At 42.1% G+C, this 70,777-nt stretch overlaps 4 protein-coding genes across 8 annotated transcripts; 3 read left to right on the top strand and 1 right to left on the bottom strand.

The window, feature by feature from the left end:
• Positions 1-10,350: 10,350 nt before the first annotated feature.
• GPR132 (G protein-coupled receptor 132) lies at positions 10,351-11,457 on the top strand (the record flags this gene model as incomplete). Its single annotated transcript, XM_084288008.1, has 1 exon — positions 10,351-11,457. One exon carries the CDS (start codon positions 10,351-10,353, stop codon positions 11,455-11,457), a length of 1,107 nt encoding a protein of 368 aa, XP_084144134.1.
• Positions 11,458-25,670: 14,213 nt separating this feature from the next.
• CDCA4 (cell division cycle associated 4) lies at positions 25,671-33,513 on the top strand. Of its 3 annotated transcripts, none has more exons than XM_084286940.1 (4): positions 25,671-25,728; positions 29,143-29,223; positions 31,119-31,409; positions 31,544-33,513. In XM_084286940.1, exons 2-4 carry the CDS (start codon positions 29,185-29,187, stop codon positions 32,297-32,299), a joined length of 1,086 nt encoding a protein of 361 aa, XP_084143066.1. In that variant the 5' UTR covers positions 25,671-25,728; positions 29,143-29,184; the 3' UTR covers positions 32,300-33,513. The 3 variants fall into 3 exon arrangements, with proteins under 3 accessions (XP_084143066.1, XP_084143068.1, XP_084143067.1); XM_084286941.1 differs by lacking the exon at positions 25,671-25,728 and adding an exon at positions 26,135-26,408; XM_084286942.1 differs by lacking the exon at positions 31,119-31,409.
• Positions 33,514-39,433: 5,920 nt separating this feature from the next.
• LOC311210071 (SERTA domain-containing protein 2-like) lies at positions 39,434-51,584 on the top strand. 3 transcript variants are annotated; one of them, XR_014618486.1, is made up of 4 exons: positions 39,434-39,557; positions 42,008-42,126; positions 44,297-44,429; positions 45,522-47,726. XR_014618486.1 is itself a non-coding variant. In XM_084287824.1 (3 exons), the coding sequence occupies exon 3, from the start codon at positions 49,745-49,747 to the stop codon at positions 50,594-50,596; it is 852 nt and encodes a 283-aa protein (XP_084143950.1). In that variant the 5' UTR covers positions 39,434-39,557; positions 42,008-42,126; positions 49,741-49,744; the 3' UTR covers positions 50,597-51,584. The 3 variants fall into 3 exon arrangements, 2 of the variants coding, with proteins under 2 accessions (XP_084143950.1, XP_084143951.1); XM_084287824.1 differs by lacking the exons at positions 44,297-44,429; positions 45,522-47,726 and adding an exon at positions 49,741-51,584; XM_084287825.1 differs by lacking the exons at positions 39,434-39,557; positions 42,008-42,126; positions 45,522-47,726 and adding an exon at positions 49,741-51,584 and having other exon boundaries at positions 44,420-44,429.
• Positions 51,585-59,089: 7,505 nt separating this feature from the next.
• CLBA1 (clathrin binding box of aftiphilin containing 1) lies at positions 59,090-67,520 on the bottom strand (the record flags this gene model as incomplete). The annotated part of the gene is made up of 5 exons (XM_084288006.1): positions 59,090-59,331; positions 60,629-60,742; positions 62,009-62,138; positions 63,679-63,827; positions 67,119-67,520. 5 exons carry the CDS (start codon positions 67,518-67,520, stop codon positions 59,170-59,172), a joined length of 957 nt encoding a protein of 318 aa, XP_084144132.1. The 3' UTR covers positions 59,090-59,169.
• Between the last annotated feature and the right edge of the window lie 3,257 nt (positions 67,521-70,777).

Here is a 70,777-nt window from a genome sequence, read left to right as displayed (position 1 = left end):
GACGCCAAGAGCACACAAGACCAAGCTGTGGTCAGACAAAACCCTTGGCCATTAATAAAAAAAGAACAACTGATACAGGGAAACAAATTGAGCCATCAGTGAGCCGCAGTCCACAGCCATCTTACAAAAAAAGCAAAGAAGCTTGCCACAAGGTAGGATAAATACACGTCACTAAAACATGTACTATCTACCTGTCTGTTACAACAGCATCACTTTGTTTATGTGTGTCATCAGCAGAGCCCAAGGGGCCACATAGCTTCTGTGGGTCCAGGAGCACAGCTGGGTGCCTGCTGCAGGCTACCACAAGCCATAGGCATGGCTATGCCATTCCCACACTGATCACCCTGCCTGTCTGAGAGCTGATGGGACTGAATGTTCACATCTTTGGACAGGATCCAACCCAGATGCTCCTAGCTGGGACAAGTGTCTCTCTTGGCTGCAGGGTCACTGTTGTTGTCCTTCGCCTTCTCTGCCACAGACTTAAAAGCCTTTATATAGGCCTTGTGTTGGTCCAGGTGTCACATATGGCTACCTGCCTGCACTTACTGAACGGTGAAAATATACATGGCCTCATTCCAGAAATCTCCAGCAGCTTCAGAACAGTTGCTGCCTCAGAGATGATTTAGAGTCTTGGTGGTCTGAGGTGAAAATGGCTCTAGCACAGGCCTTTCTGTGTCTTGGTATGCTTCTTGATGACTGGAGTTGGAGGTTTGGCAGGAGTCTGCTGTTTGAAGGCCTGGATGACTGAGGCCCAGAAGAAGGAGGAAGGTGTCCTTAAGGAGCTCCTGGGGAGAAACCTAAGGGCAAGAGGGTGGTGGCATAGCAAGCTGTTGGCATTATTCTTGTGGCATCTCTTGGGTACCCACCCAAGAAATGTGAAGGAGGCCCAGATCTGTCAGTAGACAAGGATGAACAAAGAAGAGATCACTGAAGAGCTATGAGGAAAGAGCCAAGATTTGTCTCCACCTTTGTGCCAAGGATTGGAAAGTGGGCCCCACGAGCCACCTGGGCCACAAGATAGAGCAGTGGGGTAATCCCAAATCCCCAGTGCCTGCAACTGTTAACGCAGCAGTAGGAAGGCTCAGGCCTGTGGGCTGAAGGCAGGCTGCAGCAGTCACAATCTGCCTCACATGGCCATCACACTACCAGGGAGGGCCAACTCCCTGATATCCCCCAGTTCTTTTGGGAACCCAGAGCTGCATTCATTTTCATGTTAACTCTCTGTGACAAATTTTCTGGTGATTGGTTGTTTTAAACATCTGGGAGCACCCCAGGGGGTTCCAGAGATGCTGTGCATGGGAATCCCCCTCTCAACTCTTTCTTCCAAGACTTGATGATTTCGGCATGAACTAAGCAGAAAGTCTGGCCAGTTAATTTTTTAGATAAGCCACTCAAGTAACAGAAGCCTTATTTAAATAGCCTTCACTCCTAAGGCTGTCAGTTATAGCTGTGCTAGCTTTATGGAGGCATCAAGCATGACTGCCTACTGGTTTTATGTCTGGGGAAAAAGTGGGTGTGAAACAGCAGCACAAAACTTGCCAGTCTCAGGGCTGTTCTCAGCTCTTCACTTTCACCACATCTGCTCCAAAATCTATGCTTCCCTCAACCTTTTGACATCGCTGGCTTTGTAGTTTGACCTCAAATTTATGATTGCATTTCTGAGGCTCCTGATGGCTCTCCTGATTATGAATCAATTCCTCTGACCATGGTACATTTTCTAGAAAATCTGATAGGTATAATAAAATAAATCTGGTTGGCAACATCATTTCTCTGATGTTTTCAAGGAGAACTTTTCTCAGTCACCAGCACCAAAAGTCCCAAAATCATGAATCATGGACTCAGAGTCATGAGACTGGGGAAAAATAGTCAACTGATATGGGGGACTTGGGAGTCTGTTTTTCAGCTGTGAATTTCCCCTATCTACTCTCTCATCCTTTACCATGTATGACATGTATATAGTTTTACCTACCACCTTGACTGAGGTAGTTTTAAACCCTGTAGCTGAAGCTTTCATTTTTACATTTCTCTCTTATCTGCCTGGCATTGTTTTTTCATCTACAGTCCCTCACCAGCCAGTGTAATAGGAACATAAGATGCCCGTTTTATGGAAGGATTGCAGTTTCGAGCCACGTCATTCATCAACCCTGAATTACGTGACAGTTCACCTCATTGTCCCCACAGCTGCTTATTTTAGCACAATAGTATGTTTAAGGAAGTGGATGTGTGGATCTAGGCAAATGACCACACACACGTATTTAAAACCTCTGGTTACTAAGAGTTCACATCTATGAACATTGTATCACGAAATAAATCAAACGCTTTCTTCTTATCAGAAATGGTTGCTCCTCCTGAATGCCAGATGATGAATATCTTCTCTCTTCCGACAAATATGCTCCTTTAATATATATATATATATTATTATTTTTTTAATGACCACTTATATATGCAGTATAAAGTTATTTATTGAAACTGTATAACTGATCTCAAGGTTCAGCTGCTTCCTCACAGCAGCTATTTGTGGTTCCTGGCAGTGGTCTGCAAATGCTCCATAGCTGCTTTAACCAGCAATAGTGAACAGAGAGATTATCTGCTTTCACCACAATGCTCTCTGTCTGGTGTCTCACAGTTGGAGATTGTTGCAACCACTAATGTAAGAGTGCTTACTTCTCACAAAAAAACTACCTAAACTTCAGATGACTACATTTGATTATCAAAACAAAGCCTGTGCCTTGCGTTGGTTCAGCAGAAGGATGCATAGAGATATTTCTTGTTTCATAAGAGTCTTCTCCATGGCCACAACAGCCAGAGAATGCTCAAAAGAGGGCAAAACTCAAATAGAAATCTAACAAATGGACAAAAATTGCCAGTTTCATATTTCAGGAATCACATGGAAGGCTTTTGTATGGTTTTGGTTTTCATGAGCTGGTATTAAAAATGCCTCATACAGTTTTTATTTATCTCTGCATTCAAATCCCATGAATGCTTTCCCCTTCATTAAGCTAGGATGGAGGCAGCCGTTGTAAGATGGAGCTGCACTCAGGCTGGATTCCTCATATAGTCCTCTAGCTTTGAAGTACTTTTTTTTTTTTTTTTCCTCTCTCTCTCTCTATACAGGATTTTAAAACTATATGGTGTCAAATCCCATTGCCTTGTGTATGTCATTAAAAATGGTCAGTCTGCTGGGTAAATAAGTGGAGCTGCTGCTGCCTTTCCTTTACATGCTCAGCCTGCCTGAAAGGACTAGTACCTCAAACTTTAGGTACTAGTCTCTTTATTACTAATGAAGGGAATAATAAAAAAATAATAATAATAATAAAAAACAATCACTGACTTGATGGGCTAATAGGTCATAATCTTTTTTTATCCACAGAAATAGCAAAAACATTGTTTACTTTCAAGAACAGCAGAGCAACCAATCCACAACAATTTCTTACTTTCTATTAAGGTTAACAGACACAAAAGCTAGTGGCTGGAAACTCAAGAGACAGGTAACATAGTTTCTGCGTGAGAAAGAGAAGCCTAGATTTAGAATGGGAGTGATGTGGCTGGTGATGAGTATTGTAGGTGGTACATCTGCCATATTTAGGAACTGATGACTCACGATACTAGATTTGAGCGGTCAGACCAACATTATTTTTGTAATACTGTGTCAAATAGTTATGGTACCACATACTACTAAGAAAAGCACACAAAACAAAGAGAAACTCAGGTCCAGTTTCATTAAAGGCTGATTTACACTTTAAAATATAAGTGAGGGCTGATATCCTTCACAAATACTGGGGGCAGGAATGGAGGTGTGAAGGGCTGGTTTGTTTTTATCTTAATCATTACAAGGATAGCTTTATTTTATTATTATTATTATTACTAATCTCCAAATAAGCCCCTCAAAATTCTCATCTCTACCAATAATTCTTGGCATAGAAGGATGATTGGAAAATGATTTGAAAATGAAAAATATATAAATAATGTGCTCTGCTGATATACTTGTATTCATGTATTCATGTTACGGCTTTCAGTGTGTCTTTTTTCTTTTCTGCCCTTCTGTATCTCAGGTGAATTAATCAAAAGGCTTTCAACCAGTGCTGTGTTCAACTATCGTGTTTTTTTCTAACTCCCCTGAATTGTATCTGAAATTTTCTTTTTACGCCTTTCCTAATGGTGGTTATTTTATTGCTCTAACTTCTTTGTTGGAAATCAAAAGTTTTACATGAGCAGCTAATAACAACAGACAACTGCAAAATAAAGCCTTTTGCTTTCCCCCTCATTTTCACTTCCCTCTTTACACCTAGCGTTAACAAAAGCACTTCAGAATCTTCAGGGAAGATCACATATTAATGCAACTGGCCTGGATATGCAGCAGCAGCACTCAGTGAAGCTTGTCAAGTCTCCACACTTCTCAGGACCCTTCTCAGGACCCTGTTCTGCTTCATGCAGGACCAGACTCCAGTGAGGATCTTTAAATCTGAAACAATAAGCTCTAAGTTAACAGGCTCACAAAAGCTCACGTGTTCTTCAGGACTTAGCAGTTAAGTTTTCAAAGTAAAACCAAAAAAAAAAAAAAAAAAGTGATGTGGTTGGAGTGGCTGTCCATCTGCTATGTGGCTCAAATGACCACAAGCACTGCTTACCCAAGGTGCTTTACTTAGGACTTGCAGCATCCACACAGGTGCCTGGAGGGGTACTTTTGGTGCAAAGGCCCCTAAATAGTCAGGAGAGACCAGCAGCACCTCTGGAGGTTGGTGGAGGGTGCAGTTCACATTCAGGCTAAGCTGCTCTCAATACAGCCTCTCCCTCCATCTGCTTCTGGCTGCTCTGCTCCTGGCCACATGCTACTGCTAATCCCCTTGTGCCTGCCCAGCTGCTGCTGTGACCCTGGAAGGCCAATTCAAAAAGGCAAACTGATGGACAACTGACCCAGATAGAAAAGGAGACGCATTTTCTGCTAGCTTACCACTCTGCATGAGTTCACTGCAGGGTCAGGCAATGAACTCGTCAGGGAGAAGGCAGAGAAAAGATCGGTGACAGTCAGGCTGTTATTCTGATGTGGCTGTGATGTGAAACCACATTCTCACAGCATCCCAGGTTCATGGTCTCATGTCCCACGAGCTGTGTGGGACATCTCTGCAGAATAGTTCAATGCTCTCTCATGCCGGGCAAGCGAGAGGACAGAAGACCACCACGCAGGCTCTCCTGCACAATAGCACCGTGCTTTGGCCCCGAGCCACAATATGGGACATCTGATTCCTAGATCAAACATCAGTGCAGTGTTTGAATTCAGATCTGCCACTGTCTAGGAAAGCCCAAGAACTCTTCCTTTCCACTCCTCCCAGTAAAGCTGGGCTGCCAGCCATAAGAGATGCTAAGTGCAGTGGATCAAGGACAGAGGGAGAAAAGGGCAGGCGATTTCAAGAAGCTTTTACGGACCCATTTGGTAGGCCGTCAGCAAGACAGAATCACAAAATCACAGAATCATCCAGGTTGGAAGAGACCTCCAAGATCACCTAGTCCAACCTCTGACCTAACACTAACAAGTCCTCCACTAAACTTCATCATTAAGCTCTAAATCTAAATGCCTTTTAAAGACTTCCAGGGCATTTCTGCTGCTTTTTTACCACACATCAAGAAAATTGGATTTCACATCCTACTTGCCTCTTCCATCCACACCCTTTTTACTTGAGCATCTCAACATGCTCTGACCTCTTCTAGGATTTTCTCTGTGTAAGATCTCAATACATTAGAGCAGGTAGGCACTCCATTTTAGGAGCAAGAAATGTAATTACCTCTTTGTCTAACAAGTGGGAACATAACACAGTGAGATTAGAAGCCCTACCAGAGATCTACCTTCCCCAATATTGTGAGTATAACCCAGGCCAAGAGCAGATGTCCAAGGAAGAGGGTAAATATAGAGTAGGCTCACAGCAAATATTCTGCAGTAGATTATCCCATCTTACTGTGATTTGTGCTCAGGTGCTTACCAGAGGTGTTGTCTCTGTTCTGTCAACAAACCAGGAAGATGAGATATTTTATAGGTGATAAACATGCATGTGCTGACTGAGGTTTGAGTCTTACTCGGTGAGCCTCGGGGAACAAGAAGCTCCTGCATGCTGCTAAGTATGTGTTGAGCTGTTGAAGCAAAACACAACCAGCATCTGATGTTAACACCTAACAGTAGCTGGTAAGCCCTAGCAGAAACAGAACTGTCACAGAAAGGAGGGGACAGCTACTTTGGACAGGCTGTGCTCAACAGGTTAGCCTGCTGCCTCCAGTGAGGTGTCCACGGGTTACCAGATGCTCCTTTAGACAAAGCAGTAGGATCGTGAATGCTGCATTAGGGAGATGTGGGGATTCAGCTATCACAGCCCAGCCACCACAGAGGAAGACAGGACTTCGAGTCCTCTGGGATGAGCAGGGCATGAAAACAGCAGACTCTAAAGGCCTGCATAATAACATGCATTCAGTTCCAGTGAGTCAGTATTACAAGGAGAATTTTCATGAATTGCCTGTTCAGTGCTGCTTTCTGATCTGCAGTTTGAGGGCAAAAACCCTCTCCAGTCCTGGTGAGCTGAGCAGAAATTGTCAAGCTCAGGGCCAGAAGACTGCTCTGGATAGGGCCCAGAGCCAGGAGAAAGGCAGGGGGCGAGGGGAGCAAACGGGTGCCCTCCCCTCCTCCTTCCTGGAACAGGGCTGCTAACGGGAGCATTATTGCTGGGAAGGATCCAGGCTCCTGAGCTGACAGGCCAGACCTTTGCAAAAGGCACCAGGCACGTGTTTTTTTCTTCCTGAGTGTAAATTCATGCCTGTGACCGCTCTTTGTTGGTTGAGACTTTGCGGCTGGCAGCTGGCAAGGGTCTCCTGAGCCCAGCATCGTCCCTGTGGTTGAGGCGCTGCACTGACAGACAAGAAAAAAAAAAAAAAAAAAAAAAAGCCTGGTGCAGACAGATTAAAAAGTCACATGCATCTCCTTCCTGAGGCTCTCACCGGTGCCAGACACACAGGAAGGAGACATGGCCTGGAGGCAGGGCCTTGCCTCTCCCTCATCATTTGGCTGATGCAGAGAGGAGGCACCGGGACAGGCTCCATGCCTCTCCCTGCCCCCCCAGCACCCGCAGACCTTCCTGAGGAAGAGCATGGTGCAGAGAGGAAGCAGCAGGCTGGGAGCAGTGGCAGTGCACAGCAGAGCCCTGCTGATGGGCCTGTGCTGCTCCGTCCCCTCCTTTCTTGTGCTGCACACGTGCACAGACATCATGGGGGACACGGGAGGAGGCAAGAGGCCCAAAAGCCCTGAAGAGCTGGGCCTGGAGAAACTGAGGAGCAGAGCAGGAAGGGAGGAGGCAAAGGAAGGTGGCAAGCGAAAGAAACATTGGGAACCGTGTGTCTACAGAATAAGTCCTCTTTGGGAACATGTGTCTACAGAATGGCTTCTACCACTTCCTTCCTGCTCTGCACCATTGCTGGCTGCTTGCTGGTGAGGCAGGTACCTCAGGGGGAAGCATGCCTTCGCACAACGAGTGGCGAGCAACAGGCGTAGGCAGTGCAAAAAGAAGAATTTGCAGACAAACAGGGCCAAGAAGCACATGAAGCCCTGGGGGAGGGGAGGAGAGTGCACCTTCAACCACTCGGAGAGGTTTTGTGCGCTATGGTGTTGTTGCTCATGGCTGAGGCAGCGTGCGACTGTGCCACGTCCCCACCTCGGCTGCCGCTGCCTCCATCACCTCCATCACCTGGTTCATTCACCTGCTGTGCTTCACAGCTCTGTTTTCAAGGCACCTTTGTGTTACACAGGTTCCTGGTGGTCTCACATCGCTCAGATGCAAGGAGAGGACGAGCTCTCCTATGCCATGCTCTGGGTGAGGTCTGGCACAGAATCTCTGCTGACCCAGAAATCAAACGCTGCCTTTATCTCCCCTCCACCACTGTTTGGTTGGTGGCCTGCAGAAGGCCTCATCTCATTGACCCAAGGTGGCAGGTGCCCAGAGGCAGAAAGAAATGAATGTCACTCCTTATCACAACTATCACATTTCTAAATAAATACCAGCTATGACTACACTTTCACTGCTAGAAAAAAAAAAAGAAAAAAAGAAAAAAAAAAGGAAGCAAATTCGAAAACATTGCAACAGCCCTGCTGAGTCCTGTGCCGTCTTCCCCCCACACAGTAGTGAGGATCCTCTTCTTCAGTCATCCTGAAGCTGGGACATTTGAAACTAAAGGAAGCTTCAGATCCTCCTAGAGAGAACCTGAACATATCCATTGGACACCAGATGGTCCAGCTCTCAGATGAGGAGATGTGTCCCTCTGGCACTTGGCTGGATCGAGGTACTGTGGCCTGACTAACACAGTGACCACTGCCTGCTAACCTCTAAAGGTTTCAGCATGCAAGCGGAGCATGGTTTGCCGCAGAGGGAAGTAGAAGGTAGACACTGAGCAGGTCACACCCTACAGTGTACTTCTTCCACACCAGCAGCACTTTCTCAGTTCCTGTGTCTACAGAGTCCCCATTCCAAGTGTCACCCTGAGGAACAGCTTTCTGTGCCACCAGTGCTGGGGATAGCAGGTACTGCTGCCACTGCCCCACCTGCTTGCTTACCAAGACTGGAAATGCATCTTCAATCCGAACCTGCTGTCACTGGGGCTCTGACTGTGTTTGTGTACTTGCTGCACATGAACACATTTTGGCATAGACCAGGAGGACTTGGTCTTTATGGCTGTGGCTAGCACATCACTGCTGTGAGGATTTTGCAGCCTAAGGCAGCCTGCATCCATTTCCTCATACCATCCTTATCTGCATTAACTGAACTAGCTCAGGGGACTGAATGTCCCTCAGGCTATCTTGAATGATAGGTGCTCTGTTAGGCATTCAGGTGGAGCTGCTTATGCAGCCCCAGGAAGGGGAGGGAATGGCCCCACCAGCTCGCCTACCCTCCCAGAGATGTAGGAGACAATGCAGGTCCTCACTGCCCTGGAAGTAGACTGCTTCCCCCTATGTCTGCTTGAGATTGGCCCAAACCAACAAAAAATAAATGTTCATAGGCTGACACAAGCTACTTTCTCCTCTGCATGAACACAAGGTTAAAGAAATTGCTCGTTCACGGTGAGGACGAAGGCTCATACACCACCTCTGTGAGAAGGGACTCAACACTACCAACACATCTCCCCTTGGCAGTTAGTTGACTGTTCCCTGGAGCAGGTGTCCACCTGAGTGCTCAAAAATCAGGGCAGACTAGATCTCTTCTTATTAAGTGTCTTACACCGCAGGCAACTTCAACTCATAAATACAGGAAAGTACAAGTTTTAAGAGAATACAACACCATTACAGCACATTCACCTCCATGTTCCTCTCTTCACTTGGTAGGAGATTTCCTTGTGGAAGTCGTGTGACTTTGCAAGAAATGCTTCTCCTAGCACTACATAACACTAACCAAATGCCAAGTCTGCTCTTGTGTATGGTTGCCTTGGAAAGGTGTTTTTGTAACCACTCCTTTTCAAGGAGCATTAATTTTCTTCACCACCATTTCTTAAAAGCATACATATTCTTCTCTTCGATCTTGTTTACTTCCTTTCATTACACATTTCCTGTTGTTTCCCAGAGGTATCAAACAGATGTGGTAGGCAGTTTTGCTGACTTGCTATGGTGAATGTTACCTAGCACTACAAGTTTTTGCTCCTCATCTACAGTTATTCATTGAGAGAGGTGTGAATTATCTAGATCTGAACCACTGTGTTTTATTACAGTGTGGAAGTGCATGCCAGTATCCAGATTCTAGTTCCTGTATGCTGGGTAGTCTCTGATACATTAAGTGCCCCCAACCAATTGAGATAATTGTCCCATTTGACCAGAAATGATAGCTTCTTCTACCAGCCTCCATCTGAAATCTCAGCAGTTTGCAATTTTTGTTACTGAGTTTGAAAAAAATAAAAATAAAAAATTGGAGATTTATGCCCTTAATGCTGTTAATTTCCTCTGCAAAGCGACTTTAGTATTTGGTCAGCAGCTCGATTCTTATGTCTTATTTATGAGGCAGCCTGGTTTAAGGTCAGTCCCCAGCCCCTGTTTTAGTGACTAGGCGTGCTATAGTCAAGAAATTCCTTGTGAGGAAAGGCACTTCTTCCTGGAACTAAATCAAACCTGGCTTCCAGGGGATACTACAGAAGAGTAGCAGGTCTTGGAAAGCTCACCTGTCCTAGATGGTTTCCCAAGACAAGCATCCCATTTGTTCCCCTGTGGTGCCCTTACACTTATGGGACTTTAACCTTTACTGGCACATCTCTAAGTGATACAAATGTTAACTTTCTATTTTGCCTTTTCTGATTCTCAGGAAAAAAAAAAAAAAAAAAAACAGCTGGAAAGAAATCATGGCAAATTCTACAGACTGTCTCACAACTGTAAAGGATAATGTCACCATTTGCAAAGGCATTTCCTACAAAGACAGCAAGACACTTCTCATTGCTGTTTACAGCTTTGTTTTTGCAGTCGGCCTTCCAGCAAATTGCATAACTTCCCTGCTTACATTTATGCAAATCCAAAGGAACAAAGTAGTTGCCATCTACATTTTCAGTTTATCTTTGTGCGAGCTGATGTATTTAAGTACCTTGCCTCTCTGGATTATCTATGTACAAAATGAGCACAAATGGTACATGGGTGAACAGATTTGCAAAATAACAGGATTCATTTTTTTCTGCAACATATACATCAGCATTCTGCTTTTGTGCTGTATTTCTGTGGATCGCTATGTGGCATTGGTGTACGCTCTGGAATCAAGGGGAAGAAGAGAACGGAAAAAGGCAATCATAATAGTATGCTTTCTCGTTGCTGTGGTTACAATAATCCACAGTCCAGTATTTCACATGAAGAGTATACATAACGATACCTGCTTTGAGACTTTACCCCTTGACAAAACACTGGCTTCTTTCGGCTTTGCCAGATTCCTATTTGGATTCGCCATACCTTTCATGATCCTCATTTTCACAAACTACAAAATTTTCCAAAGTACAAAAACAAGTACCAGCTTGACTTGTCGCCAGAAGACCAAAGTGAAGTATCTGGCAATTGCCATTATTGTCATTTTCCTGATCTGCTTTTCTCCCTACCATGTGGTACTCTTAATAAGGTCTGTATACTTTCTGCTTCATACAGATTGCTCATGTCCATTTGAAAAAGACATATACCCAGTTTTTACAGTGTTTCTGTGTTTATCCACTGCAAACAGTGTTGCCGATCCAATTATTTACGTGCTGGTTAGTGAAAACGTCAGAAAAGACATTTTAAGGACTCTGAGAAGATGGAGGTCGAACTCATCCAGGTTCAACTCATCTCTTAGTCATAAGAGTGAGAGCAACAGACAGAAAACATCAAAAGAATTGCAGGAAGGAGTACAAAGAGAAGAAAACAAAGAAATAGCAAATTCATCCCCCATTGAAAAGACCTGTCATACCAGCAAAGACCCAGAAGGTGGTAGCTAGCAGTTCGCTGCTGCACCTAGCTGCTGACAGCACGTAAGAAGTTCCAAACTTGAGCTGCAGGCTGCTTGCTGCAGCACACAAGTATTTACATGCTGACGTCTGAAGGAAGGTTTTTTTACATTACGTGGGCCAGCAACTCCTAGAGGACTCTACAGGAATGATGCTTCTTATTTATGTTTCTCTCCTACGATAAAGTTTGCCCACCGCTATCATCAATGCAAACCTTGCTTTGTGAAGGACATGTGGAATAAACTATGAAATTTACTGTGACTCAGACGGAAGTCTTAAAAGCTCATTTTTTTTGGAACTACTCTTCTCCTTTCACAAACTGAGAGACGGTTTTATCTTCTGAGTTGGACAAAAAAGAAACACCGTACCTAGGAAAACAATGTAAGGCCCATTCTTCTGGTTGAAATTACTAGTCCTCAAGAAGGTACATGTTAGATTCTCATACACATGCACCGTTGTTAACGTTTGCGGTTAACCAGTGGAAAATATTAAAAATGAGGAAGTCTTTCAATAAGAGCCTTGAAAATGTTCCTAATACAGAAGTATGCAGCTTAATCTACCTTGCACATTCTGAATATAATTGAGGGCAAAATAGTGTCCTGAAAACACATAGCAACAGTACTACAGTGTTACTTGAGAAACGGCACAGTCCTGATATTTTTAAAAATGTACATTTCTAATGCTTAATATTTTAGAATTAGTAGATTTTACGTGTTTTGCTGCAAATTCTGGAATGCACTGAAGTATATAGAAAATGTATAAATTTCCAAGTGGAATTGGGGACTGTTTTTATGCTATCTCTGAACATTTGTTGAAGTTGTGTTTCATTTCTGACTAAGATAACATTTCCCTCCCAGTATTGATCTGTTGTTTTTCTCAGTGTGTAGGAGTCTATACAAGAGGTAAGAGCCTTACAGAAAAATGAAGGGTGGCAGCATGGAGAATGTAGTCCCTTTTGCACATAGAGAGGGACTGCCTTGGACATGCTGGTGGTGCATAATGAGACTATGCTGGACAGATTTTGTTGTTACTGCCACTGCTTTTGTTGTGAATAAATTACTGATGGCAGTATCCTGTGCCTTCAAACCAGAAATTACAAAATAAGAATCATATAAATCTGCCACCTGGCAAGATTTAACTGAACACTTTCTTCATATTTGTATGTGATCAAAATAAAACAGGAGAAGATCATGAACCAATTGCATGTTTATTTGAGTACAAGTTTCTAAAGTGTTCCATGGTGTCATTCTGCTTTATCTGCAATGTTGTATTTCAGTAATATTTTTTAAATGCCATTAATGTCCACATTGCTGAATTGAACTAATATTAGACAAGGTTAATGTAAATATTTGTTAATGTTTTTAAATTGTCATAGATATTTCTGTACTTTATGCTTGATACTTACACACTTTTGGAAAGAAGCATTGTGCCAAAATGGCATTTCCTCAAGTTATTGTATTTATGATGTATTTAATTTTTGTATTATTTAACGACTCCTCTGGCATCTTTCTATGAAATGCTTGTGTCCTCAAAAATTGTTCACATGGTACTGAATGGACTAGAATATTGTTTCTAGGAAAAATGTGAAATTCTGTTGTGATGTTAATTAACAAATAGTGTTTTTCTATTTCCATATGCTTCCTAGAGATCAAACTCTCTAAGGTGTAAAGGAGAAATTTGTGAAGTGCTGAATACCCACAACTTTTCTGCAAATCAGACTTTCCATTACTAAAAAAAATCAGTAGCAGGCGTTGCTCGTAACAGCCCCAGTGGTGTTGGTTTATCGCTGAAGATGTGTATGCAAACTGCACCAACCTCAGGATTTTCGTAGTCTGACCGTAAAACTTTGATGAATAACAGCAGTGAATTTGGAAGAAACCAAAGAGACAGACTTCTGAACTGGCTGAAATGGATGCAAATTAGATATTCACCCTGATGAATTTAGAAATCTCTCTTTGATGTTTTTTCTCTGATAAAAAGTGAGTGAATTTAGAGCAAACAATATTGGAGTCCAGGGGCACAGAAGCAGGGGACAGGAATTAGGGTCTGATGCAACAACAGTAATTCTTTTTCCTTGCCTAATTTACCTGCTTTTCCAAATTACTTTATCATTGTGCATCTTAATGAAAATCCTTGGAGCACCTGTGTCCAGCCAGGCTCTGAAATAAACCCCTCTGCAGCCTAATCTAACTTCAGAGATGACCTACACAATCTCCAGCGGTGTTTTCTAACCTAAATTATTCTGTGACAGGATGCTGAAGGGATTACAGAGGCCAGGTACCAAGCAACGTATCCATATGGGAAAACTGCAAAATCCTAACTTCTTTAGAAGTTATAAGTAGAACAACAGTTTTGTGGCTAAGTGAAGACACCAAGAAATGTTATTTCCATGTTGTTAAAATATCCCATCAGGTACTGACTGTTCCCATGTGATAAATTGAAGCTTGTGATGTCAGTGTTTTGTCACACAGCATCTGATTATGCTACAGGGCAAAGGAAGAATCTCAGTACTGGGACGCTGGCTGGAGACCCAGCAAAGGACACTATTAGGATCAGAACGGATCTGAAAGGTTGACTGAATGTGTGGATATTTTCATCTTTCCCTCCTGGAAGGCAAACACCAGTGAGCCTGCAGGGATCGCTTCACTCTGTGAAGAACAATTCACCTACTACATCTTATCTGCAGTTCTCAACCCAGCTGTCTGCATCTGCCCCTGGTAACCTGCCAGCTTTCTCAACTCATCTTAAGCTATAAGATGACTTGGAGAGAGTACAGAACCAAACCTAGGCTGTGCTTCCTAACTTGATCTTTAGATGGACAGGTTTCCACAGAGATGTAGGACCACAGAATCACAGAATCACAGAACATCCAGAGTTGGAAGAGACCCATGAGGATCATCGAGTCCAACTCCTGGCTCCACACAGCACCACACAAAAAATAACCATGTCTGAGAGCAGTGTCCAAGTGCTTCTTGAGCTCTGTCAGGCTCAGTGCTGTGACCACCACCCTGGGGAGCCTGTCCCAGTGCCCAACCACCCTCTGGGTGCAGAACCTTTCCCTGACACCCAGCCTGACCCTCCCCTGTTCCCGCTCCATGCCGTTCCTTCAGGTCCTGTCACTTTCACCAGAGATAATAAATAAAAGATTATTTTATTTTTACATGTGTCTCAGCCATTCTTAGAGTACCTAGGAGATAAGTGGATTGCTGATCATTTTAAGTATGACTGTGAAGCATAAGGTGAATAATTTCTGACTATCAACTAGAGCTGGCCAAACTAGTTTTTGCAGATGATAGTACATATTTTTGTTTATTCATCATTTTAAACTAATTGCAAATACTGCACTTTTAAGTCTTTGCTTGTGGTAACACTCAGAAATCTCCACTCCTGTCTAAGAAGCAATCAGAATGCTCAGTAGCAAATTTTGCCTCAAGAGGACAGTTAAACTTCCTCTACAAAACATGCAAACCCAGCTATGAATAAACCCAGACTCTCTGAGCGTGACAAAGTTTCATCTGCAGCTGGTGATCCTGTAGCTGCTCTGATTCAGTCCCTGCTACCATGTATAACTCAATGCTGAATTTCTGTTTGATGCTGAGTGTTGACACATAACTCAGAACCAAGCTTTCAAAGAATCTTAGTTTTCCTTTTTGAGCATATTGTCTTCCTACAGGTCATGCTGTGGCATAGGTCTTTTAGGAAACATCCTCTAGAGAGCAAAATGAAGGCAAATTTTCCTCCTAAGTTAGAATATTTGTCTTGTTTTCAAGCCAGTCCAAAATCATGGAACATATAAGGGTGGGGGATTGCATCAGAGAGCTGTAATCACTTTTTGAACACCTTTGGTGTGCAGGGGAAGCATTCAGGTGTCAGCATCCCCAGAGCTGGATCTCCCAGCATGTTCTCGGAGACTAGTGTCTAGAGATGAGGATATCACACCTACCAGTCCTCTCCATCTCTTCTACTCTCTTTTGGGATCTTTGCATCCTGCTGCACTTCGCCTTGTTCCCTGCACAACAAAGCTTTGCACAGGAGAGGGCGCTCCTCGTGTTCCGTTTGCACTAGGAATGCAGCAGGGCCTCCTGATGTGCGGATTTCAAGTAAAAGGAGAATGAAGAATAAAGAGAAATCTGTCATTCCAAATTAGACTAATGCTAATATCCTGAGAATAGCTGCTAGTTGCTGTTCTCATAAGCAATTAGTAAGAAAAAGTAGGACTCTAAACTCAGTGTAATTTGGATTACTGATAACTTCTAAGGTTTTACTCTTACTCCATCCTGTAAGAAATGCTCACAGATAATGAAGCAAAAACCAGCCGTTCAGGCAGATGAAAAGTCTGCTGAGGAGGGACGATAAGCTATGTGGTAAGAATTTCACAGAACATCATATTAATATCATCTACGCAAGCAACCGCAGGATAAGACTTCTTAGTACACCATGAAATGATCCATCCTGTTTGGCAGCTTCAGTCTGTAACAGGGCCCATACATGATCACAAAGCATCCCCTGCATGTTCAAAGGTCTGTCTTGAAATACTTTCTTGAGGGAGGTGAAGAATCAAAGAGAAGAGATACTGTGGGAGAAGAGTGTTGTATGATATACAAAGTCCTGAAAAGCTTCCTAACCCTAGAGTCACAGATGTTCTGAACGAGTATGCAAATACCTGGGTGTTCAGAAAGTTACTTATAAATTCTTCAGTCTGAATCACAGTTCCCCATCTGTAAAATGGAACACTTCTTCCCTTGAGCATTGTCTGTCTTCTCTGTTTAAAGCACGGCCCCTTGCAGGGGATGCTAGAAGGAGCGAGCAGGTGTGCGTGGTGTGCGTGTTCTGTGCGTACTGCAGCGGGGCAGTGAACTGCGTGGAGGCGAATTTCAGCTACTGAAACACAAATTGTACTGAGTCAGCACTTTCAGGGGCAGCTTCAAAGCACTTTATTTGTTTCTATTTATTCCGGTCTCTAGGGGGAAAAAAAAAAAAAAAAAAAAAAAAAAAAGCAGAATTTCGTTTAACTTATTTAACTTTGGCCCTTCTGCTAGTGACAAGGTTATTAGATCCTTGGGGATTTCACTGGGATTGGTCCTCAATGAGATATTTTAGGGTTTGGAGGAGTTTTGTTGCCTCCAGAGTGTAAGATTAAGTTAACAAAACAGATCCAGAGAATTGACTTCTAGACTGGAAACACTTAAGGCCAAGTGCTCGCGAGGCTCATGGTTGCTGTCGCGTTACAAGACTGAAATCAGCCAGTAATGCTAAGAGCATTTGCGGTTGCAGCTTTTGCACATAGCAGGCTGCTGCTGATAATCTTTCAAATCCTCGGTGCTTAGAGATCTGTCCGTGTGGACACTGCTTCTCAAGCTCTTCTTTTCCTGGCAAAGAATTTGCAGGTTGGGAAGCACTTCCTTGATGCCAGATTTCTGGAGTAGGTGAGCCTCTGACAGCCTGAAACACTTGACACAACAGCACGGTCATTTACCTATTTGATTAATTTAGGGTAGCTTTCTCCCTTTCTTAATTACTGTTGAGGACAAGACTGGGCTCACACTACCCACTACAGGTAGTTTTTATTATTGTATGTTTGACATTTATCAGTGACTTGACAATATGTTGGATAAAGGACATTGGATAGGGTATTAAAGAAAATGCTGTAATTTTCCATTTAGCTGCATTTATGGTTCCTGTATATCTCTAATTCTTTTTTTTTTTTTTTTTTTTTTCAAATTTTTCCTAGACAAAATAGGGTTTATAAGAATTGATTGTCCACAGCTCTTGATGGAGTGGTGTGCTTACCTGCACCACTTGCAGTAATAGCTCCACAAAAGCAGAATTCAGAGAAGTGTGATCCCAGAGCTCAGCAAGGGGCCTTCTCTAATGAGAGGCTGTGGGCCCTCTGTGCTTTATCCAAGGACCAGTCACTCCAGAAACATTAAATCTTTGTATTTTTGTTTTCTTATCATTCAGTTTCAGATACCAGAACCTCTTCTTAGTCAAATTCCATGACGGGAAATAACACTGTACAAGGAAAAATCCCAGAAAACCATCATTTTCTCTGGAGATACTGAAAACCATTAAAAATAACTCCACACAAAGTAAAACCAAAGCTCTGAAACCAGTCCTCTTGCCCTGAAGGTTGTGGATAACAGAATGTGCATCTGAAGTTTTTTTGACTTTAAACTTCCAGGATTTGAAGGAAACATTTTCTGATGTAGAAAAGTAGCTTGTGTGTATGCTTACATCATGTGAAACAATATTAACATATAATCCTGATTTGTCTGCGTTTCAGTATCGTATGTCTAATTGACTAATATGAAGAAAAGCTTTTACGAAAGCAATGTATCGCTCAAATTGTCAACCCATAGTCACATACAGATCGTGAGTGCACTGCCTCTATTATGAACCATGCAACAGAAGTTTCTGAGTTCAGAAATGGCACAGAGAGGTTAATTCTCCTTTTTTTCCCTATACTTCCAGGCTCTGTTCTGGATAAATATAATGTGTTTTCCAGTGTAATTCAAGCCCTGATCCTTTTAAGGCACGGGATTCCCGGAGTTTAAAGTAGGCACAAGAGGGCACCAGACTCTAGCCTATCTGTCCTCCTGCCGTCCTGGACTTCACGGTGGGAGGAAAAAAACATTCTCTCAAGCTCGCAGCCTGTAATCATAAATTTTTAAGACTTCGTGCTGCTAGGTAAACCACTCCGTACACAAGTGTCTGTGCCTGTGTGCTTTCAGGCTCGTCACGCAGATAGCTGTTGAAGCAGACGCAAGGTTGGGTTACGATGTTTACCCAGCTACGGCAGAAACACACAACCTTTTTCAAATGGTGCCTGTGAGAAGAAAGAAAACCAAGTAGCATAAAACAGAACTGAAAACAAACAAGAAAAGTCATGCAGAGGAAAGGACAGAGCCAGTTCCCTTGTGTCACGCAATAAAACGTTGAGGGTGCCAGAGCTCGCCAGGATCTGCCCGTGATTTCCTGGAGAGGATGTCAGTGACGGGGGAAACCACCCCAGGCATTCAGTTGAGCCAGGCAGTGCAGCATCTAAACACCACACAAATACTACATAATTCTTCCAGGAGCCCCTCTCAGCCTCCCTACCCGGGCAAACCCCTCTCACATTGTCCTGCTTCTACTCGCTGCAGCTCCCGTGACTTTATCACAAGTCCATTGGCCCTCGGTGCTATTTGTTAGTCACATTAAGTAAGGCCAATTAAACAGTTATTCTTCTGCTAACATCAGGCATTTTGAAATGATTGCTGGGAAACCGCTGGCCACCGGTAGAGCAGCAGGCGACACGAGTTAACATTCCTTCATTGCCACAGAAGCCAAGGCTGTCATCCCATCAAGGCACAGGACCCAGAGCAGAGAATGAGGCTCGCTCACAGCCTGTTATCTATGTTCATGCTCACGCTCCTAATTGGGTTAACCCTTTAACCAGATAAGTCAGACAGGCATTAACAATCCTTCCCTTAAGGGGAAAAAAAATATATATCACTTTTTAATAGCACATTTCATGCCCTAGTTTATCTACTTTTTATGCTTATTTTCAGATACCCTCCCTGAACTATAATTGCTGTCTTTGGACACATATATTTACAACATATTTTTTCTTATGGACTGTAATTCGGATAAGTCACCATCAAATCAACATCAGCAATAGCTTGTGGATATGGCATCTTTTACAGTTTAACCTATCAATTCATCAGACTCTAAAACAAAATTTGGAAACAATCCAAGCACTCCAATGTGCTACCACTGCCTTCATTTACTCTTCCAGGGAGCACACAGGGCCAATTTCACTTGCAGATAAACTGTTATTTCCACACCAGCTTATCCACTGTTCTCTTACCTATGCCAAATTCTATTTTCCTTATCAGAAGTGGTGGGTCAGAGGAAAATCCCGTTTCTGTTTTGGAAAATGTAAAACAACTAATGCTGTCAACAGTTTGTTGCTGAAGTCTCAGTTGGCACAATTAAGTGACTGTGGAAGAAAGTCAGTGTTTTGATTTTTTTTTTCTACTTCCCTCCCCTAGTTTTCATGGTCCAAATTCTTCACAGCTATAAAGAAAAATTAGAAACAAACAACTGGCCTAGATATTCTAAAAGAAATGTGTTAGCTTTATCCATGCTTTCAAATTATAACTCCCCAGTTTGCCACTACTGCAGAAATTCGTTTCCAGTTGATATTGTAATTTTCAGGGACACAACTTCTTGAAATAGCACAATGCCTTCCAAAAGGCTGATTTCAGGACAAAAACACTGCGAAATCAAAAGATGCAGAACAGCAAAGGTATAAGCCTCACATACAGACCAAAAGATCTCAAAGCTATACTCTAACGTATGTTCAAGGATATACAAAAAAGGAATTATTCATTAACTTCTTCAGCTTGCAACCGCTTCAGGCTATTTTGTTCTTACAGTATCTGCAGTTTTCAAAGGGAGGTAGAGCTGGTGAAGAAGAAAAGATCTTCGTATGCACAGCACAAACACATCATCAGAAGCAGACTAACTCCCGAGAAGAAAATATGGTACTTAGCTTGCTGCAAAGACAAGAATACCTTGTGTAGTGACAGGCTGCACATGTTTTATGAGCTTCTGGGTGCTATTTAATAGTAGATGCTTAGTTGCTATAGCAACTGTCATACCCTATGGTATTTATGCTTAGGTATGGAACACATATTTAAGCGGCACCAGACAACATGGCATTCAGGTGTCCAAGCTGTGTGTTTAAAAGAAAATCCCCGTTATGAAGCAAATAGGTGTGTTCCTTCAGTTGTTGGAATATCTTTCTAACGTAACACTTGTACAACAAGAAAACTAGATTGTCCCTTATAAACACGGCACAGAGCTCCCACGATGGTTTAAAAGAGGGCTTAGACACTTAAAGTAAAACCCCAAACAATGTTCAGCACTTTAAAACCCATCTTTGCAGACTGCCCCTGCGTATCTTGGAGACTTCTGCCGTTTGGTACAGAGCACTGAGCTTTGCCACTAGAGTTTCCTATCGCAGTATTACTGATCCTGTAGGTATTGCTTTACAAGTCCGAACTAAATTTTGTATCGTCTGCACTTTGTTCCTACCACAGATGTCCTACCACCATCACGAAGCCTCATACTGGTTTCTGTCCCCCGCCTGCCAGTGCACATATGCATTATTTGTGTTTTCATGGCTGGGGTTTCTCAAGCACAGTTTGTAGTCCCTTCAGCTTTTGTAGTTTTGCGTATCACCCACCACTGAGAACACTTCCTCTGAATCCGCTGACAGATGCAAATCTTGCTTGGAAACATTATTTATATTTTTATTTTGTCACATCCTGGTGGCTGAGGACCACTGGCGGATACTGTAATACGAAGGCACTTGTTCTTTCAGGCCTTTTTGACCAGCAGAGGAAACTGATGGTCTGTAACTCCTATAGTTGTGTCTGAAGGGTCCTTGACTCCAACATGAGTTAGCAAGGCAGGCTAAAAGGGTCTGCAGACTAGTACAAGCCCATCTGCTTTCCTGTGTCCTGTATCTACTACACTTCCTGCAGTCTAAATATATTAATACCTCTTCTTACCGGTTTATTATCAGTTCCATAAAGCTACTAGCTGATAAACTGTAGCGGTGGTTTTAGCACATGGGGTTTCTCAGCCAGAACATGTTCATTCTCTGCTCACTTCTTAGCTCAAGTCACCCCTAATCCCTAGTGGCCTCCTAGCAGATAGATCTGATACCTATAGCCCTAAAACCAAAGGCCTGAAGCTGGTGACCTGAGGCAGACAAACTTTTGCCTCGGGATGGCTTTCGCTAGCACGGCCAGCCATGCACCCTCCCTCCCGTCACCTGCCTACTCCAGCTCTTCAGTTGCTCAACAGCTGAGCCAACGCTGTCAGAAAACTGCTGCCACATTCAGACGTTCATGAGCCGGTGCATGCATCAGTGGGTGTGATGAGTGCTGACTGCTCTTCTCATCTTGTGAGCCGCTAACACTTGAAGCCAGTGTCCCTGCCACCCAGCATGAAGCTACGTTTAGCTCACAAATGCACAGCTCAGGAATATTCTCCTCCTCCTCCTCTTCCTCACTCCCTATGAACGCGGTGGTTTGTTTTACAGGCACCAGATGCCTGCTGTCCTTTGTTCTACCCCCCCTACAACTAGGGCTAACAGCCTTCCCAGGCTCAGAGCCCTGAAGAAGCTTGCCCTTGCTGAACTTTCAGCGACATTTTGTGGTCTGCACGTTAACACGTTGCATTAATACAAAAACACTTTCTCCTAAATTCCGTGTGCTGTGACTGCAGGCTGCGTGCGACGAGGTTGCATCCTGTCTCTGGCTTGCAGGGCCCAGCTGAGCTGCTACAACAGGCTTACTTCTTAGGGAGCAGCCACACTTAATTACCTCCTTTAGCTTTCCTTCCATCTGCTCCTGGATTTTTAGGCAGTGCTCTGCTGCAGGAATGTGCTCGTCTGCAGAAGCACTCAGGACTGTTTCATAACGCTGCTCATTTCAAAGGTGGACAGAATCTGCCAGGTTGGACTTAAAGGAAACGGCACATTACAGCTGGGCCTCCTGCCCTGCTCCCGAGCCAAATTAAAAAGACAAACATAACTTAGGTGCTTTAATCAAACACTAATTACGAGAAAAACAATACAGGCTCGGAGCACGTCCACATCGTCTTCAGCAGGCAGAGGCAAGCAGGCGCCGTCCCTGCTCTGAAGCAGCCGGATCACAGCCAAAACTCTCCCCAAACACGCGGCCGTGCCGGTACAGCACGGAGCTTGAGCTCACACACCTTGCCTCTCCACAGCACTCGCTAGCCGGAGCACAGCGCTGCTCTGACGACAGCCACGCGGCTTCCAGGCCAAGGCTGACTCACGTCTGCTTGGCTCACAGCAGTGGCAGCGCAGCGCGAGCACACATTTTCCTGCTCTAAACTATTCGCCCAGCTTCAGAGCCCCCGGGGCCCTCGAAGAGAGACAGAAAACGCCGCAGACACGCAGCAGAGCATAGTGGAAAATGCCTTGTTGTCAGCGCAGAATCGGTGCTGAGGCAGGGCTCAGTCCTATCTCTCTGAAACTATTTGTTTCAGAGCTTAAGCAACCTCCTGACTAATTTTCCTAACCTCTTTATCTGAGGGCTTGCAACCCGCTGGTTGAGAAACCCGGTGCTAAGCCTCGTACAAACACCTAGTGAGGGACAGTGCCTATCAGAGCAGATGAAACGCTCCCTCGGGGGGGCCTTTCCATGGGCTAGAAATAATGCTGGTGCGGTGACCCGACAGCCAGAGAGGACCTTCACCCTACATATATTTCTGTTTCTTAATCACCTACATAATTGTTAACTGCATCGGCCCTTTAAAACTCTTTTAAAACCACCTTTTTTACATGTGTTTGTGATGTGGAAATATCGTGGACTGAGATCCTTTACACAGCTCAAAACTGCACAAATAAGCTGGAAATCAAGTCTTTTTTTTTTTTTTTTTTTTTTTTTTGTGTCTTTGAAAAGCACAGTTTCAGCCCTGCTCTCAGCCATGGAGTTCCTATTAATTTCTGCGGTTTTATAAACACTGTCCAACCCTAAACCAGCCTTCCCGTCACCGCCGACGTGTGAAAGTCTGGCCAGCTCAGCAGGGGCTGGGCGGCTCTCAGAAAGGAGCAGCAGAGCTCGGAGGCATCAAGCGCAGCCCAGCACGGGCTTGCTCCAGGAGGGGAGGAAGGAAGGGGGCTGGGAGGGAGGCAGCGGGTAGCGGCTGCCTCCAGACAAGCGAGCGTGGCACGCAGGTCACGCCACCCGGTACCAGCCAGCGCCAGAGGAAGAGGCAGGCTGGCGGCTCCCGGGAGAGCCGGCTCTCCGACAGAGCTGGCAGGCTGGGGAGAGCCAGGGCCAGTTGCCAGCAGGGCTCTCTGGCAGCCGCAGCTGCTCGGCCACGGGGGCAGAGGCCTGGCTGGAGCCTGTGCACGCACGCAGCTCACGCAGAGGGAAGCCGGGTCTGTCCTCCAGACATGCCGAGCACAACTACCCAGTGCCCAGCCAAGGGAAGGGGGTCAGGGTAGCAGCTCCTCGTGAGCCAGCCCTCCTGATCTCAGGCAGGCAATCCCAAAGTAAAAAACCCCAACCATGCTAAGGCCAGATCTGCACCTAGGCCCTGCTGGGAGAGTCTGAGGCGATGCCTGCTCCTGCCAAACCTGCTGCTTTCACACAAAAAGAGCACCCTCCCCGTTCCATCATTTCCTCAGTGGTGGTTACACTTCCATTAGTCTGCCGGTGCTTTTACACCCCCCCACGACCACCACTCTGAAGTTTTTGCCGGCTGCCAATCCACCTTCCTAGGAGAGATCTGCTGAGCTGGTTTGCATCATTTTCCTCCCTGTCGTCTGTGTTAGTCATCACACCAGCAAGCAGGTCGCTCTGCAGCCTCTCACCAGGTGCAACGTCTCTCATTTCTCCAGCAGCTTCGAGCACATATGCTAAATACCTTTTGATTTTAAAGTCTCCTGCCATTCCAGACCAGTAAAATAACCCCCCCCCTCCTTTTTTTTTTTTTTTTAATGCAGTTGTTGTTCTAATTCCAGTTTCCCCTACCAGATTGCTCTGCAGACATTTCTCTTCTGGTTTTGCTCTGTGCTTTGTCTCCAGAACTCATAACTTAGGCATCAGTTCTGCTTTTGCTTGCAGATTACCTTATCTGCAAAGGTTTCATGTGCTGGGATAAATTTCTCAAGATATAAATGCCTGTTTAGGAAACTAACATCTTTTCACCTGTTCTTTTTCAGCCTGGTGTTAACATTTAATTTACTGAAAACAGTAGGTGGATGAAAAACCTTAGCATGTAGTTAAAATTTGATCATTCCCTTTATCACATTGTGGTTACAATTCAATTATTTTCTTTATAATGTTATTTAAGCCCCATCAGAGATTGTTTGCTTTCTAGTAAATACTTTGGGCTGTGTTGTTTTACATCAGTTTGTCCAGATTTTTCAATTTTGACTTGTCAAGTTTTGTTTCTCACATACATGAAATGTGAGAGTTGTTTTTTTTTTTTCTCCTGAGAATAATCAAGTCTTGTCATACCCCGACTAAGAACTCAGTTTTCTCATTTTTTCAAAGATTTTTTTTTTCAAAGACAGTGTTGAGAACCCTTAACAATTTTCTGATTAAACAACGGGTCAATCAGAAACTGTAATGATTGTAGTGTTTTTGAGCAATCTCATTTCATTTCACTGGTTCTTCATGTGTTTCACTGAATAGTTTATGGGGGAAAAGAATGTCAAGACTGTAGCTAAGAGGGAAAAAGAAAGTAAGGAGAGGGGACTTATGGACCTTACTATATAGATGATGCTGTTGCCTCTGTACTTTCCTAGCACTGATTCTGCACAGGATTTGCTGTGAGATTACCTATTTGAATTCATTGCAGCTAATCTAGAAAAAGTCAGTGTCAAGCTGAAGAACGCAGAACATTGTTTTTGTGGTGTTGTTCTTTCAAAGCCTTTATTTGCAATTTATACTTTTGCACCACGATGCCACGAGGAGCACCATGCAAGAAACCATAAAAAAGGGGGCAACACTGCGCTTCATAACCTACTTGTCTCACCCCAAAACCTGATCTCACTTCGCTATGCAAACCCTATTTGCTGTTGCTGTCTTATACGCGGCTCCAGCCCTCTGTTGTCTCCCAGCCTTGCCCTCCGGGCTCAGTTTGCGCTCCCCCCCCGCTCTCCTGCTTCCACCCCGGGGCCAGCAGGGGCTGTCTGTGTGCCGGAGGCAGCAGCTGGAGCCGGGACCAGCCGGCCTCCCCCCCGCCGGCCGCCCCGCAGCGCTGGGGACACGCTAAGTGCTTGCAGCTGTGCGGCAGCGCCGAGCTGAGGCGGCCAAGCCCGGCGGGCTCGGGGCGGAGGCCGCAGCTTTTGGGGGCAGCGGGGACTTTTTATCCCCCTCCTTAAACCCCAAAGGAAGCGGCCTCACAGCCCGGGCAGGAAATGCCACGAGCCTTGCTCACGGAGCCAGCGGGCTCGGGGCACCCCCGACGACCCTGAGGGGGGCTCCTCCGCCGCCGCCCCTCTGAGGGCCGGCCGCCATGGCAACGGGGGTGGAGGGGGGGGTAGGGGCAGGCCCGCCCCGGGCGCCTTTGTGGGCTCCGACACTAAGATGGCGGGCGGGAGGGGGGCGGGGCCGGGCGCCGCGCTGGGCTCCGCCCGCTCCCTCCAGCGCGGAGCCGTGGCTGAGGCGGGAGCCGGGCTTCCTGCGCTGGGAAGGCGGCGGTCACGGCACCGGCGGCGGGGTGGTGAGTGTGGGGGGGGAACCGAGCTGAACCGGGCTTGTGGGGCCGTAGGGCTGCCTGAGTTTCCCTCAGGGGGCTCCGCTGGGGGCCGAGCCCCGTGCGCGGAGCCGCTGTGGGCGGGAGGCGGCGGGGGACGGAGCCGCTTCAAAATGGCGGCTGCGCGGGGCGGGCGGGAACGGCCGTTGGCGGTGACGGGCGGGGAGCGAAGCGGGACCGGGACCGGGACCGGGCCCTGAGGAGCCGCGCGGTGCCCGCTTCCCCCCTCCTCCGCCCGGCCCCTGCCTCAGCCCGGGGCTCGCTCCCCGCCCCGCCGGTCCCGCCTCTCGCCGCCGGTGCCAGCCCCCTGCCTCCTCCTTCCCTCCCTCCTTCCCTCCCTCAGCCTCCTGGCTTCTCCTCGCCTCCCTTCCCGCAGCCCCCCCGGGGGCTGGCGAGCTGCCCCCCGAGCCCTCCGGGGGCTGCCGTGCTCGGGTCTTTGTCCCCGGTGCTGGCCCTGGCAGCCCCCGCGGTGCCCGCAGCCCTCCCTCAGAGCCAGGCGCCGCCATCTGCGCCCCGGGGAGGCCGGAGCTTGGCTTTTCTTCTGCTCCTCAGCTTTATGCGCGGTTTTGGTGCCTTGCCATGGCTGTTGGCGAAGGGCGGTTTTGAATTCGGGGGACTGAATCCTAAAATTTGGTGCCAAGGAGAAGGTACAATGCCTATCTTCATATTAGTAAAAAAAGGAAAAAAAAAAAAAAAAACTGCCTTGCTTAATCAAACCTCCAGCACTTGGCTTAGCTAGTCCTAGTCTGCTTCCACCCACGGACAAGCAGCGCTAGGATCTCCTTCCTATCTTCTCTGTGAGCCCAACTGTTAGCAAACGCCTTTTTTTTTTAGCCAAATGCCTTGTTTTTAACCACCTGAATATGTGTTTTGCAGCATTTGCTACCTGAATTTGAATAGAATGTGGATCTGGAGTATGTAAGCTGATGCTCTAGTAGGAGCTGGATCAAATTTCAGGCACCTTATTTGTAAAACAGACCAGGAATTTGTCATAATCTCCGAAGCAACATTTTTAGTGAATTGCATAATACCGTGCTACTATTCCAAAAAAGAAAAAGAATCCCATGCAAATCCCCTTGTTTTCAGACTGTTATTTTACGGATAGCTGTTGTCTCCTTGACAACTTCTTTCATACAGCTGTTTCAAACAACAGTTAAGGTTTGGACACGCTAGGTTTGGGCTCGTGGCACTCGGTTAGCAGCAGCAGAAGGGAGAGGATACAGCTAGTCCAGGTACTGCCTCTTGGACAGAGGCAAACGCTGCTTGAAATTACTGGGGGATTTTGAATGCTTTGCCTCAAAAGCAGCAGCAATCTTGCAGTCACGTACCAAGAAGTTTTACACAGCAGCTTGAACCTTTTGAGTACGTTAATAAATAAATTAACAGGGAGAAACATGCTTAACATTTGTATTAATTAGGTTTTAAAGTTAGCGTTCTCTTGAGATGAGTAGTTATTGGTGATTGCCCAGAGAAGTCTGGGAGAGGTCGTTTATTTGTAACGTTTTAATTGAATCTGATAATGGCTGTAAAAGTATTTTTTTATTTTATTGTTCTGAGACACACTGATATGACAAGTTAATAGAATCTGAAGAAACAGTTGCTATGATGGCCAAATTCGTTAATATTTTTATGCTAACAGAAGTTCCACGTGGTTTGTTTATTGCTCTAGGGAAGAACCTAGAATCACACACGGCACGTCTTACACACTCACGTTGCATGGGAAAACTCCTTCCTTCTTCAGTATGTTAATAGATTACAGACTGGACTGGTCTGCCAGCGTCTCCCGTGTCTTTTAGTTTGTGGATATGATGATAATGTTTTTTTTTACTTGTGTGCTCCCATCAGCAGTCTCCCCCTGTGTCAGTCTACTATTCTGAGAGGCAAACGGAGAAAGGTGCTTCCTTAAGAATTGTCACGTATCCAAAATAGCTCTGGAAAACCTCCTTTGTTTATTGTTCCCATGACTGCATCATCTTTACCTGCACGTTTGTTGTTGTTCTGTAAGAAAGTTTACACCCATGTCACCTATCCTGAGCCAAAAGTGTGTCTGGCAGGGGTTTAGGGATTCAAGTGCTCACAGGCTCTTAGTGTACTTTTATAGAATGGGCTGAGAGTATACCCCGGGAGCAAAAACTTCAGAACTTTAATAGCATAATCAGGTGTTTGGTAGAAATAAGGAATACTTACTCAATCTCTGTCACTGGAGTGGTAGTTGAGATGCCTCATGACCCTGTCTTGGATGTTGGTGTGAGCTCAGTCTGTGAAAGAGAATTAGTTGGTTGAAATACAGTTCGTATGGCAGGACAGCATTTTAGTCTGAATATTTTGGGATTGAGTCAAAAGGTTTTGGCTCGAGAGTGTTTAAGGTGGCTTTTTTGATGTGGTGTTTTAATAAGTATGCTGTTTCTGGAGAAAAATGAATGCTTTTTTTCTGCCAGAAAAAAGGCCTTTGTCAACTATCTACCCCCTCCCCAATTTTCAGAGCAAGTGGTTTTCCAAAACCTTTAATTACCAACCACAACAGAAAACAAAGAAAGACGTGCATATGTGTCCAGTTAACTTATTTTTTTCTAGGTATGTACTTCAGCTGCAGACACTGAAGTGTCTTGTGCAGTACAGACATGTCTAGAAGAGTATCTGAGTTGTATTCATATTTTGTCTTACAGGGTTTTTGTAGCCGATTAAAACAACATTCTTTTTGGCTTTAGTAATTAAAGGAATTATTGCACGTACTTGATAGTTGTATTTGATATATCGGAATCTGTTTTGCCTTGGATGTCTTTTGAAAACTCAGCCTTTATAGCTCAAATAATTTCATTACTGTAATTGCTTTCATTATTGTCATCTTACAAAGTAAATCTGAGTCATAAAGTTTCTGTGTTACTGCTAAAGGAAAATCCTACCTGTCTTTGCTGTGTTTCAGTTTTATGTTTGTGCTCATATACTCTTTTTCTGTAGCTGCTAAAGGGATGTATGGTTTTCTACAACAAATGTGTAAACTGTATGCTTTTGTTATAAACTTTCTTCCAGTTTTTCTGAACGCTTAAGCTTTTAGATGATGGCTGAAGATATTGTTTGCTCTTTAAATGGCATCGGTACAGGGATAAGGGTGAGGCTGGTCCAAAGGTCGGGATGATAGCCTAGGACTTGGACTTAAATTGGCAGCTTCCTTCTCCTGTCGCAGATTTTGCATGTATTGTTCACAGATCACCTTTGTACTCTGGCTGTAAATTGCATTTAATCCAAATTTCTAGACATACCGTGAGGATAGAGATACTGAAGCAATTGAAAGATAGGGGTGTATAAGTTTCTGACATGGGGAACTGTTTGGCTGTGCATCTCCTGTACTTGCCTGACGCCTTGCTTCCTGGTACTTGGTAGGTGCTGCCCTAACTGTTACTGTATGGACTCTTGCTCAGTAGCATGGGAGAAGAGGAAGGACTACATCAAGCACAATTACTGGTACGTAGCTTTTTGCTCCTTAACGTGAAACAGTAATCCTCTAGTATTCTGAGTGGACTCAAAAATAGGGTGACAAAGAACCTGGTTTTTATGGTGTAAGATACTGACTAGAAGTAAATACTTTAATTAATTTATTTATTTTTAAAAAAGGAACGTTACAGTGAAATCTGTGAAATATTTAAGAATCCATATAAGTTTTTTCTCTTTTTGCTTTGTCTTCTCCACTTGAGTGTGTGTGTGTGATGTATCTATGTTTTCAAGTTTTGTGATATATTCAGTTATTCCATTGAATAGCCATAGAATTGCCTTAGAAGGTATCTAAATGCCAAACAGTAAATGGTTGAAAACCAGGTTAATATTCCATTGAAGTTCTAATTATTCTTTCCAAGAGAAGAAGTTCAAATAAAAAGAAGCTTTAAACTCTGCACAGAATGTGTAAAGCTTAATAACATAATTAACGCTGTATGAACATCGGTCCCAAAAGATGTCTCCTGGAGGTTGTTCCACATAGGGTGTGTATGTGTACATACAAATGTGTATGAAAAATTAAATGGTGTATCCCCAGCTGTGAAGTTTGAAGGAATATCTAAAAGTCTAAAGGTTTGAAGGAATATCTAAAAGTAGAAACCTAGGTTGTTTTTAATGGGAATAATGCAGCTATGTTAAGTTACAGGAAACATTTTTGCAAAGAACTTCAAAAACATTTAATGTATTGATAGTCCTCTAATAGCTTTTAAGAAATCAGTTAAACATGGCCTTAAGATGAAGTTCCTATATTCTGTATTATAGTCTGTATTATGATTTCTCCAGAATTTTGTACCTTCAGTGGAAAGAAGTCTCTCAGAGTCAGCAACACAAGGTTAATTCACAGATACAGACAGCAGTGTAAGAAGTGTGATACAGGGTCAGTGTTTATGTAGCTACAATGTTATTCCCAGGTTTTCAGGGCAGATAACTTTGTAATGTAGGATGAAAGGAATAATGTAGTTGCACTTTGGTGGATTTTTACTGACTCTGAAAGAGATCTCTCTGAAAATATGGGGACCATTCAGTAGCAACCAAAAAAGTGAGGCAGAGGTTTGGGCTTACCAAGAGAAGTGGAATAAAAGACATTGCAATACTAATTGGGCTTTATCAGCTTTGAGCTGAAAAATGTCATTCTGATCAGGTCACTACATTAAAAATCCCCAAAAAGAGGAACCATAAGGGCAGAAGACTTGGAAAGGACATAAAATATGCATAAATGTAAGGATTAGGTATTAGCTTTCATTTGCATCCTAGCTTTTATAAGAATAAAAGAAACAACATCCATTGTATTTACAAAAAAAAAAAAAAAGGTATTTCAAGAGATCAGCTGTAATACTTCACTCGTGTGGGGCACTATTGTAAAAGTGAATGCAATTCAGATGAAGATCTGGAGGCTAGTGCTTGAGATTCATACCTTGGCTAATTCAGCAAGTGATTTTTTTGGGTGGAAATAATCCAAAGCCTTCATGCACCCCGCTTACTTTTAGCCAGTGAACTTAAACTAGGAATACAGGAGTTTTGTTTTCTGTTAGTCAGCTGGGAAAGAAGTACATCCCGTATGGAGGATGACTCTGCCTGTCCTTACTGGAATTGCACAATTCATATTGGAATTGCACTGTTCAGTTACTCACTCGAGTAAGGAAACCTGAAAGACTGCTATAGACACCTCAGTTGAATGTCTGAAGTTATATGGAACAAATGGAGATGTTACACTCCAAGTAGCCAAAGTAACCTAACCTTTTCAAATATGCTGTCCATGATATATGTTTTTTCTTTTAAATGTTGCTCTGTTAGGCATGTTGGTGTTCTTCAGGGGTCAAATCTTTCAAAGATGGTGTGCCAGGTTGTATTTTTATTTCCAAAATTAGAGGTTAATCATGCCAGTAGAAACTCAGGAGGAGCGAGGAGAAACTGCCTCTCTGCTAGGTGAAAAACAGCCATTGAGATGTTCGCTTCTGTGCGAAGCAGTGGCTCCTGACTTCCATCAAGTTTGGAACTTAATGGGAACCAGGAGCTGGGAGCCTCTGCCTCTCTCAGATGCCACTCTCCGAAGCCATGACTCGTGGACCTGCTCACCCCTGGTTCCCGAATATCGTCTTTGGGATCCAGTCCATATGTTCCTGACCCCTGTTGTACCACACTGGCCATTCTATAACCTGGTATGACAATTCTGATGTTTATATCTTCAAAGAACTTGCTGTTCAAATTTAAGTTTTCTGTTTTAAGTCTCTTTTTTCCTCCTTTTGAGCTGTTTATGTTGTACAACGGGTTTTTTATTTATTTATTTTAACAGGACACAATGTTTGTGCGAGGATTAAAGAGAAAATGTTTCGATGGCGAAGAAGATATTGAAGGAACTCTGGCTGGTATTAAGGCTATTCCTTCATACAATCTTCAGCGACAGTCACTTTTAGATATGTCCTTGGTTAAACTTCAGCTGTGTCACATGCTGGTTGAACCTAACCTTTGTCGTTCGGTACTTATAGCCAACACGGTACGCCAGATCCAAGAGGAAATGACCCAAGATGGGACTTGGCAGATGATAAATACACAGAGCACAGGCCAGGCATCTGTGGATCGTCTTGTTTCAACAGATATCCTCTGTCGCTCATCTAGGGAACAAGCTGAGGGAAAGCATGTTCCAGGTTACAGTACTTTCAGTAAAGACTTTGAGGGCGACCAGGCACAAGATAGTTCAGAAACGATGTCAACAGCCTCTTCAGTGCAAGCTCCAAGAAACCTGCCAAGTAATGTGTGGGAAATGGAGAATCCACAGGAAAACAAAGGAAACTTTCAAAAATCATTAGATCAAATATTTGAGACACTGGAGAACAAAACTCCTAATTCAGTGGAAGACCTCTTTTCAGAAGTTGACAACTCTTACTACGATCTTGATACTATGTTAACAGGCATGATGAGCAACACGAAAATGGGACACTGTGATGGGCTAGAATCATTTTCTTCTCCAACAACTACAACTTCTAGCTCTAATTGTAAATCTGATCTTAACGAGCTTGATCATATTGTGGAAATCCTTGTTGAATCCTGAAACTCCTTGTGTAGGAGAGAAAAATGTGTTAATGGAAAAAAGACTCAAGGAAAGCTATTTCCACAGTTTGCTCTATCAAATCTGCACGTGTATTTTACAAATATCTATATATTATATAGATATATATATTAAAAAAGCACTTCATATTGCAAAATAGAGTTAACTCTTAAAGTTAACCTGCAACTTGTAGTGTAATAATCCAATTTCTTGTCCACTGAACTGTAAGAACATACGGTAAATGGTTAAGTATGGGGTCCAAGGCTTTCAAAATTGGGTTCCTTTTACCAATTTGCTTTAGCCTTTGATGGAGGACATGCTCACTGAAAGGAGGGGTGAGAGAATCCCTCCTTCTTACCCTTCTCCCAGTGAAAATGGTAATAAATAGAGAGAGAAGTTGGTCAGCTGTTTTCCTATTCTCCTCTAGCTTCTACTTTGTTACAGGACATAACTCCTACTATATCTGCTGCTTCTGATCTAAGTTGCTACATGGCTCTTAAAGAGCAGTATGCAATGGTTCTTGTTACTCTAGCTAGCTTATTCTGGGTTTTGCTACAATTTTTACTTTAAAAATAGTTTTAAAGTGTTTATTGGTGTTTAGATTTTTCCAGGTATTTTCCTAAAATATATTTTTACTACAGATGTTATGTCAGCTGCTAACTTAGCAACTTTTGATCATAACTGCAGTTGATGTATTTTTTAAAAGGTTTTCAAAAAGGGATGCTTTTTTACTGTGAGCTACCCAATGTAGTTCAGTAAAGTGTATGTAAATGTAAATATACGATTTTATACTTTACATTAAAATGTAAGAGCTGTTTTCATGAATCTGTTTTATAGAGTAGTACTTTACTAAATTGAGAATTGTACAATTATGCTTTTTATACCCCATATACTTGAGTATCATTAGAGGAAGAGCTCTGATCCAACTAGATACAATTAAATTTAATTCATTTCAGACCGTATTTTTTGTTAACTGCAAACCTAAATTACCTAGGTTTTTATTTATGTGTATTTATATGTAAATGTCATCAAGTGAATTGTTTATCACTGAAGTCTACCATCAAATATTTGTTTATATGGGATAACTATCTTGCACTAATTACTACAAAAAGTGTTACTAGCGGCCTTCAAATCTCAACTGGTATGTCTTGATGTCTTGTCATAATTAGTATGCTCCACTCTTACCAAGGGTTTCCTCTTGCCTTTTTTTTTTAATAACAAAAGATAATACAACATGGGATGGTGTTCTTTTCTTCAAGTACTCACATTTATTCTGGAGTGTGTATAATTAAGTGTATTCCTATGAGACTTCTTTTTTTTTTGGGGGGGAGGGGGAGGGGAGGGTAGAAGAAGTACAGTGTATGATGATGTTACGCCCCCCCCAAAAATGTACCTCCAAGCTCGTGCTGGGGAAGAGGCCTGAGCTAGCAGGGAGGTAGGCAGGGGGAAGATTGCTTGGTTTCTGGAACGTTTTAGTGTTGGCTGCGTGAGGGGAAGATAGCCTCCAGTAACTTAGTTGTTTTCCATAGACTTGAATCAAGCAAGTCACTGAACATGAAAAGAGTACATTTCTGTGTCCAACAGACAGTGCTTTCCCTCAAGTGACCTTAATTACTACACACCATCTCTTCCAGGTTCTCAAACCCTCCTCCCCTTCTGGGGAGATGTTAAGGATGTTCAAGCATCACCTCCACAAAAGGCAAACGCTGAGCTTATGATTTCAAAAGTGCTTCAGAAGCATCTGATCTGGGGAAAAGCAACATTATTTTGATAAATTACTCAAACTTGATAGTTTGAGTAATAATAAGTGATAATCCATATTTGCTGTAGTAGTTAAGCATTGCTTCCTCTATAGTTGATTAATAACTGTATTAGAGTGTGAAACACTATATAGACATTTGCAATTTCAGTCCTTATAATATGGCTAGACCAAAGAAACACAAAGTATTACTGGAAAACAATAGGACATCACCGATTGCTGGAAGGTGTGCTAGTACTCTATCATAATTCAGGAGGATGCAAACTGTCATACCTCATGGTGAAATAATAGTCTGTTTTATTTGGCAGTGTTAGTGTCAGAGATTCCTTCTGAAGTTATAAGTCAGCAGGAAAATTTGCCTGACGCTTCTTTGCATGTGGATAGATGTATTGAAATGGACAGCAGCTGCCTTAAGGTAAAGTAGCCAGGCAGTTTCCAAGTCTTCTAAATGGAACATTAGTGGTGAGTGGAACAAATACCTTCTGTACCTCTGGGAAATTGCCCAAAAGCTGCTCTGAACTGTGATGGTTCAAAACCCCTAGGTTTGAACAACTGAGTGTTCCCCTTTCCCCTCACATTTTTGTTAAATGTGAAGCTTCAAGTGTAAATATTTAAAATGCTCACCCCTTCCTCCTCAGTGTGCTTCAGCCTTCCTGTTAAAGGTAGGAGTTACTATAATTCGTTCATAACTCTTGCACTGTTGCACTGTGTATGTGTGTGCATGATCACACCAAACATCTAGACAGGAACATTCCTTTACTGGGGAAGCCATGCCCAGCTCAGAATAATTTGTAGAGACTACTTGGCTTAACTGGAAGGGTATTAGGCAAGCATGCATTTATGTAGTTAAGTATTTAAACAGGAATATATATCCTGTTTTATTATGTTCTTAAAACTTGTGCCAAAATGTATGTGCTCTTACACGTCTGATGTCTTGGCTCGAGTGTTCAGCAGGTATAAGAATTTGTATTGCTGAAACTTGCACAGTCACTCTGCAGATGTGTACTCGGAGCTGCTCTGACTGCAAGTCAGCGTACAACCTGCATGTCTCCCTGCTGCTTTTTTGCAGTGCCTCACACAAATTCTGCTGCTCATTTGGGGTAGCTTCACTTCTATAAAAAATAACTTTCTAGCTTGTATTGTCGTTTCTTTGCTAGTCCAAAGAGGTCGTAGTTGAATATGCATCAGTTAAAGGTTAATACAGTATTATTCCCTTCTGCGTTCCTCTGATACAGAGAGAGATTAGAAATGATAGTGCCTGTAAGGTGTTGATTTTTTTTGTGTGTGTGAATTGTGAAACGGGGATGTATGGTATTTGCTGATGGCGATTTTCTGAATTTCTGCATGTAAAGGGAAAAAAAATTAACCTCTGTTACAGCTTCTGTAAGGTTCTGCTACCATTTCTTGTGGCCTCTTTTATGTGTTCCTGGGGAAGAGAGTCACAGAACTTGTACAGCAGTCAGCACTGCGTCTGAAACTAAGCTGTTGGTCTGAATGACATAACTCAGCTTTAGACTTGCACAAAAGAAAGTACCTTCAAACACAGCTAACCCCCAGTCTGCTTCCTTCTCAGGTAACCTTGAATATCTGTCCTTTCTGCCTCTGTGCCTGTGGTTTTGTTTCTCTTCTTTTGCAGTAAAGTCCAGAACACGTGGATGGGGTCTCTGGAGTTTGGGCATGCAGCAAAGGCAAAAGTGTGAATCCAGGCTGAGTTAAGGATGGCTTGTGTACTTGAAGGCATGTCTGCTTATTGCTTTCCTTTTAATATATTGATTTTTATTTGAACCCTTTTCTCATCCACAGCGCTATGTGAGTTTTTCTAGCGCAAGATATTGCCTAGCGCTATGAATGTAGCCATATTTGCATAAAGGATAAATCTGTTAAACAAGGAGGGAATCATTTATTTGGATGAAAAGCACCTTTCCAAACTGTCTCAAAGGTACCGCAATGAGGGGTTGTGACTGGCTTTTATCCTTTAGCAGGGTGGGGATTCTCACAGGAGTCTGCTTTTTACCTGTGCTTGAGGCTGTCCTTGGTCGATTTTTGAAGTCTCAGGTATGTCTGGACTGGCGTAGCAGACATTTTAAAAAACATTATTGTAAATTGACTGATGATACAGTTTCATACTGTAATTATCAGTCCATTACGGATGTCTCGTGTCTCAGGGTATTGATTGGAGTGTATGACTGCTTTACAGTTTTGCAGCTTAATTTATATTCCCATATAACCAAACAACCTTTGCAAAAGCCAGGGTGAAAAAAAAAAAATAAATCCTTTTATTTGCTGACAACAGCATGAGACAGAAACACTTTCAAAAGTGAGTTTTGTTCAAAGTGAAAGTATGTTTATGGCTCAGGACTAGGATGTATAGTCCCATATGCAAAAAAAACATTACCGATGATGACAACTTTTGATTACTCATCAATTCCTAAATGAGTGTGATTTCGCACTATGTGAAACATGATTAATACTAAAAGTACAAAAACAAATTAGCTTTAAGACTCCATAGCAAAGAAATATATACATTTTATACAGCAGATAAAATGTATTTTTTTGTCATTTTCGTTCATTCAACAACAAGGTCTCGCAAGGATTATCCCAACTCCTTTTGGTGTCTTTTGCAAAACTGACAGTTAAAATAATTTTTTGTTATTTTGTCAAGAAAGTTCCACGAAGAGATGAAATTCATTAATAATTCAAGTTGTCAAAGAAGATATACTTAAGTTGCATGTAGTGACTTGTCTCTTTTTTATGGATGGTGAAAAATACTAAAATTTCATTATTTGACATGATTTTCTTAAGTTCGTACAGTAGCTTTTTTTTTTTTTTTTTTTTTTTTTTTTAAAATACAGCTACTCCTTTACTTAACTAAGATTCTCCTAAAAATGAGTGTTTTACGATCTGAAGAATTATTGTGGTAAATGTTGATGCAAGACCAACTTGTCAACAAGAAAATATATAGCTAGGGGCAACTTTCCACTGCAGGGAAAACATTCAGTAATTTCAACTGTCATCTTTTTAGGGAAGAATAATTGAAGATACAGGTGATTACATGACTTCTTGCAAAAACAGAATTAAAAAGAAATTGTATCCACATGTCTGCTCTATTTGGAAGTCCCCTAGGAGCATGTGAGAAGTGGCAAGTAAGTACTGCAGTAGTAAAGTGTTACGAGAAGGGAACCGTGCATTGTAATTCTCATGTGCCCCTGACAGACAAGTTTTGGAGATCAAGAAAATGTAATTTTGGTCTCCGGTTGTGCAAATTTCCAAAACAAGACTCTAAGGAAGAGTAGGTTATCTTGTTTGAAGAAACACCAAAAGAGTTTAACACTCAGAGGAGAAAAGCAGTGCTTACAACAAATTCACTTCTGTGTGTTTGAGAGAAATGTGAGACGAGTACCAGGTGGATTTATTTATTTATTTATTTACTGTGGGTTGACTGAAGTTTAGGATTAAATTTTTGAATGGATATGTTTTTAATTGAAGCCCAGTAATGTGGTTTGCTTCTGTGCCTCTGCTTGCTTTGAAAGGTATGGAGAGAAAGCACCTTTTGTTGTTAATCAGGCTTCTTGTGGCAAAACAGAATAATGGTTAACTTAAAACTCAGACAAATATTCAATAATGTGTTTTCAAACAAAAATTTCTATGTGGGATCATGGCTTTTTTTTTTTTTTTAATTTTGAGTAAGTCTAGGATTAGTTACTAGTTCATAGAGGCTTCAAAGGAGGTGGTAAAACTAACAAGGCACTCTTCTTCCCCATTTTCCTGTGGGAGTGTGACATAGCATGATTGTTCTGCCGTTCAGCTTCAGAATAGCTAATTAAACTGGATTTTGCTGTATGTTTAGAAAACTATTTTTTACAAGTGCGCAGGTGAAAGAGCACAAGAAATCGTGTACTATACTGACATCCAGTAATCCAGATAAGGCAGAGAGGCATTTTTTAAGTACCTTAGACACAGAGTCAATTAATCACAGACATAAATCCATAGGAAAACAGTCTTCATTAGTTCCTGTGTTCCTGGAACTGTTGTCTTGACTAGCTGCCTGGTGCTAAGGTAAGTAGAAGCAGCAGACCCCCAGTAGTCCTTTCGGATGAGTTATATAGAGACCCTGGGTGTGGTTTTTCTGGTTCATGCGAAATTCGCTGCAAAAGCAAAAACGCTGTGTGTGAGGATGGTATCCTGGCGTGCGATGGTGACTGCGAGTCAGACTGAAAGACCGTGTTTTAATCATAAAAAATTCATATTGCTGGGTGTCCTGTTTGCCTTTAGGTTAGTTTAAAGCAAAATGGGAGAGCATTTAGGACTGTTAGAACATGTGGGAGAGTATTAAGGACTGGTAGAACGTGGTATCTCTTGAGGAAGTAAGGGTTTTCTCAAGCAAGCTCTACAATTTGAGGCAAAAGCTCCGGTTTCTGGGAGCCCGTGAGGCAGCACCGTGCTCTGGCTCAGGGCACGAATTGTGTGGGATGGAGCAGTCCCCGAGCTGGGTTCCAGTTCTCTTGCGTGAATCCTCCTGTTGACATTTCACACAAGCGGAAAAAGTGACAGAAACCTCTGCCAGCAACCGCTGTCGCTTCTGTGAAGGTTGGGGGCTGTAAACCCAGAGCGCGGCAGCGGGCACTGGACCGAGGCCATGTCAGCCTCCTCAGGGCACCTACGAGACCGACCTTCCCCAAAAAAAACACAGCTGGAGGAGACACGAGTGCCCTTTTCTGGTGAAAAAAACCCGAAATGGGTGACAAAACTGACCCCACAGGGCCAAGAGCTTCAGGGGGAGTGGGGACAGCAGGGCACGAAGGGGGGGGGGGGGGGGGTGAAGAAAAAGGGGTAAAAGTGCGCATTCAGGGGAACGTTTCGCAATGTTTGCCCTCGTGTTATCGCTGGGCAGAGACGTGCGCGCCTCGCTTGCCAGCCGCGCGGGCAGCGGGAGGTGCGGGAGCGCTGCTTTGGGGTTAAATCGGGCGGGTTTGGGACAAGGCGCTGTGAGGCGGAGGGGGGGGGGGGGGGGGGTCTGTCCTGTCCCGGGCCGCGCCGTGAGGGAGGGGCCGCGGCCCGGAGGGGAGGGGGGGGGGAGACGGGGTGGACTCAGTGGCGCCCGCCTTCTGATTGGGCGACGCCTCGCGCTGTCCCCGCCCACCCCCGCTCTCCTCCCTTTCCCATTGGGCGGCGGCGCGGGGCCAGCCGCAGCCCTTCCCCTCCTTCCTCGCGGACCAGTCAGAAAATGGTTGCCGGGCAGATTGCGAGGGCCGCCGGCCAATGGGAGCGCGGCCAGCTGGCGGCGTGCGCGGCCCCCTCACCCCCCCTCCCCTTCATTCCCCACCCCGCCGCCGCTGTGGTGCCTTGGGCGGGCGGGCGGAGGGAGAGAGGGAGGGAGGGGACGGCAGGGGCGGAGGCTGCCGGGGCCCGGCGGGGGTGGCGCCCGCCTCCGCCTCCCGGAGCCCCAGCCCCGCCGCAGGGAGCCCGGCCGGCTGCCTTGGCACGGCGCGGAGCGGCTCGCAGGTGAGGCGGCGGCGCCCTGAGGGGGGCAACGGCTGAAAAAAAGGGGGGGGGACGCTGAGGGGAGCCCCTGAGGGGAGCGGGACCGTTAGGGAGGGGGTGGGGGGAGGGGGAAGAGGGGGGGAAGAGGGGGTGAAGAGGGGGTGGGGGGGGGGCTGGAAGTTGTTAGCGCGGTTATAATTAGCGCCGGGGGGCAGGGAGGGGGAGGAGCGCAACTTTTCGCCGCCCGGGATGGCCGCGGGGACCTGAGGGCGGGGGGGGTGCAGGAAGGGCCGGCCCCGAGCCTGGCGGCACGGCCGGGCCGGGCCCTGCATGGGGTGAGGGGGGGGGGGCACCGCCCGGCACGGCCCTGCCTGGTGTGTGGGGGGGTGGGGGGGAGCACCTAACTTTGAGGGGACCCCACCGGATTTATGAGGGGGGAGCTGAACTCTCGGTGCCCGCCGCCCGGAGCCCGTCCTGCCCGCTTTAGGCCCCGGGTGCCCCGTTGGGAAGTGCCCCGAAAATAAAGGCTGGGGGCTCGGCTCGCTGAAGGGACCCCAAGACAGGTAGCTGAGGAGCGCGAGGGAAGGCGGAGGACGAAAATGAAAGGGGAAAAAAAATTATCTGCTGCGTGTATTATTCATAGTGATTTACAGCTACCGTGTGTCTTGTATAAGTTTTTTTTTTTTTTTTTATAACAGATTGTAAAATCTAAATCTAGTAACCTTACCTCTGTGCTCCTTGCTGTCGCTCGTTCCCCTATGAAAAAAAAGTAGGGGAAAAATCAAAACCTCCACAGTTAATTCTGAACGTTTTCTGTGCATTATATAATGAACGAGTCAAATTTGATAACTCTTTGGACTCCACCTTCTTCTAGTAAAAGGTCAGACTTTTAAAATACAGGGGACGGCATTCATTTTTATATCAAAGACTTTTGGACTTTTTCTTAACTAAGGTACTGGAGTCAAAAACTTTTAAATGTTCTGATGCACTTGTCGGCTTTTTTTTTTTTTTTTTGAGAGTTCTTTAATGCTCAAAAGATTTCGCACTTGAAAACGAAAGGACAAATGTTTTAAGTGCAGAGAAAATGCAGTCACTGAGCGTTCTCCTCCCCCCTGTGACTTAGCAAGTACACTTTAATAAACCTCAGTATTGACCTTTTAAGCTCTTGCTGTTTCAAGCCAAAAAAGATAATGAATTTTCATTTCTCTGTTTTTTTTTCCTTATTTTTTTAACCACATATAATATGGATCATCTTATGATAGGAAAGAAGCCAGTTTTTGAGGGGAGGAATGGGCTACTGCTGTATTTATTACCGTGGGTTAGATTTAGCACTGTTAGGTCAGGGGCATCTTGCTGCTGTTTTACTGCATCTTTTCAGCTCCAAAAATCTGTAAACGGAGGAGCCCTTTGGTAGCACCAGGCAATGAGTCGCTGTGTAAAATGAACTGTATTCATTTACTGCTCCATCTGCCTAAATACAAGACTGGCTTTCACTAAAGAGTTGTAAAATAACATGAATTCTTGTTTCTTAAATGCAGTCTTTCACAATCATCCGGCTAACTATTGATCTTTGCTCTTGTGGTAACTTTGTAAAGTGATTGGAGCACTGCAGCTGGGGGGTGGGTCTCTGTGTGTACCTGTCTTACGCTGCACGCACACAAACGTGTCAGATGCAATACAGACAGAGGGCTGCTAGCCTGCATAAGGGCTTTTATCCTTGGAACTGAGGAACGTAGATTCTCCAGGTAGAGGTGAGACCTCAAGGGCATGGATTGTACAGTTCCTTCTGTGTCTTCTAGCCTCCTTCATAGTTTACTGTCACTTCACCCTTTTTATGTGTCCCACAGTTTCCAGTGCCTTGGTCTAATCCATGATTTAATCTGTGTACTCTGTTGGCAAATTGCAAATGCTGCTTTATCAGGGTTTTGATGAAAATGATGATATGCTGAATATAGCTTGCAATTAGAGAGTATCCTGCAGTTATCTTCTTGTAGGGGTTTTGTGGGTGATGAAAATGAGGAAATCTGGGGAATTTCATAACAACTGAACTCCTTTTACAGTCTGTAAACATTAGGGGCTAATTCTGAAATGTACTTATTTATAGTTCGTGGTATAGGCTCTCCTGATTCATGATTTCGTAAACTATTACAAATTCCAGTAGTGTTCAGGAACCTGAAGGGGTGTCAGTGCAAGTTTTCACTCCAAAGCCTAACATTTGGAGGATCAGCATTCTCTTCTGTAGTATTAATTTATGAACACATTTCATGTGCTCATAGGTGAAACTACGAAGTCCTCTTACTTCAGTTCATTAATGAACTTCAGTTTTTTGTATTTCAGTTTGACTGCTTTAGTGGGATTTAGCAGAAATAATTTTTAAAGTTGTACTGAATTATTTGTTCAATAATTCTGATTTAAAAAAAAAAATCATAGTAATGAAATATTCCTTTTTTTTCTTTGTTTTTCTCCTTAAGTCACATCCTCCTACCTCTGTGGATGGCTTGGACTTGTGCATAGTTCAAGACTCTTGGATGACCACACTTTATGCAAAATCTGGAATCTTCCTGCCTGGACTCCTTTCAATTTTCTGAGGGTAACTACTTGTGTACTGTTACTGAATCATATCTTACGTGGATAGCCCATGTTCTGATAATCAGCTGTAGATGTTATTTTTGTGGGTTGGAATGATAAACTGAATAATAATGTTTAAAATTGCGGTATATAATCTGAAGTGAAGTGCTTTAGGCTTGTTGAATAGTATAAGCTCTTTCGTTTGAATATTCTGAATTTGAATTTTTAATTTGTTTTTTTCCTTTATAACGAGACAATGCTATAACGTAACAAAAATTAGTAAAAATGATCTTAATAAAGATCATTGCATTGGATCCTTGTTAACAAAGGCCCCAATCTTATAGTGAGGCCCACTGTGCAGCTGTTGAAGCTGATGCAGTTTTTCTACCACGTGCCTGTGGACTTTGCACAGTATTACAGGCTTCTTGTGAGAGAAGGCACTTTGGATACTGGAGAAAGGTTGCTGTAGGCAGCTCTGTTAGGGAAAATGGAAGTGATTTCTGAGTTGGCTATTCAAAGTTACGTGAATATCCCATACAGAGAGCTAAAGATTAATGTTTTTGTTTGTTTGTTTGTTTTTCTATCAGGAAAAAGTATTTTTTTGGTTGCGTTTACTGTTATTGGTCTGATCTTGTATTTCTAAGTATGGGCATGCAAATTTGATATTGTTAATAAGCTATGACTTTTGTTCTTAATGGACCTTTATTTAGGTCACCGTAACCCTAAAATATATGCCAGTATTAATTAGGTGAATGCATTCAGTATCTCTCTATTTGAAGTAAATAGAGAATTGTTCAGTTGATTAGAACAAGCTCTGAAGAGCTTTGTCATCACTTTTTTAGTTCTCTTCAGTAAGATATTGCTTAGGTGGAACCATGCTTGTTTGGATTCCTGTAGGTACTCATTTAATTATGATCTTGTTTTATTTGGGAAGTTTTCAGATTTAGTAACTCTTGATCAGGTGGTAGCTTTGCTACCTGTTATTGATCCTTGGATTAAATGATTCCAGACCATTCTTTCTGCTTAAAAAAAAAAAAAGAATTAGAAAAAAAATATGTCAGTTTCCTGAAAAATACCTGCTAAACACACACGTATTAAAAACATACATTTGTGAGCTTTGTTGGTGTGGAACTACAGTCACAAGTGGAGAGGAGTGACACTGTTTTTGTGTTTGTGTAAGTATGAAAGTTTTTCTCTGCCTAACACTGATACTGCCTCAGTACATTTATACATCAGCCTCTAGTGACAGATATCAGCTGCTAAGAATATGTTTCATTTACTGTTGTAAATGGCCCAGAGCCACTTGTTTTTAACTCATGGAAAGTACACATCGTAACAGAGGAGCTTCTTGTCCAGAGTGAAATGTTGTGACCTGAAACTAAGATAGTCAGGGTAGTTTATAAAGCAATTCTCTTACCAGTGCTGTATGAAAAAACAAGAGTAAGGAACTTAGAAAGATGACCTTTAAATGCAGGAATTTTCAAAATTAATTAGACATGATACAAATAGCTGGGGGGGGCGGTTCCATCTAACTTCTAAATCAAGGTAAAACTCACTCAGAAGTGCTTGGTAAACAGTATTTCAGTCCCTGAAATATTGTTGTATGATACATATTTGTTCACTTCTTCCAAAAATAGTGAAGTGACAGTGGGAAGGTTATGAATTCCAGGCTGTAATGCTGGCCTTGGCTTACTCTTCCTCTCATTTCTTTCCTGTTCTAAATGAATACTCTTCCGCATATTTTTATTTGCAAAATGTGGGAAGGGATGTTAGGTGCATCCATAGGTATGTTTTCTATTTTTGTTGGTGGTAGTTTTCTTACTCTTTTTAAAGTCTGAACAGTAGCATGTCTTGGTTCTGTGTTCTAGCTGCTTTAGCAGTAACAGAAAGACCTAGGTGTGTTACAGGTTGGGATTTTGTGACCAGAAGTTGACATCAGCTCTCCCTTCTCTGAGCAGCTCTTTTCTGGTTGTTTCTATCTCCTGTGGAGACATGGTTACATAGGAGCTTAGGTATGGGAGTAAGCTGGTAGGACTGCACTCCTCCCCATATGTACATTTTTAGCCACCTCCAGCAGTTACTCATCTTGGCTAAAATGGGGCAGGGCGGGGAGGGGGAGACTTAAATACATCTTTGTGGATTTAAAAATGTATTCTGGTCCAGGTTACTTTTTCCTTTCATGTCTTTTAAAGGTGTTTTCCTTCCCTTCCTTCCTCTTGATTTCTGCTCACAGCCAAGGAGTGGTGGTGTGGGGATCTCCAACGTTTGCTGAGGACACCAGATCAGATAGGCTGTTCTGTGTAGTCTGACGGCTTACAGGGTTACGTAAGTCATGTTTAAGCGATCAGTGTTAAGTCCGGATGGGAGGAAAGGATTTATGCTGTGTCTGTTAACTGTACCTTCAGCCTCACCTTTCTTCTGGGCAGCTTCTGATACAGGCAGTACTAGTCAAGACCCATCCCACCACTTAATTAAAGCTTAATGAAGTTGTCACCTATGCTAAAACCTATGGGGGATAGGGGAAGGATACCATTAAAACCAGTCTCCAGCATCTGTTGAATAATTCTGAGAAATATCCATTAGCTGTGGGGATGTTTGTCTTCCTTCACGTTCCCTGCAGATAGATGCGTGCTTGTGAAATGTGTCCATGGAAGAGAGGAGAGCAGCAAATCAGGTTATCAATCAGCTTCAGTCAGTCACTAACATGAGCCTCTGATCCGAGGAGACTTCTAGCAGGCTTTACTGTTAGTTATTTTCCATGGTTATGAGCCAAAGGAGACTCTGAAAGAGAATTACCTAAATTACAATAACAAGGAGTCTCTAATTTTGATGTGAATACAAGTTAGCAGAGCTCCCTTACTGAAAACTGGACAGACAGCTTTCACTCCTGGGGTGCTTGCACCTATTCAAATCTAACACTTGCGTCTCGTGAGGAACAGTCGTTTATCACTCAAGACAATTTTAGGCTGAAAAATGCAATGCTGTCTGTATGACAAGAAATAGCAAATTTGAATTTAATAACTTTGGAAGAGAAGCCAGAAGGGACCGCTATTGATGAAATAATTTTGACCTCCCGCCTAGTGCAGGCCAAGTACTCTGTTGGTGATCTTGCCACTTAAACAGTCTTTAATGGAAAATGAGTAATTCTTGTGTAGTTAGCTGGAGTGCTTGTTTTATGCCTGAAAAGTATGTGTTTAGACAACTTTAACTGTGCCAGTCATGTTTTATATGCTCATGGTTTTTGAAGCTTTTCTGTGCTAAAAATGAAAAGCTCTGTGCAGTTCCAGATTCTAAATGTTGTTTAACTTGTTCTTAAAATGTTTTTGGAAGGTGAGGAAGAAGAAATTTAGTAGTTTGCCCAAGTAGAAGTAATTAAGAGTTTTCACGTGCTGTGTTCTTCTTTGTGACTGTTTCCAGCTGCACTTCCTAACCATGTGTCAGTGGCAGCTGCACTGCACTATCAGACCCCGTGACAGATGGAGCTGTGTTTTTCCTCTGAAATGGTGGCACGAGTCCTGTATTGTCCACAACACGTCGCAATGTGAATTTTTCTTGGTAGGCTGGAATGTTTCTTCTGAGTAGCTGCAAGCTCTGACCAGGCCTGTTTGTTTGGTATTCCGTGCGGATCTGCCAGCCAGTGACGTGCCTCTTCCCTCCAAGTTTTTTCCAGCTCGGGTACAGTGTAGGATTACAGAGCATGGAGGCTTCTTCTCATCTTAGCAGGGAGGAGTTTCTATGAAATGGACTCCATGGAACTGGAAGTAAATGAGGAACGTGCTGTCAGGGGCAGAATTTTATGTATAGACTCCTTCATAGTTCATTGACATAAGTCGAGAGTTTGGCACTTCTAAATGTTGAATTCACTTTGCTTCATTTTCCACAGAATAACTTAAAATAAAAAAGCATTTTGCTATAAATGGCCCGTGGCTCAGTTTGCGTTACTACAATGAGAGAAGATGAGAAAAAACAGAAAAAGTTTCTGAGATCTTACATTCCTTATTGTTTTTGTTTTTTTAATTATTATTTTTTTCCATGGCAAAAGATTCTGAAAATGTGGTCGCTTAACTTTTTCTTAATGGTCAAGGAAAGAATTACAGTTTGCCTCATTTATTGTTGAACAGCTACACATAGACTTCACATTAGAACTTGGCATAAAGTTTAATTTTTGTTCAGTTTATTTTCTTACAAATTACAGAGTTATCAGATTGGCGTGTGCCAAAATCCTGTCACCAGATGCAGTGTTCTGAGATCTCAGTAGGTTCCTAGAATCGGACAGGAGTAAGGAAAGTGTGATTTCTAGGTGCCCTCTTTGTACTTTACCGTGCCGAACTTGTGCTTCTTGAAGTAGGCTGTGTGGTTCTGGTAGGACTGACAGCTGCACCCAGCAAGCAGCAATATGCATCGACATGGAAACGTAGTTTTAGTTGTGTGGATTCAGTTGTTTTTACTAGTAATAAAAATTGAAACGAGGGGAACACTGCATAATTAATTAATGTGATTGATATGTCACAAAGTAGCACTGCCAAAAGAGAGTATTTGACTGGATTAGGAGTTCTGGTTTTGGGGTTTGTGTTTTAACACACAATGCTACAAAAGGGCAAATTGCTTATAAAGTATGAGGTAGTTTAAGAATATGACCCTGTCAGAAATTCTTATGCTAAAAAGTAAAGCAAAAGGCCTGATAAAATGTAGATTAGCTGGTAACAAAGGGGCTTTGTATCTTTTGTAGGTCAGCAGCTGAGTGTGTTTGACAAGAACTGAAATTTAATGTCTCCTGTAGCAACCATGACACTAGTCATTTTCAAGCCCACTGTACCAGTGGTACTCCAGTTTTATTAGCTCTTTTCAAATTTTTATGTAACCTCTGAAATCACCTCCCTCCTGGAGGGGAGACTTGAAGTTAGGAGAAAGTCATAGTAAACAGGCAGAATTTATGAAACGTAAAATAGGAACATGTTTGTAAAACACCTTCTCAGACATCTGGGGAATCTGTTAACTAGAAACAGTTGAAGTTGGAGCAAATAAAGTTTCTTGAATTTAATTTTTATAGTTCAGGATACTGTGACACTCAAACTTTGTTATGTATTTCTAGAATGCTCAAGGACAATTTTTTATGAGGGAAATTTGAGGAAGGGAAAAGGTGTCTGTGTATATAAGCGTTAAATATTTAGTCTAATTAGACTACTGTATGACTTTAAAAGTTAAACATTTGATTTTAAGTTGTTCTTGTGAAATTATATATCCTCGCTTATGCAAGTTTGCTTGCTCTTAAGCTTGTGTACAGAAAGTAAAAACCACATTTTTGATATGTTAGAAATTAACTATTCATATAATTCAAACAGATAAGTCTAGTTTTCCCTGTGTGTACAATATAGTGTAAATATATACTTTACAATGTATTAAAAGCAGTAAAGTGGCAAAAACAAGTCTTCTGAATATATAAAATGACAGAATTAGTCTTCCGTGTCTGGTCTTCATTTACTTGCCTTATGAGCATGAACTTTGGTCTGTGTTAGTGGAGAGAAAAGGAAAACAGCTAATATGGGAAGGATGGTGCACAGAGAGCACGTAACTGTTTTGATGTGTGGTTGTATTCTCTATTCATACAGAGTCTGGGCATGCCTTAGGTAGCACGGCATTTAAGTGCTACTTAAAATGGAGAATTAATAATTTTCTGGATTTTTTTTCCAATTATTTGCAGACACTATTTATTTCCATGATACGTCACGAGTTAGTAGGTTTAGTAACAGTCTTATTGCAAAGGCCTGTATAACTTGTAGTTTTCCTTAGATTGTGTCTGACGTTACCAGTTGCTGCCAGCATTGTTGATAGTTTTGATGGGGATACCTGGTGCACGCACACACACGCAGCCCCCCCAGAGTCCTTCCAATTATTGTATTTGATGCTGATCTTGTTCTGAGTCCTCAGCGCTGCCTGGCTCTGTTGGTTCTAGGTGGGGTGCTGAGATGGGGTGGGAGGGAGGATCACCTACATGAAGAGGCAGCCACATTCAGAAACCTTTTTTTATTTTATTTATTTATATATATATTTTTTTAAGAGATTCAGCTGCTGCTGTGGAGGTTCAGCAGAAAACTTTGGAGTAAAGCACACTTTCAAACTTACAAAATGTAAACTTACATTTTGAACTTCAAAAGTTTGCAACTTTGGCAGAATTGTTCCTGCAGAGGAGCTGAGTTCTCCACCAGCCTAGTCCAGGCAGATGAATGTAGCCATGGAGCCCTGCAGTGCTTCCTGCAAATCTGGAGAAATCCCAAAAGTAAAAGAAGCTTTATCCTGCTGCCATCTCCTTGTCCCCAAAAGTCTGGCAGCTGGCAGCTGCAGCAATCAGCTGAGCTGTTGCTGGCAGTGTGCAATGCTCACATGAAAAGGAAGTTGGGAGGCCCTCTGCAGCATGCAGTGTCTGGATCGCTGTGTATGAAGGATCTGCCCTAAATCTGCCACGGGGTGTCTAATTTATGATTGCTTAATTTTTGTTAATTGTGTGGGAGTGAGGTCTCTGTGTTCCATGGGAACATGATGTGTATAATCAAGATTTTGCCAGTGTTTCCTGCTCATGGTATACTTCTTTTCCTTGTGTGCACAAGTGGTTGCTTAGTGTGCGTTGTCCCTACTAAATAAAACACTTTGTATTTCGATGCTGGGTAGTTGTCATTCAAGCATGTATTTTGCTTGGATCACCTGTATTTTAGGTGTGCATGCCCACAATTAGTTTTGGTGTCACTGTTACAGACCTGCCTGTATTTCAGTGCAGAAGCACATAGAGCAGGTGGGAACCAACAAAGTTCTACTTCTTTTCTGTATCTATTTAGCAGTATTGGTTGCTTCTAAAATTCTGTTTAATAACCTCCTGCTGGATGTTCTTAGAGTTAAGTCAGTAGCAGGTTGTGAACCAGTAGCCATGAGCAGTGATGATAATCCTTGGAGTTTGCAGCCCAGCCAGGTTTACTCTCAGCCATGAATTGGGCAGAAGGATCCCCTAAGAGGCCCTGTTACTGGTCTTGCTGTGTGGTTTTACTGTAGTAAAACAATTTTAGGTCACCCAAGAAGTGAATTCTATAAAAGAGACACTGAGCAAGACATTAAGAATACCTTAATGAGATTAAAAATGGGCATTAAAACTAGTTTTACATTCTAAGCTACTGTGCCTAGTAACAAATGAATGTTAAATTAAAAATGTTTAAATATAAGCATCTATTTCATTTCATATGGACATAAGACTTTCATCACTAATGAATTTTGTATTCCATATAATTTAAATGGGTAAGGTTAAAAAACACAGTTAACCTAGCATATTTTTAATTAAGTATGTTCATATCCTCATAGCAGAGTTAAAAGTAAACCTTCAAAAGCAGTCTAAGAACTTCTAAATACTGTTTTTTAGACAGCAGTTACTGTGTTTGTTATGTTTTCTCTTGAAGAAAATCCTGTGAAGCAATAGAGTTGGAAAGTGCACCTTCTCAATGAGAGTGTTACGTAGGATTTTACTGTCTTTCAGTGCTCTATGGCATTAGAATCTAAGTCAACCAATAAATTGTACGCTGTGGACTTTTGAAAGTGCCTGTTGAGATCTTGCAGAAGTCTTGCCCAAGGTTAATTCAGAGTGTTTCTCTTTCAGGTTCATGTTGGGGAGAGGTCTAAAACGCAAGCTGAGTGACTATGAGGAGAACATGGCTGGTCTCTCTAGTGCCTTCGATTCCAGTCGAAATCTGCCATATCCGCTTAAGAGGCAGCTGGTGCTTAACATGTGCCTCACCAAGTTACAGACGTACAAAATGCTGGTGGAACCGAACTTGCACCGCTCTGTCCTCATAGCCAACACTGTGCGGCAAATTCAAGAGGAAATGAGACAAGAGAGTAATCAGCAGCCAGTTAATGTCTGCGCTGGCATTACTCCTAGTACTCACAGCTACACAGGGATGGAGTCATCTGGGATTTCCCTACAGTTGCCTTCAGGTATTAGTCAGCAAGAGTCTAACTGTTGTGACTTGCGGTCTGCAGAAGACCAGATAGAAAATAGCCTGCTGATAGTTTCAGACGATGATATGTCGTCTGCTATTTCATCAATTCTGAAGGATTTAGACTTCGTAGAAGACATAAGCCCACCTACTTGTCTGGTTCCTACTGGAGATGACCAGCCAAAGTTTCCAGAAAATGCCGGTCTAAAGCTAGAAGATGATAGACAGGATTTGAAGGGAGCCGAATGTGTGTTTGGTTCCTTTGAGATTTCGAATTCAACTAGCTACTTGAAGGATTTGGCAATAGATGACATTTTTGAAGATATTGACACTTCAATGTATGATTCAGACTTCTGTTGCCCTCCGCTAACGCCACCCAGACCACCACCTCTTGCTACAGAAGAACCATTGAAAACCTTCCCATCGTGTAATTCTTCTTCAGCAAACAACATTCAAATATGCAGAACAGATCTGAGTGAGCTGGACCACATCATGGAAATTCTCGTCGGATCCTGATACTTGTTTTACCCAAAGATACTTTTTGACTGCCACTTTCATTTGGTTTCAGGATAAAAGCCACTGGAAAAGTTGTAAAGAATTATTTAAAACACAAAGTAAAAAATAATCTGTCCATAGTGGGGTTCTCTAAACAATTCCAAAACTTATAAACCAGAAAAGTGGCAGTCCTTTTCTTTTTCTTTTTTCTTCTTCTTCTTTTTTTTTTTTTTTTTTTTTAAAGAAATATTTATTTATCAGAACTGTGCAATCATCTTTTTCCTTCCAGGGTGTATGTGGAACTATGGGCACATACCCTTATCACCCCTCATGCCTCTTTCAATAAACTTTTTTATGTGCAATTTTTAATTTGTCAGAAGAATTTACATGCAAAACAAATTTCATATGAAATGATCTTTTACAAAGCCTCCACTTTATTTTTAATATCAGAGTCTATGCCAGGTTGGCATATGTCAAGTTGCATAGTTGGATTGCCTGGATGCAGACACATTACTAGAGATGGGTATATTTTAAAAATGAGACACGCTTTGCTTTCTTTTCGTCGGAAAAGCAGATCAAGACACTTGTCAACAAAGTCTCTTGCATTTTCTAAAGCATTCAGAACTATTTATTTTTGTAAATTTTATAGTCTTTCTACATTTTACTACGTTATTTCATCATAGTTCAAATATAATGAACTTCTAGTTGGATGTGTTTAGCACTACCTCTGAGCTGAAATGCTTTAACTCTTTCCAGTGCTTCGTCTAAGACTGCAGATCTTTTTGTTTCTATTTTTTTCTGGGGGAAAGTACTTCTAACTCATTAAGCTGATCCTTTGACAGTGACCTAGCTGATTTGTGAAATCAAGGGTATTCAATGTTTAAAAACTTTTAAGTATTTACAAATGTAATTTATATGTAGATTGTGCAATTTAACAATTTTCCGTCAGTATTATGTGCTTAGATTTTGAATAATCTTGGCGTTCTTTAAATTAAAACTTTACTATGTACAGGTAGCTTTTTAATCTGTTTTGGAAAACACTGTCCTTCAGCCCTGCTTTCACTACAAAGTTTGAGATGATTTTTATGTGCAATATTATTTAAAAAGACACACGTTTGTATACCTGGCATTGTAGAAAGAAACGCTTCAAACTTAAAACTTCTAGCACCTTGGGAGGATACTCGCAGAGTCACCGTTTCCGTATCCTTTAAGAGACGAAGTTGAGAAGGCTTCCTGCTGCACCCACCAGTGCTCGCTGTTCTGAATGCTCCTGAAATACTCGCTGGTAGGCGGTGAGTCAGTGCCGATGACTAAGAACCTTCCTGCAGCTGTGTCTGTGGGAGCTCAGGGGTCTGACTTCTCGGATGCAGTGTCAGGACTGGGGCCTGCCCGTGCTTCGGAAGTGTTCTGGTGGTGGCTGGTGGCTCTGCTGCAGGCTGTGCCGAAGGAGGGTTCGTGTGTGTGGCAGGTGTGTATATAAGTATATATAAGCGCACTCGTTAACTGAAGATGAGATTTGCAGTGAGAACTATTTTTTCTGTAAGACAGTTTGGATACTGTTTCAGCTTGAATTGAGGTCTGTATTGATCCTTGCTATTGTCTTCTGAAGTACACACTTGCACACTAGTTATTTTTTAGGGGTTTTTGATTGTTTTTTTTTTTTTTTTAACTATAAAACTTTTACTTTGGTCTTGAAAGCTGCAGCATCTGTCTCATAAGAAAATCTGTAGTTGTAAAAGCTTTGCTTTGGTTTGTTTTCTGTTTTTGTTCTGCTGGGACTTTACAAGAATGGGGCATCTGCAGAGAAAGAAAACATTTACTGTGTGTTGCATCTCACAGACATTGGAGTCCTGGCCCTATTGATGGTGCCAGGGTATCACCTACTATTTCTAGTCTTAACTGATGCTGTAGCACACTTACCTTGTGCAAAGATCTTTTTATTTTTATTATCTTTTTTTTTTTTTACTGTGACTCTTTTGGTTAACAGTTAGCTGCCAATACAGTTTGGTTTCCCAGACCAGTGGAGAACCAGTTCAGGTCACATCCTTGCAGCCATCTGGGTTGTTTAGCAACCGAAGGGTATAAATGTATTTATATGCATATAATGTATTGATTCTAATATAAAACTTCTGATCTAAAGTATTTTGAATTGCTGGATAAAGGGATTTGTTTGAAGAGTGTATAAGTAGTTCTTGAAGAGGTACAGCTTCAGAATGTACACAGATTGTGCATTGTGTATAGACTACTCTGGCTTTTCCTCAGCCTCTACTTTTGTATTAAAGATATGCCTGAATAAATCCTTGAAATATTAAGGGCCTTCTGCACTGTGATGAAGCAGAGTTGTGGTTAAAAATGTCTTTAAATTCTGTGATGAGGAATAAAGTAAAAAAAGACTGCATTTAATTTCTTCTTGCATTTGAAAATATGGAATGTTACTATGCAGTAAAGATATTTTGGTATTAAAATTATATCGTGTAGCAAATAGTGAACAGTTAATTAATCCACTTACCTTGCAGCCCCAACAGGGAGAAGACTTCCTTTTCAGCATTTACATGCTGAACTCTTTTGTACACTTCAGAAATAGATGAAATTGTTGGTACATTTTATCAACAATACAAAATGTGATTTTGCTTGCCACAAAGCTCTGTTTCTAATTGCTTGCTTGCATCACAGTGCCAAGACCATAAAGCTGGTATGTAATGCAGTTCGGTAATGTATGGAATTATGTGCAAAGGGAAGATTAATTTTTAAATATGCACAAACTAATTTTAAAATCCTTCCATGTAAAATGAAGTTAGAGGCTAGTTGTGGTGGACCTATTTATTGTATGTTTGGAAATAAAAGCCACAGTTTTGCAGTTTAACCATTTATATTTGAAGCCTCTAGTATTTGTTTTAAAAACAAACAATTACCTTGCCACCTTTCTTTCATCCTTTCATTTACGAAGATGAAACATTTTCCCCCAGGTGGTTGCTTTTATACATTTTTTTGGAAATACAAAACACCGGTGTTTCATCCCGTTTGCACGTGAGTCTCGTCCCCACAGAACAAGGGATGTTGCACAGTTTTTCCAGCTGGTGGGTGCGGTGGGGGGGATTCCTGCTGTGAACAGCTGATGTTTGTTAGCCTTCAGCTGCCCTCAGACTTCTGTCTTGGCTACCCTGTGGAGTATTACTGGCCCACACAGTTGTTAGCGCTGCTTCTGGAGCTGCCATGCTCGAAAGTAAGTGGCAAACCCAAGTTTTCTTGATGCACACACTTTGGCCACAGCAGGCCTGTGTACTGCCAGGCTGGGTGCCGGTGAAAAACTGTTGGTTATGCCATGAATAGACTGATTTGCTAATGCAAATTACACCGGTGACTTCATGTTTAAAGTTTTCCATTCTCTTCCTGTTGTGGATCTTCAAAATGAGAGATCCTGACTCTTCTGCAATTAACTTCATTTTATTGGTTAGACTGTACTGACTGCTGCGTCTAGATGAGGCATTCTTCCTGCCTTTTGCCCTGGAGCCTGCTGACCACAGCTGGAAGAACACGGATCGAGAAACAACTCCACAGAAATCTCACTTTGGCTGTGAAGCGGCTCCCAGTGTGACACTTGTCTGCGTTCCTGGAGCAGGCTGCTACTGCCACTGCAGCGCCCACCCACTCCTGGGAGGGGTCCTGACATCCAGTGGGAGGAAAGCTGCCTTTATAAAGGTACAGTGCAATTTAGCTTCTTCAGGAAATCAGGGAGTCAGATCACATTGAAACTTTAAATGTGACGTCAGGTTTCATATGCTTTCCCCAGCTTTAGCCGCTGAAGGATTTGAACTTCAAAAGTATGCTGAGCAGCACAGCTCGGTGCTGTGCTGGGTTAAAACGTGGCTGGCCAAGGACATGTAGGCAGTACTCAAAGCACTCTGCCTGGCTCAATATTCTGCATACGCAAAAGAGTTGCTTTCCAGCTCAGGCAGGAGTGAAATACATGCAAGAAAGTAACCTATGCATTAGTGCTGCAAGGAAAATGAGTTATAATTAGTTGCAGAACTAATTCTGAGCTATTAAAAACTACTATTAAAAGTGAAGAGTTAAGTTATTAAAACGCAGTGGTGCGTCTTAATCTTACAGATTAATCTGTAAAGTCTGGATTAATCTTACAGATTAATTTTACAGATTAATCCAGACATTCAGGAATGCTGGAAGGTTTTTGGCTTTTGAGTATTTACCCACTATTCACAGGCATCCTGGATGGGCTGTGCTTTAGCACAGGAGCTGGCCTGTGGGATGACAATTTCTTGAGGTTCACTTTTGTGCTTCAGTAAAATGGAGAACTCCTATTAGACATGACTGAGGCAAGCCTGTTACAGCTGCTGGAGGCAGTTCCTTTTTTTAAAAAACATCCCCTTGTTTTCCTCTGACTCATGCAGAGTGGATCCAGCAAGCTAAACTCAAATCCAATGAAGTTTGGGTTTTAACAATTTGTATCTCAGTTTTAGTCAGATTTCCTTTACTATCTTAACTGGAGGAGTAAGTACTCCAGGAGCACTCCCATGTTCACTACCAGAATGCCAGCGTGCTTGTAAATGACCCAGTGCTTTGAGAATACTTGTAGTGTCCCAGAAGCCATACAAACCATACACCTCGATGCGTGGAAACCTGGAAAAAGCGAGTGGAGCCAAACGGACTACAGTATGTGTTGCTTGAGTGTGAGTACAGCTTGAGGCATAGTGCTCTTGAGCACTGGGTAAAACACCTTCTCCTTTGCTAAATCAGTGTGGGGATTTGATCCTGGCTCAGCTTGTGGTGTCTCACTGGGTGAATATCATCCAAAGTTGTGTAAAGACTCTGCAGGTGAATCTAAGCTGGATGGACAAAGTACAGCTCTTGAGCTAGATACAAACAGTTTATTTGAAGCCTTGAAGGAGAGGTTGTTGTTTCTATAAGAAATTGGTGTCAGCATGCTGAAGAAGAAATGTTCATTATATTCTGGTAAGTTAAAAACATTGTGATGTTAGTAAAGACTCATCTAACATTAAAACCTCTGGATATGTTTAGGGCCTAATTTTCCCTCAATTTACTCATTCCTATATTAATAGCTAACAATGTTTGAGAAGTGAGGAAGAGTTTTCCTGAATAGAACAAAAATGTGTGTAGATATTTAATAACAGAATATTGAAAGGATTTAAACTATTATTCATTGATACATCTTAAAGCTGTAAGTGAAGAACAGTTCTCCAGTCTCATCTCCTGAACAGCACAGACCAAAAAAAAAAAATTTTTTTTTTTAAATAAGGTGGAGGGCCCGCAATTCTTGCCAGTGGAGAACTCTCAGGAAAAAGATGCCCAATCAGACAGTCCTGCCAATTCTCAAGAAATGTATTTTTAGAAAGCCAGAAAAGACTGATACTAGTCTCTTCCCTTTTGAACAAAAGATTTATTTTGAAACTAGTTTTCACTTTAGCTCTCTCATATTTTCTGTTTTGCTCCATGAAATCTGGTTATGAATACGGTCAGCATTCCAAGGAACTTTCACAATTTTAGTTTTTTGTTGTATTTTAATCCAAGACTTCTGCATACACCTAAAAAATGGTGGGCCTATGGTATACTTAGAAATACTCAGATAGTATACTTAGAGGTATACCCATACTAGGGTCTGGATTGCTGTTTATTTTACCAAATTTACTTTTTTTTTTTTTTTAACTTTTAAAAAATAATGTCCCATAACTATACCTTCTTACTCTGTTCAATTTCAAAGATTGTTTGCTTTTGGAAATAAGATCCCTAAAAGTTTACTTAAGGCATAACATTTACAGAGTATCATTGAAATATTTTCAGTCTTTCACAATATAAGGTTGTTTGTTTGTTTTCCCACAACTGGTACAGCCTTCTTTCTATAAAGAGAACATTTCAGTACCTATGCTTCTCATTTAAACTTCTAGAAACTTTGTTCCTTGGGTACTTTTTCACTCTCATTTAAAATCAGAAGAAAAAGGCATCTCTGTCTAGCTCTGCTGTTTAAAACTCTTAAATTGGTTTAGTTTTTCTCTTTAAAATCCTAAGCAAATGCCAAAAGTCTGGGGTATTTACTTTCCACAAGCACAGAGTACAGTAACTAGTTCATCAAAACTAAGTGTTTCACAGCTGAGAGCTCACAACTAAGACTGAAAATAACGAAATTCATAGCTTAAAACATACTAAGATACAGAAGCTCTGTTTCCTCCCTGTACCATTTTCACGGAATAAACACCTGCTACTACTTAATACAACCATTTCAAGAGTTGGTGAGCAGCGATTGTTAGCACACTTGGCTTGATGCCCAGGAAGGCAACAAGGAAATGACAAAAGGAAATGAACAGTGAGTATTTGTGCAAAACACATCAGAGGGTTTTCCGTCACCACTCATTTCTGAGGATAAGAATAGAAGGCAAGGCTAGTCTCTACTATGCAGTATGCCTGAAAATGAGAGGCCTGTCTCCCTGGGCATGCTTTGTTGTCGCTTAAGAGAAACAGAGCATAATTTTGTCTTTGTGAATAACCCCAAATGGACAGATTGTGTCCCAGCTCCGATGAGGGCAGCCAGGACTCCGCAAACTTGAAGCTGAATTGATTTACTTTGTAATTTCAGATCTGTGAGTCTTTTTCCTTGAGTAAAAGAACTCAGACTGAAGACAGGAGTCAGTCAGAGGTCTCTCAACTGTCTTGTGCAGCCAGTGTTTATCAAGGTACTCAGGTAGTTAAAAAAAAAAAAAAATATCTGTCCAAAAGAAAAAGTGGAGCTCACCACTTTTAAAATCCTCAGTAGTTTTTGCTTCACTGAATCATAAATGACTAAAAACCCTTTTTTCATTATCTTAGGGCTCTAAGACTTGCTACTACGAAAGACGTTATGTACTTGCCCTTCCCCTGGAGTAGTGGTGCAAAAAATTCTTTGATACATTCATCCAATGCTAGGGAAAGCAAAGGCAAACTTTAAAGTCTTTAAAAAAAAAAAAAAAAAAAAAGGGGGGGGGGGCCTCTGAGGTACCGTGCACCAGCTGCTGGTAATACATGCTACAAACTGCCACTTCAAGCCCCTCTGCAGGGCCCTGCTTGTCTGAAAGAATAAGAGGGATTTTATTCTTATAATTGATTTCAGGTGTTTATTTCCAATCATCAATTACTAGCAATTTACAATTTTGTGAGTTTCTTACTACAGTCTATTTAACACTCCTTTAAGTGTTCTGAAAGACTTAAAAAGACTTAAAAGGGAAATTCAAAAACAAATTCAAATCCAGTGTTAAGTGAAAAAGTTAACCCTGCTCTTGTATCCACAAGCCCTGCAAAACTTCTGAGAAGGAAACTGCTGAGCCACTTACATTCAAACAGCACTTTTCCAAATGGTCTCTTACCATTCACCAAGTAACTGATACACAGTTCACATTATGCTAATGGCAATGAGATATCATAAACATTATTTAAGTTCAGTAAATTATAACAGTTATAACTTCACTGCTAAACAGTTTGCTAGATTAGGAGTTGGAATCTGCCAGTTTCTTAATTCTAAGAATATATGAGGCATATCATTAATTAACTTTGTTCTGGAATATCAAAGTTTGTTCCATGCTTTCAATACATAGAGTATCTGTCGTAGTGCTTTAGCATTCTGTTCAAAAAGCCGTCAGGCTTAGCAACTTCCTTAAAATAAGAAGTTGTGCAAAGTTCCCATATTCAGAATGGCCAGAACAGTAAATAAATGAGTAACTTGCATAAAAGATATTATCAATGAATAAATAAAGCTGCTAATGGACAAGGACAAATGAATTATATGAATGTCAGCAAAGTGCAGGAAGGTGGGCAACAGTTGATAATTACTGTGAAATTGTAAAAGGCTTACGGCCACAGCTTACAGTGCTGTGCAGTACAAGTCCTGAACTACACTGCTGTTAAGCTTTAACAAGCATGATTATGGATGGTGCAAGTGTTTGGTAGCTGAATGAATCCAAAAGTCTGGTTACAATCAGCCTCAGAGGTATGATTTATTTCAGTTAGAAACCAACACCAGCTCAAAACACCATGAATCCAGTCACGCCACTGACACTACCCGTATTACCGCAGCAGGCTCTATCAGACATAGAAGTTCTATCTTCCTAAACCCCAACAAAAGCCACAGGATGTAGAAGGCTCACTTTTCGTTGTGCTAAGCAGTGGCAAAGTACAAGATCTCAGCTGATCCTGACTGGACCAAATAGAAGAGATGGTAACAAGGCACACTTCACAACACACGTGAGGTGTGTTTAGATTTTGGCAGGGTAAACAGGTTTATTATCAAAAAGGCATTCAGGCCTGAAAGATCAGTAGTTCAGAACAGTAGTCCACCAGACAATTCTTAAAGTGTGATTGCAGTTGGACTTACTGTAGGAGACATGATTCAGCAGCAAAACTCAGCAGGACAAAATTACAGCTTTGACTTCACAACTAGATAGGATAAATACTTTCTAATAACGTGGCTTTAGGTACCTGTCACTTTCCTGAAGAACATATGTAGTCTTTAGTACCAAGCCAGTAAGAAAATGAAGGTGAACTGCATTCAGTTCAAAAAGAACGAAAGAAAATAATTAAAAAGTGCACTTGGTTCAACAAATATCATTGAAAAATTTCATTTTTAGGCTTTGGGTAGTGAAAATGTGCTTCTTTCTTGGGATTGTTATATATTGCTTGTTTCCATTTGATGATGTGGTTTTCAAAAAAACGTTGCAGGTGAAAAGGTCATGTCTGGAATCTGGTGATACAGAAAGCTGAATGAAAAAATAAAAACGTTAATTTTTTCCATACTACAGTAAGTTCATCACTTAGCATGTTTCCATTTATTTTTAAGACAGACTTCATAAAATCAGCATAAAAAAAGGACATAACCAGGAAGATAAATGGAAAAGATCCCATCATATGATTTAACTTGCTTCCAAATTAGGGTGTCAACATACATTTTCTAACGAGTTTTGGTTTGAGATACGAAGCTTCAGAGCTTGTTCTTTCCCCTCAGAGGCTACTCCAGAATAAATTTATCTATTTACCTTAACTTTGTATCATGATTCTTTCTACTTTTACTCCTCCTTAATTCACTTTGAATCACTTCTTCCAAAGCTCCAAGTATGTGTCAGCTAGTATGATCCAAGCAGAACTGAATTAGGAAGGAATATATTCAATAGTCTCTCTTGATTTTCTTTCTGAGTTCTCCGACCTATCATCTCTTAAGTACAAGGTTCCCAGAACAGTATACTTTAGTGTCCAATACAGTAAATAGTAATAAACATTGCAATGAAAACGTACTTCAAACTACATGACCCCACAGCAGCAACACTTGCTCAAGTTTATTCTCCACTGAAGAAGGGAACTTGTACTAGAATATTGATCCTAAATCAATCTTTTAGTAAAAAGAAAGAATTCTCTTTGTGTTTGGTAACATAGCTTAAAAATATTAATGTTCTAAGGCCTTGTAACTGTAACATCAATTCTACCTTCCTCTTAGGTAGTTCCTGTCTTCTATAGAGAACAAACCAAATGTGAATCATTCTGAACATCTGAAACGCGAACTTGAATGAAATTTCTTCTTTTACCAATTTTGCTTCTGATGTCTCCCTTACTGTATTTTTGAAGAGTGAGTCGCAGTGATCGTTCTCAGTGATCGACATCAGGACGTCAGTGATCCTTTAACCTGACAGTTTTCCTTTGTTATCAGAGCATCCTGCCTCTTTTACATATTGCTGCTCTCTCTCAACCAGTAAACAGCTTGACCAATCCAGGCTGCTGTCCTGGTTTCAGTTAGGCCAGAGTTAATTTTCTTCCTAGTAGCTGGTAGGGTGCTATGTTTTGGCTTAGGATGAGAAGAGTGCTGATAACACACTAATGTTTTAATTGTCACAGAGCAGTGCTTACACCAAGCCAAGGACATTTCAGCTTCTCACTTTCTCCTGCCAGCAGGCAGGCTGGGGGTGCAGCAAGAGCTGGGAGGGGACAGACCCAGAACAGCTGACCCAAACATGTAAAATACACTGTATGCTTTTCCAAAGTACTTACTTTTAGAGCAATTCTTACCTTGGTCTGGATCAGTGCTTTGCAGTTATTAATACTGAATCCATCAAATCCAGAGTCCTCGTTATCTTTAACATTTGATTCCTCAAAAATATCATCCTGGCTCTTTGAAGAGTCCTAATAAAGCAAAAGTTAAATTTCCTTTACTAATGACTATAAGCAAAGCCAGACATAGGTTAGGCATATAACCTAAAGAGAAGTTTTCCCTCAAATAACAAACACTAAATTTTACGTCCTAAAACTGTATTTAGATTTATCATGTGCTCCTTTGCATTAAAAAAAAAATCCTATGTCAAAACAAGTTCTACAAATGTGAATCAAATTGTGACTTAAAATTAAAAAAGACAATTTCAAAATAGATTTACAAATAAAATTCAGAAATTCAGCTGAACTAGGAAATTCCTGAGAAATCAGTGTTAAAAGCAATACAATTTTCCAGTAACAGAAAAAGTAGTAATGACACCAGTTTAAGCTGCTTGTGCAAGGGACAGAAGAGGAGATTACTACATTGGAGAAATGTCTCCCATTCTCTCCTGTTGGATAACATTTCTATAAAAATGACTGTCAAGTGCAGTATAAGTTCTATACCTTCAGCACTGTGACTCTGTTTGTATATAACTTGCATGAAAGGTCAAATATGTCCATAAAATGAAAACTGCACACAGCAACCCCACCACAGCAATCAAATTATCGATTGGAACAGTTACTTCTGAGAAGCACAAGCAACTGCTTCATGCCACCTAAATAACCAGGTTGAATACTCAAGCATCCCTGATGACTTCATCTTCTCAAAACAAGAGATTAAACAGAGACATTTCTTTTACAGATTTTCAATACTGTTTGTTGTTCTCAATTCAATTTAAAATACATTTCTCTCCTCAAGCCTTGCAAAAGTAGACAGTAATCTAAGGAAAAGGGAAGTGGAACACACTTTCAGTTCATATACAGTAAAAACTTAATGTTTTTACTGCAGTAATTACTTTAACAGCCTCACTGATTCAGATCCAATTTTCACTTAATAGAAAGATATTAGACTACCATTTTCCTCATACTCTGAGTAAAAAAGAAAACTATTTAACCATACATACATCTGAAACCTAATTCTACATTTTATTCCTAAAGTTGACTGTACCACCTAATGCAACAGGCTGCTACGTAATGAAGACCTCAATGTAAAGAGGATCAAAATTTGATCCCAGCACAATTTCACACATACTTACATATAATGATGGGAAAACATCAGGCTATCATTTTGAAAGGTTCTCTTTAAGCTTATGACTAATCATGATCTATTTCCTCATTCATCTGCTTGTATACCTTATACAAAATTGATTTGTAATCAAAGGTCTATACTGGCATACTAGGAAACCTTTGTTCAATTACCGTTTGATTTGCATCTATTCCAAGAACACTCAAGAGGTTTTCTTGGCAATGAGATTTACTCCAGGGATGTCTTAATCTGGAGGTATTATCTAAGTCTCTAAGAGTTCTCCATATGTTTCCAGAATCAATGCTAGGAGAGAAAACACAGTTTGAGATTACAAGGTGTACAAAGTTTCCAGTAGAAACATGTATAATTTTTAGTTATTTTCACTACAGAGAACTGTATACTAGCTTCCCTCGATCTAAAAAGCAATTTGTCTTAAAACAACTTTTACATTCGTCCGAAGTATCAACCGAATGCACTAATAAAATTGCATGACAATTAATGGAAACAGTCAGTCACCATAACTGTATGTTTGGGCTTCTCAGACAAGAAGTGCACTAGAAGCATACTTCAGAGTTGTTACATGCCCGCAACACACATTAATTAATCACTTCTGTGACGTGGGTACAGAGTTCAGCCCAATAATTTTGTACACTGCTTTATCTGTCTCTCAGACCTTTCTCCTCTGTATCAGCAATATGGTGTCCCAGCAGCCTGCTACAGGTCAACTTGCTGGTATCTGGTCTGGATGTTGATGTACTACACGATAGAGAATCGAAGCCAAAGGCACACACTACTGAAACAGTGGGAATTAAACAGTTCCCTCTACGTACTACTTGGGGGTCTTGCATTGTATTAATCCTGTATAAATCCAAATGCTTTTTATGTAGTGCAGCATAAAAGTATTCCTGATCCTGTGTAGTTACTCATCACAGTATATCGAGGCTTTTTCATCTTTAGTTGGTACTCTGCTATAATACTGCAGTCCTTTTAAATATATATTAAATATGTATTTCTTATTTCTCCACAAGTTTGAGGCTGAATAAGATCTAATGCGTATGCAAGGAACTTGCTGAGGGGATGCCCACAGTAAATGTTTTAATTACATTTCTTGCAATTCTTATGACATTTCCAAAGCATGACAAAACTTTCTAGATACAAAGCCTCAAATGTATGCAAGAATAACTACAAAACTGTTTAGTAATTGCAGTTCTCTTCAGAAGCTGTTGATCCTTCAAAAACATGTAATAAATCCAAAACCATTCCAGCTGTCTTAAATGTAAGCTAAGTGATACTAATTGCTATTAACACAACCCCAGGAAAGAAGCCAGATGCACCACAGATTCTGAAGCAAATCTAGTTTAACATGAAGAGCAATCACCACCTGGCAAAAGGGGGAAGGGAGGAAAAAAAAAAAAGAGGGTGAGTTGTCAGGAGAAGCAGCAGCAATGCTCGTGCTTCAGATGACGAGGAATTAAGTCAGATGTGTTATGAAGAAAGGAGAAGCAAACAGGAAGAACAGGCTGCTTGTTGGGTGTTCTGGCATTCCAGAAGCTTAGTCATACGAAGTCACACCAACAGCAGGAAAAACTCTAAACAGAAATTTGTACTTTTGTTATATTCCCTTCCTTGCTTTCCCATAGCTAAAACAATCCATTTCCTTTAACAACACAATACATAAATGGTAAGATCTGTATTCTGAAAAAGCATAGTGGTTTAGTTTATAAGTTTGTCAGAAAGTACCACAAATTTTTAAATTATGAAATGCAATTAAGTGCTGAGGAAGTGTTTTATTTGTTTGTTTTGAGGGGGGGGAGGGCAGTGACTATTGATCTAAACTCATTACCAAAGTTGATTCTTCATAAGCTCAGGAATCCCAACATCTTCATTATTTGTATGAAGTACTTGATCTAAGCTTCTTATGTTCTCTCTGGACTGCGATACAAAGACTTCTGGAAAGCCCAACTTAAATATATCCTCATAGCTGTGGTTTGCCTAGAAAAAACAGACTTATTACATATATTATACAGGCCAGCCCCGCAGTTCATGAAGGACCTGGTCCAAAGACTACAATGTTTCCATAGATTTTATTATTAACTGTATTTAAATTTAGTATTAATATTAATGGAGCAGAGGGAGTGATTCCATCGTTCAGCATTTTGAGTATTTACCTAGAATTAGAGCAGGAGAAGCAAGAGCCCAGGAGTTTCTGATGAACCTTGCTCTCTTAACTTTACAACTACAAAGTTATACATTGCTTTGCCTACTAGCAGTCAAGACTCCTTCTCCTCAAGGAAATTCAGTCCAGGTCAAAACCAATTAAAGCTCATTTTGCCAACAGCATTTCTAACGCAGCTAATGCAGCCAAAGGTAACATAACTACTAAATGTTACGGTTACCAATCAATACTTGCACTGTCCAAATCCACCAAAGCTGGGGTCAGCATGTCTCTATATACTCGTGTTTGTACCAAACATTTTCCATCCTATATTAAAAAGCTTGGTCAGATTTACATACTTGTTCCTCCTCTAGCAGCAGTATGGAGGAGGCGTGGAGGTGTGAACATAGCCAGGTGAGTGATCCAGACTCATGAGAACAGGCCTAGTGGAAGTAACAAGGTGATCTGAAGACCAGAAAATGTGCGTACAAAGATAAATGCACATCATTTACACCTTATCCTAAAGGGATGTTCTTCTGCCATCTGGTCCAGAAGCTTTTTCCTTTTATTCCTTCAAAGAAGGAATAGCTGCAGTTTTCTAAATCAGAGCAGCTAATTGACTTCAACACCCCACAGGAGGACTGCAAGCCAGGAGCAGCGATGTTGTGTGAAAACTAGAGAATGAAACCAGACAGCTCACTTTCACTGCCTACCAATCATCAATTTAATCTGAAAAAAAATACATAAATGTGGATACTTCACAGTTTGACAGGTTCCTTCAATTGGAATTCAAACGACTGAAATAAATTTTGATTATTTCCACAGTTTCTTCATACTAAATTCAGGCAAATACAGTGAATATTTAAAGTATTAAGAGCAGGCATAATCAACTAGAGGTAGAGGGCTTCTGTACTTCTGAGTATGCTTCCAGAAATACAATTTGTGCCCACGCTGAAGTACAGACCTTACTAAACTGCTCTTCATGATGGGTGACCGTGGGAACATTCAAAGACTCCTGGATAAAATCCATTGAATCTTGCACTAAGTATCATAATACTTTGATTTATACATCACTTTAGTTAATTTATAATAATATATGGAGGAAAAACATGTTTGAAAGGCAAAATTCTATGAAAATATACTTCTTAAAGAGCAAATAGAGGAAAGCACAGGCCTGCCTGGTATTTGTATCAGAGTAACATCAGCAGCTGTAAGAAGAAATTACAAACAAGTCACTAGATTACAGTTTAGTCAAGCCAGATGAAGTGCTCAATATAATACAGAAAATCTTGTGATTTTACTGTATAATTTTATCTTGGAGATTTGTACTGATTATAAAAATATGAATGCACTAATTTCAGATCTGTGCTTTCTGAATAAATCCTCTATATCCTATTATACCAGAATACTCTAGGGCTTAAGCGAGTGCACTAGTCCCACTCACAATGGCCACTATTTAATTAACATGAAAAACCCTTAAAGTTGCTCAATCATGTAGACAAAGTATCCTGTTACTGCAAAGAAATCCATGACTGTTTTCATTTTAAAATACAGAACTCTGCTGCAGCCTGTTATAATTTAATCAATTGAAGCATTAGATAATGAGGGGCAGACTTCTGACAATCTCTACAAGTCCCTTCTAACCTCCCTAGGTGCTTCTCCATTGACCATAGAGAAGACAGCCCCAACCTGACAAGTTTATGATCTCAAAATAACAATACAAAAAGCTCATGAATGAAGGACAAGTTATATGTATGTTCTACATCCAAAGGTATCAACTGCTCTACAGCTGCTTCTCAACCCTGAAAAAAATGAAAGAAAATAAATGTAAACATATTAACCCTCCATAGCGTTTCAGCTCATACCAGGTATTTCCTTTTGACTCTGATAAATGCAAAAATAAAGGAAAGGGTTTGGTACAATTAAGATGCACAGCTTTTAGAAAGAAACTGTTATATTCTGTTTCTGCTCCAGTCCTTACGCACCCTCCTTTTTCAGCATAAGGCTTCTTATCTGAATTTCCAGCACAACAAACAATTTATCTTGTTTGTGCATACCAGCAGCTCATCACCAGGTACATTGCGATCTCCATTCTACCACTGCTAGACAGCTTACCCCACGTGCACTGTTGTGCTTTCCCAAGTAAGACATCTGTAATAAGTTCCCAGCCAAGGACAAGAAAACCTGTCTCCCAAAAACTCTCAGTTCCTGCACATATCAGAACTCATTTAGCAGACTATAAGCAGTAAAGTATTACTGCTGTTGATTAACTCTGTGAAAGTCGTAGTTGAACACCCTCCCTTCCTTTTACGAGTGTTTTAAATCAGCATGAAAAAAATGAAGGCTTTTCATTTTGTTTTGTACTCGCACGTTCTTATTTAGCCTTTGTTAGTTTGCTTCACTTTGTCTGGTACACAGTAAAACACCTTAATTGCAACAAGGTATAACCCTTAAACTGAAGCTTTTTTCTTTTTAATTATTTTAAAAGGACACATTGTTTAACTTAGTATTTACTCAGATTTTAGTTATAACATTGTATAAGAGACTGTGAGACACCCTATGCCAGAAAATGAATCGTATTACATTATTTTTATCCATTTTCCATTAACTTCCACCCACAACCAATCAAAAATTCCAGAAAGACTGTTGGATTATTAAAGAAGTGTATTAAATAACAGAAATTAATGTTTTATTCAAATTCTAACTCAAATTTCTGTTGGTTTATTTGAATAAGCTTGCAGAAAATTCAGAGAACTTTTGTCCACCCTATTTTTGCTACCCGCCTTCCCAATTCTTTATTTCCTATGTTCATTTTGTCCAGCTTTTAAATTACATGTGCTTCAGGGCAAGGTTCATCATCATATTTGAAGGGTTTATGTATTCCTAGTCTCCAGAAGCAAAGCAACACATTACATTCTTTAATGCTCTCTACCAGGATAACTTAAGTATTTGTCAAACACTGTGAAGAAGTTGCTTTTGTTCCACTTGAGTTAACTGCAAAGTAGCTTGACAGTTTCTCTCCCTGTACAGCATTATCCTCCATAGAGCAGACATTCAGATACAGATCTTAAGATGTAGGAAGCAGTAACGCAAACATTTCTGGTCTTTGGTTTACTATTAACACCTACCTCATTTAAAGAGCTCGAAACGTCCTGTATCCCACTGTGTAGAGATGGCTCAGAACACAAATGACCAGCAGAAGTACTGCAATGTCCTCCGTTCCAGTCTGTATCGCCTTCAGAAGTTTTTGTAGATTTCACTGAAATTTCAGGATTATGGTCGAATCTCTCTGATTTGCCTAAGGACTCCCTGAAGCCTTCAAAATCACCCCAGGAACCTCTGGGTTCTGAGGTACAATAACTGCTCTCAGAATCCCCCTCACTTCTTCTGCTGCTATTCACTACAGGGAGGTTTTGCTGCATTACCCCAGGGTTACTAATTTCTTCATCATTTGTCCTCTCATTCATGTTATAGTCACTCCCGTCGAGAGACATACCACCTGCTTCAACTGCTAGATCTCTCACAGACATGCAGGGTGATGTGTCTGTAGTACTACAACTTTCTACTAGTGGCAGGTTCTGCATCTTTGTTTAAAAGGAACAACCCACATTTAGACATCACTTGTTGAAATCTGTACTGAAAAACAACCAAACACTAGTTAACTTCAGTTGTATTAGAAATTTGAATATTTCCAAAACATAACCAAATTCTTCATTTCATCCCCAAAGAGTAATAACATTGCTAAATCAAAACAGGATGTCCTTCAGTCTCTCCTCCAGAAATCCACACGTGTATGTTATTCAGTCTCACTTTCTGTGTAAGATATTAGCCTGAAATGAAAGAATTGTAAATAAATACTTCTGTGATAAGGGCTGTGTAGGAATGAGAAAAGATAGTCGATAAGGTAGTAGAAAGAATGCTCAAGTTACAATAAACGTGTTCCAGTATTATGCAACTGAAAAATCACAGCACTGCAGTATACATTTCAAGTAATTTTGCCCACATCACAAGAAAACCGTGAAATTAATAACAACATTTGGAAAATATTTAACAGAAGTTGTTGGATCTTAACTGAGTACTTACTGGATACACACAGCAGACAAGAAGAAATACTTACAGCCAATATCCAATGTTATAACAGTTTCACCCACCTCAGACTGCTTGCAGACAGGGCTCTTTTTGTTTGCCTGGGCTTTCGCAGTCCGAAAGATTACCGAAGAGGCAAATGTGACCTGCAGCAACACAGGAACCAGCAGCTTAATGCTGTGAAAAGCAATAGTGCCTCCAACTATTTAAGCAATTAAGAGTGATTTAATAAGATCAATTTGGCATCTGTGAATTACATATGCGACGCTGCCTTTGTCGTTTCAGATCCATCTCAACTCCTCAAGCATCCTTCCCAACAAGGGGTTGCTTTTGGCAGGCATGGGGGCGTTCAGAGCGGCAGTAACACCACGTTTTATAGGGACCGGTCACTATGAGACATTCTCAGCAGAGAAACAGAACAAATCTTGATTTTTAATTTTTTTTTTTTTTTCCCCCTCCGAGCTTACCCCGATGGAGCAGCCAGGCACTACCCCCGGCGCACACCCACCTGGGCTGGGGACAGCTCCAAGGGACCGGGGGGGCTCTGGGGAGGCCGGGCCGGGCACCGGGAGCCCCTCACAGCCCCCCAGGACCCTCCAATCTCCCCCGGGGCTCCGTGAGTCCGGCGTTTCACCCCCGAGCAGAGGCACCCCCGGGGCGCCTCCAGCCCCACGAGTGGCTCCGAGGGGCGGCGGCGGAGGGGGGGGAGCTGCCCGCAGCCTCCCTCCGGGCTCCCCCCGGGGGCACACCGAGCCCAGCCCGGCTCCCCCAGCAGCCGAGCTCGCTTCAGCCCCCAGCCCCTGGCCTCCAGGCCCGTGTCGGGCAGGGGGGAGCAGCCTTACCCCGCCGATCCAGCGGCCCGGGCCCAGGAGGGAGGCGGCCGCAGGTCGCTATGGGCGGGACGAGGTGTGCCTGCCTCCCCTGCCCGACCTCCTCCCGGCACATCTGCGCCTTCCCCTTCACCACCTCCTCCTCAGCTTTCTCGGCTGTTGCCCTGGTGAAGTCCCCGCTCCTCCATAGTTCAGTGTCGGGAGGAAACGCTTCGCGCTGAGGGCGCAGAGGAGCTGTGGGTGCCCCATCCCTGGAGGTGCTCAAGGCCAGGCTGGATGGGGCTTTGGGCAGCCTGGGCTGTGGAAGGTGGCCCTGCACATGGCTGGGGTTGGAACTGGATCATCTTTAAGGTCCCTTCCAGCCCAAACCACTCTGTGATCCTCTCCCACTTCTCTGGATCAACAGGTCCTTCTCTCATCCACTGCACCCCTGGGACTCTGCCGTTCCCATAGCCTTCACCTTCATCTCCCTGGGTCAGGCCCACCGGGTGTCTGGCAGGCAGAAGTCAACTCCCACCCTCCAGAAAGAGCCATGAGATCGATTTTAAACTCATGACATGAAAGAAAAGAAAAAAAAAAGTATTCATATTTTCTAGTTTCTGTAATCTGGCAAGCTAAGGACATGCTGGTTGATGGTGGCGATTCATGCTTGTTCTTAATTTGAGAACAGCTAACGTTCTCACATAATCACAAAATTCCAGGACACAGACTGAACGAAAAAGCAAAAAAGAACAACAACAACAAGAAAAAAGCCTCAATCCACCCAGTAATATAACCCCATGATAAAATGCTAGGAACAAGCCAGCTACAGCCTCTCTGGATCTTTTCCTCTCTCCCTCATTTTGCCCTGTGAGGGACTAGGTTGTCCCCTTTCTCCTGTCTTTGCTGAGGCTGGGACTCGACCCCCTGGCTGTGTCAGATAAAGCTGGAAGCTGTGGGTCCCTGGGGACAGGCCACCCCCCAGCCTGAGGGGACTGTCCCTTCTTGTCCATCTCTTGAGAGTGGCAGAAGGGCTGGAGGCAGCGTGCCCGAGGCTGCGCTCCACATCTGCGAGGCAGAGGGAAGAGCACAAAGAACACTCCTCAGCCTCCCCTCAGGGTGTTGGCAGTAACTCCCTGTCCTCAGGGCTGGGTTTAAACTCTGGGCAGTCCCAGGCAACAAAGGACAGTTGTAAAAGCAAGGAAAAAGGTTTTCTGGAGCAAGGCCCAAAATAAAAAGCATTTTCTAGGCATTACAGTACATATGTTTTTCAGCCCAGGCACAGATACGTGCGCTCCCCTCCCACACATCTGACTCTCATTTCAGGCTGTAGTGTTTTATCTGAAGGCGAGAGGCTGACTTTGGGAACAATGCCCAGACACAGAGCCAAAAGAACTTTATTGGCAGGTCTCTGAAAGATTTTGTTTGTTTGTTTTCTTTCTGCTTTGGAGCCATTTCTTACCCTCCATGGCCATCCCGTGGCAGCCTGCAGCTCTGAGGAAACCCGACCAGCTCAGCGAGACTGTGATTCAGCCCCAAAGCTTCTGACTTGTTAGCTTCTTAGGATAGAGTCATCATCCTGCACTGCAGTAAGTTTGCGCTTCAGGGACCTCTGCGGTTCCAGCGGCCCTCTTAAGTTTTGAAGGGAGCTCATTTTTTTTTTTTTTTTCAGTGCCAAGATTGTTTTGCGCGGCTTTACATTTTCACTCCTCAAAGCAAAAGGCAGCAGACAGACAGTGCAAAGGCTGAGACGCTCCCCTCATACCACGTGTTGCATCCGGAGGGGAAGGGACGCGTGGGTTTTGCAAACCCGAGTCTGCCCTGCCAAATTCAAGCTGCCTTTACAGTTGTGTAAGCAGAGCCGTGGAAGAGCTGGTGAGAGTCAGGAGCTG

This window comes from Netta rufina (assembly GCF_964035555.1).
Source record: "Netta rufina genome assembly, chromosome: 5".
NCBI classification, from domain to species: Eukaryota; Metazoa; Chordata; class Aves; order Anseriformes; family Anatidae; genus Netta; species Netta rufina.
The sequence above is the reverse complement of the archived record's forward strand: the minus strand, read 5'-3'. Positions and strand labels throughout refer to the sequence as shown.

Excerpts from the sequence above, each read along its gene's own strand:
- CDCA4 (XM_084286940.1), top strand. The coding sequence starts at position 29,185 with ATGGGAGAAGAGGAAGGACTACATCAAGCACAATTACTG. Across the intron at positions 29,224-31,118 it reads TACATCAAGCACAATTACTG|AGGTTAATCATGCCAGTAGA; the intron begins GTACGTAGCTTT and ends TTCCAAAATTAG. Across the intron at positions 31,410-31,543 it reads ACTGGCCATTCTATAACCTG|GACACAATGTTTGTGCGAGG; the intron begins GTATGACAATTC and ends TTATTTTAACAG.
- LOC311210071 (XM_084287824.1), top strand. The coding sequence starts at position 49,745 with ATGTTGGGGAGAGGTCTAAAACGCAAGCTGAGTGACTATGAGGAGAAC.